The sequence below is a fragment of the Hyperolius riggenbachi genome, chromosome 1 (assembly GCF_040937935.1).
Source record: "Hyperolius riggenbachi isolate aHypRig1 chromosome 1, aHypRig1.pri, whole genome shotgun sequence".
Classification (NCBI taxonomy): domain Eukaryota; kingdom Metazoa; phylum Chordata; class Amphibia; order Anura; family Hyperoliidae; genus Hyperolius; species Hyperolius riggenbachi.
This window is the reverse complement of record NC_090646.1, coordinates 23,311,668-23,383,756: the sequence shown is the minus strand read 5'-3', so window position 1 is coordinate 23,383,756 and position 72,089 is coordinate 23,311,668. Positions and strand designations below refer to the sequence as shown.

Below are 72,089 nucleotides of genomic sequence, written 5' to 3'. Positions count from 1 at the left end.
GCTGGCAGTGATGGATGGGCAGGCAGCTGTGGCTCTGGCTAGAATGTGCAGCGGAGTGTGAGCTGGAGCAGGCTGCCTGCACGGGGCCAGAGGAGAAAGGCAGAGAGGACGAGCTGGCAGTGATGGATGGGCAGGCAGCTGTGGCTCTGGCTGGAATGTGCAGCGGAGTGTGAGCTGGAGCAGGCTGCATCCACGGGGCCAGAGGAGAAAGGCAGAGAGGATGAGCTGGCAGTGATGGATGGGCAGGCAGCTGTGGCTCTGGCTAGAATGTGCAGCGGAGTGTGAGCTGGAACAGGCTGCCTGCACGGGGCCAGAGGAGAAAGGCAGAGAGGACGAGCTGGCAGTGATGGATGGGCAGGCAGCTGTGGCTCTGGCTAGAATGTGCAGCGGAGTGTGAGCTGGAACAGGCTGCCTGCATGGGGCCAGAGGAGAAAGGCAGAGAGGATGAGCTGGCAGTGATGGATGGGCAGGCAGCTGTGGCCCTGGCTAGAATGTGCAGCTGAGTGTGAGCTGGAGCAGGCTGCCTGCACGGGGCCAGAGGAGAAAGGCAGAGAGGACGAGCTGGCAGTGATGGATGGGCAGGCAGCTGTGGCTCTGGCTAGAATGTGCAGCGGAGTGTGAGCTGGAGCAGGCTGCCTGCATGGGGCCAGAGGAGAAAGGCAGAGAGGACGAGCTGGCAGTGATGGATGGGCAGGCAGCTGTAGCGCTGGCTGGAATGTGCAGCGGAGTGTGAGCTGGAGCAGGCTGCCTGCACGGGGCCAGAGGAGAAAGGCAGAGAGGACGAGCTGGCAGTGATGGATGGGCAGGCAGCTGTGGCTCTGGCTAGAATGTGCAGCGGAGTGTGAGCTGGAGCAGGCTGCCTGCATGGGGCCAGAGGAGAAAGGCAGAGAGGACGAGCTGGCAGTGATGGATGGGCAGGCAGCTGTGTCTCTGGCTGGAATGTGCAGCGGAGTGTGAGCTGGAGCAGGCTGCCTGCACGGGGCCAGAGGAGAAAGGCAGAGAGGACGAGCTGGCAGTGATGGATGGGCAGGCAGCTGTGGCTCTGGCTGGAATGTGCAGCGGAGTGTGAGCTGGAGCAGGCTGCCTGCACGGGGCCAGAGGAGAAAGGCAGAGAGGATGAGCTGGCAGTGATGGATGGGCAGGCAGCTGTGGCTCTTTCTAGAATGTGCAGCGGAGTGTGAGCTGGAGCAGGCTGCCTGCACGGGGCCAGAGGAGAAAGGCAGAGAGGACGAGCTGGCAGTGATGGATGGGCAGGCAGCTGTGGCTCTGGCTAGAATATGCACAGCTGCTCCAGTCAGGCGTCATGTGGAATGTGGGCAAAGACATTGTGCTCGAACTCTGATTGCGTGACTGAACTTGGACTAATCAAATTGCAGGATTGAACCAATCCCATTGCACAATTGGGTCAATGAGATTGGCTTTATTAGATTGAACCAATCACATTGGATTATTGGGTGAATCATATTAAACCAATCACATTGGACTAATCACATTGCATGATTGAACCAATCAGATAAGACCAACCACATTGCAATACAGGATCATTACATTGCACAAATGGACCTATCACATTGCATGATAGGACCAGTTTGCACATTTCAACTGATCACATTCAATTACTGGACCGCACAATTGTGCCATTTGATTTGTCTAATCTGATTTTGTCAAATCATGACCCCAGTCAGAATTTATTAGCAGTTGTAACTTCCCATTTTTCCTTAATTTTAACTGCAATCAATCATTGACTAACTGTGCCAATTTTGGGTACTTTGGCTTTAATACTGTGAGATTGACAGCTTTTAAAATTTTCCCATGAAAGGCAATAAGTGAAATCGTATTGGCAGTTTGTAGTTACACCCACTTTTGCAGCAATAAGAAAATATATACATTTTGATTGTTAGCTCCACCCACTTTCGGCATTCCCCAGAAACTCTCCATTTTAATTTGGGGTAACATCAAGAATATTTTCTCTAAGTTTAGTGACTGTTTAGCTTCATCCACTTGTAGGCATCCCCCAAAAATGTACATTGTCATTTAGGTTGACATCAAGATTTTCATTGGCTGTTTTTTACTTACACCCACTTTTTGGCATCCCCAAGTTTCATATTTTAGTTTGGGTTGACAGCAAGAATATTTGGTCCAAGTTTAATTACTGTAGCTTCAAATTAGCCAATCAATATGTAGCTTCAAAGCTACATTTTGATTGGCTGCTCTTAGCTCCACCCTTTTTTGGGTAACCCCAAAGATTCAGATTCTAATTCAGGCTGACATAAAGAATATTTGGCCCAAGTTTACTTACTGTTGTTTCAAAAACTGTTCAAGTGCAGCAATTTGAGCATAGCTACACTTTGATTGGCTGTATATAGCTCGACTCACTTTTGGACATCTCCAAAAATTCACATTTTAATAACCTAGTTCAAGCATCTTAGGCCTCAATTCACTAAGGTTAACTCCTGTCTTTATTAACTCTTCTGAGCTGTTTTACAGTTATCACAATGATATCACCATGGTGATAACTGTAAAACAGCTCGGAAGAGTTATTAAAGACAGGAGTTAAGCTTAGTGAATTGAGGCCTTAGTCTGCTATGAGGTGGAAAAGTGTGGAAAGCTTGGTGCTTGTACCCTTAAAACTGCAGGAGTAGAGTATAAAAAATGAGAGGGTGGAATAAGAGCAGTCAGCTTGGGAATTAATATTATAGATCCACTCAGGGTTGCTCTCGAGGACCTCGTGATCACGAGCATTTTTTGGCTTCGAATTTGGGAAAATTCCGAATCCTTGATCAATACAGATCATGGATTCCGAATTTGGATCAATTCGTGATTAACACGAATTCGGTCGTGATCACGCCGTAAATCCGCGATCACAAATTTGCAACACACACATGCGGTAACCATTGGCTGATGTCGTTGGGCCAATCAGAGGGCCCCCAGCTGAGGCACTAGCAACCAATCAGAGGAGCACAGCCTGGCCCTCTCCTCACGGGCGTAGGGGCCACGGTCGCAGCAGTCGCCTGTGCGACGGGGCCCGGGGCCCTCAGGGGCCCGCTCCTCCTCCCTGCGTGCCTCCCTCAAGCTCTGCTTCCTGCTTCTAAATATGTGGTCACGCATGACAGCGCGGCCACCGGCTCTGCTGACTGCTGCTATATGTCGGGCTTCTGCATCACTCACTCATCCCGACTCTCACTTTGATGCTGCCCCGCTCTGCACCGTCCGTGTCTCAGTGTATTTACAGCCCCTGCGAGTGGGGGAGTGGCGCTTTGCACACACTTTACTCAGTCTCTGTGCCCCTCCAGGCAGAGCAGCTTATGCTGCTTTCTATATGGGCTATTGGGCTGGACGGGCATGACAGCGGATCAGTCAGGCTTCATGCAGCTGCAGCTCCAGCGGAGAAGAAAGTGTGGGATGCTCTTCCCCCTCCTCTCAAGGAAAGTTCAAAGGCTGCCTGTGGTAAAGTATTTGCTTCTCGGATGCTTGATTGTCCGGAGGTGGGGGGAGGAAAAATGGTGACAGATTGTGTGTATGTGAGAGAGAGAGAGAGAGAGAGAGAGAGTGTGTGTATGTGTGTACAGTGTGTGTGTGTGTGTGTGTACACAGTGTGTGTGTGTGTGTGTGTGTACACAGTGTGTGTGTGTGTGTGTGTGTGTGTGTGTGTGTGTGTGTGTGTGTGTGTGTGTGTGTGTGTGTGTGTGTGTGTGTGTGTGTGTGTGTACAGTGTGTGTGTACAGTGTGTGTGTGTGTGTGTGTGTGTGTGTGTACAGTGTGTGTACAGTGTGTGTGTGTGTGTGTGTGGTGTGTGTGTGTGTGTGTGTGTGTGTACAGTGTGTGTGTGTGTGTGTGTGTGTGTGTGTGTGTGTGTACAGTGTGTGTACAGTGTGTGTGTGTGTGTGTGTGTGTCAGAGAGAGAGAGAGTGTGTGTGAGTGTGTGTGTGTGTCTGAGTGCCAGAGTGTGTATCCATAGTGTGTGTGTGTGTATTTGTGTGTCAGTGTGTGTGTGTCAGAGTGTGTATTTACAGTGTGTATGTGTGTGCCAGAGTGTGTATCCCCAGTGTGTGTGTGCCAGAGTGTGTATCCATAGTGTGTGTGTATATTTGTGTGCCAGAGTCTGTGTGTGTCCACAGTGTGTATGTGTGTACCAGAGTGTGTATCCACAGTGTGTGTTTGTATTTGTGTGCGTGTGTGTGTTTCCACAGTGTTTGTGTGTATATGTGTGTCAGAGTGTGCATGCACAGTGTCAGTATGTGTGTGCCAGAGTGTATGTGTGTGTGTGTCTGTGTGTATCTCCATGGCAGTGTGTATTTATAGTGTGTGTATGTGTGTGCCAGAGTGTGTATCCAAAGTGTGTGTGTGCCAGTGTGTGTGTGTGTGTTTTTTTTAAAGGCATGCTTTCTGGGGAAGGGGGGGATGTTGTTGGCGGAGACGGTATTACCTAGGCCAGGGGCTCCTTGGGAGAAGCGCTCTTAGGGGGAAGGGTGGTAGGCCATAAAAGGTACACTTTATGGGGGTAGGGGTTGACCTGGGGGTGTGGCCTGTGCTGGGGGCAGGGTTTAGGGTGCCAGAAATTCTGTGCCTACAGGCTCCTAAACTGTAAATCCGGTCCTGCTCTTGCTTATTAAATGTAGGGGGGGGGGGGGGGCGGGTCAAAAGTCTGCATCGGGGCCCCGAGGTTTGTAGCTACGCCACTGCCTCTCCTCCTCTATATAAGGCAAGGGCCATTTTAGGGTTTCGTCCTTGCTGTGTGACTTGTGGTACTGAGAGCATCTCCAGTGCTGCTTTGTGTCCGAGCAAGTGTTTTTCACTGTGAAATTTTTTTTGCATCCTAACCACATTCTGAACACATTGATTATATTGCTATTAGAGATGGCCCGAACAGTTCACCGGCGAACGGTTCCCGGCGAACTTCGGTGGTTCGCGTTCGCGGAGAACCGTGAACTTTTCCGGAAGTTCGATTCGCCCCATAGTGCATCATTAGGGTCAACTTTGACCCTCTACATCACAGTCAGCAGGCACATTGTAGCCAATCAGGCTACACTCCCTCCTGGAGCCCCACCCCCCTTATAAAAGGCAGGCAGCGTCAGGCATTGGACTCACTCGTGTGCCTGCAGTAATTAGAGAAGGGAGAGCTGCTGTGCAGAGACCTATAGGGAAAGCTTACTTAGGCTCTTGTAGGCTCCTTAGCTTGCTCCTTGCTGATTCTTATTGCTAAAAAAGCACCCCCTCAACAGCTCTTGTGAGAGCTAATCTTGTTGTTGTGATCTATTTTTTTTTATTTTTTGTGTGTGGCCCACTTGCATTATATACACCCCTGTCAGTCAGTTGCAGCTGGCCTTTGGCCCCTTGGTGGTATAATTACTACTGTACCAGGTGCACATTATAATACCCATCACTGCATATACCTACCTGTTGTTCACAGTGCACCCACCTACCTACGTGAGCGCATGCAGTGTCACTGTGCCTGTCCGGTACCTGTCTGTGTGTGACAGGTGCACATTGCAATACCCATCACTGCATATACCTACCTGTTGTTCTCTTCAGTGCACCCACCCACCTACGTGAGCGAGCGCAGTGTCACTGTGCCTGTCCGGTACCAGTCTGTGTGTGACAGGTGCACATTATAATACCCATCACTGCATATACTTACCTGTTGTTCACTTCAGTGCATCCACCTACCTACGCGAGTGCACGCAGTGTGATATTTAATACCACCAGTCACTGTACCTGTTTATGGTATGTGTGTGTGATAGGTGCACATTTGTAATACCCATCACTGCATATACCTACCTGTTGTGTTCAGTGCACCCACCTACCTACGAGAGTGCACGCAGTGTGATATACCACTCCGTGCTTACCTGTAAACGTCACCTGTAGTGTTGCTCGGATACCTCATTATCCTATTCGAGTTTGGTCGAATTCGGATAGTAAACTATCCAAATTTACTCGAAGTTCAATATTCGAGTTAATCGAATATCCGATTCAACCTCGGATATCCGACGCCACTATCCGAGTCTGTATTCGAGTAAAATATTCGAGCTGGCCTTAAATAGCTTTTAAAACTGGTATTGGAGGACAATTATGCATGAAACCACCTTTTTTATGAAGAAAAACATCAAGTGATTATGCGGTGATGTAGTAGTTATAAAAAAGGTATCAAAAATAGTAAATTAACTTCATGAAAAGTGTTTACATGAGAAGGTGTGTCCAAAATGGTTGTAAGTTGGAAGTCTTAATTTACGTCATCTTCATCTTCTTCTTCTGTCTTCTCTTTCTTCTTCTATATCTTCTTCTTCTATATCTTCTTCTACTCGAATCTTCTTCATCTTCTTCTTCTTCTTCTTCTTCTTCTTCTTCTTCTTCTTCTTCTTCTTCTTCTTCTTCTTCTTCTTCTTCTTCTTCCTTCTTCTTCTTCCTTCTTCCTTCTTCCTTCTTCCTTCTTCCTTCTTCCTTCTTCCTTCTTCCTTCTTCCTTCTTTCTTCCTTCTTCCTTCTTCCTTCTTCCTTCTTCCTTCTTCCTTCTTCTTCCTTCTTCTTCCTTCTTCTTCTTCCTTCTTCCTTCTTCCTTCTTCCTTCTTCCTTCTTCTTCTTCCTTCTTCCTTCTTCCTTCTTCCTTCTTCCTTCTTCCTTCTTCCTTCTTCCTTCTTCCTTCTTTCTTCTTTCTTCTTTCTTCCTTCTTCCTTCTTCCTTCTTCCTTCTTCCTTCTTCTTCCTTCTTCTTCCTTCTTCTTCTTCCTTCTTCCTTCTTCCTTCTTCCTTCTTCCTTCTTCCTTCTTCTTCTTCCTTCTTCCTTCTTCCTTCTTCCTTCTTCTTCTTCTTCTTCTTCTTCTTCTTCTTCTTCTTCCTTCTTCCTTCTTCCTTCTTCCTTCTTCTTCTTCTTCTTCTTCTTCCTTCTTCCTTCTTCCTTCTTCTTCTTCTTCTTCCTTCTTCCTTCTTCCTTCTTCTTCTTCTTCTTCTTCTTCTTCCTTCTTCCTTCTTCCTTCTTCTTCTTCCTTCTTCTTCTTCTTCTCCTTCTTCCTTCTTCCTTCTTCTTCTTCTTCTTCTTCTTCTTCTTCTTCTTCTTCTTCTTCTTCTTCTTCTTCTTCTTCTTCTTCTTCTTCTTCTTCTTCTTCTTCTTCTTCTTCTTCTTCTTCTTCTTCTTCTTCTTCTTCTTCTTCTATATCTTCTTCTTCTTCTCTATCTTTTTCTTCTTCTTCTATATCTTCTTCTTCTTCTTCTTCTTCTTCTTCTTCTTCTTCTTCTTCTTCTTCTTCTTCTTCTTCTTCTTCTTCTTCTTCTTCTTCTTCTCCTTCTTCTTCTCCTTCTCCTTCTTCTTCTTCTTCTTCTTCTTCTTCTTCTTCTTCTTCTTCTTCTTCTTCTTCTTCTTCTTCTTCTTCTTCTTCTTCCTTCTTCCTTCTTCCTTCTTCCTTCTTCCTTCTTCCTTCTTCCTTCTTCTTCTTCCTTCTTCCTTCTTCCTTCTTCTTCTTCTTCTTCTTCTTCTTCTTCTTCTTCTTCTTCTTCTTCTTCTTCTTCTTCTTCTTCTTCTTCTTCTTCTTCTTCTTCTTCTTCTTCTTCTTCTTCTCCTTCTTCTTCTTCTTCTTCTTCTTCTTCTTCTATATCTTCTTCTTCTTCTCTATCTTTTTCTTCTTCTTCTTCTTCTTCTTCTTCTTCTTCTTCTTCTTCTTCTTCTTCTTCTTCTTCTTCTTCTTCTTCTTCTTCTTCTTCTTCTTCTTCTTCTTCTTCTTCTTCTTCTTCTTCTTCTCCTTCTTCTTCTTCTTCTTCTTCTTCTTCTTCTATATCTTCTTCTTCTTCTCTATCTTTTTCTTCTTCTTCTATATCTTCTTCTTCTTCTTCTATATCTTCTTCTTATATATCTTCTTCTTCTATATCTTCTTCTTCTATATCATCTTCTTCTTCTTCCTCTTCTTCTCTATCATTATATTATGTGTCTTGGTTTTCCTTTCTTTTGTAATATTTTTGTTTACTTCATTTGTGGAAATATTTTATTTTAATTACACCATAGTTATATTTGTGTTGATGGCATAATAGGTAGGTAGTGGCACATTGCAAGCCCCAGCATCTTTTTCTGTGTACCCTGGTGGTGGTAAAACACAGACATCAGCAGGAGGAGGAAGTAGTTGCAGGCTTGCAGCTATTGTAGTGTGGTAATAGCTGTCGGTAGGTGAGTGGGTGGGCAGGTGGCAGCAGAAAATAGTTCTTCTTCTGTTCTCCCTGGCAGTGGTAGCAGCACACAGACAGCAGAAGCTCAATGCAGCTACAGGAGGAGGAGTAGTGTGTGTCAGGCAGTGTGATGTGACTGATATAATAGGCCCTGGTTCCTAGCGGTGGTACCAGGGCCATAAATAAACAGCATGAGCTTCCAGACAGCGGTCGTGAAGCCCACATTTTGTCCAATACACAATTGGGACAGCACAGTTTTCAACCCGGACACCTCTAAAATAATTTAATTACTTTTTTTTTTTCAAAATAAATAATGCAGGGCAGGCAGCTATTTTTGAGCATAATAGCTGTTGGCGCATGGGCAGCAACACCTTGAAATGTGTTCCCTGGCAGTGGAGACACAGACAGCAGGAGGAAATACAACAGCAGGCAGCGTGAGGAGGATGAGTGTGTGTGGCAGACTGGCATTTGGCAGCAGGCAGCAGGAGGGCAGACAGCGAGACATAATAGGCCCTGGTTCCTAGCGGTGGTTCCACGGCTGTAAATAAACAGCATGATGTTCCAGACAGCGGTCGTGAAGCCCACATTGTGTCCAATACACAATTGGGACAGCACAGTTTTCAACCCGGACACCTCTAAAATAATTAAAAAAATTTTTTTGCAAATTCATGCAGGCAGCTATTTTTGAGCGTAATAGCTGTTGGCACATGGGCAGCAGCACCTTGTAATGTGTTCCCTTGCAGTGGAGACACAGACAGCAGGAGGAAATACAACAGCAGGCAGCGTGAGGAGGATGAGTGTGTGTGGCAGACTGGCATTTGGCAGCAGGCAGCAGGAGGGCAGGCAGCGAGACATAGTAGGCCCTGGTTCCTAGCGGTGGTTCCACAGCCGTAAATAAACAGCATGATGTTCCAGACAGCGGTCGTGAAGCCCACATTGTGTCCAATACACAATTGGGACAGCACAGTTTTCAACCCGGACACCTCTAAAATAATTACAATTTTTTGTTTTTTTTTTCAAATTACTGCAGGCAGCTATTTTTGAGCGTAATAGCTGTTGGCGCATGGGCAGCAGCACCTTGTAATGTGTTCCCTGGCAGTGGAAACACAGACAGCAGGAGGAAATACAACAGCAGGCAGCGCAAGGAGGATGAGTGTGTGTGGCAGGCTGGCATTTGGCAGCAGGCAGCAGGAGGGCAGGCAGCGAGACATAATAGGCCCTGGTTCCTAGCGGTGGTTCCAGGGCCATAAATAAACAGCATGAGGTTCCAGGCAGCGGTCGTGAAGCCCACATTGTGTCCAATACACAATTGGGACATCACAGTTTTCAACCCGGACACCGCTAAAATAATTACACATTTTTTTTAATTTTTTTTTTTTCAAATTAATGCAGGCAGCTATTTTTGAGCGTAATAGCTGTTGGCGCATGGGCAGCAGCACCTTGTAATGTGTTCCCTGGCAGTGGAGACACAGACAGCAGGAGGAAATACAACAGCAGGCAGCGTGAGGAGGATGAGTGTGTGTGGCAGACTGGCATTTGGCAGCAGGCAGCAGGAGGGCAGGCAGTGATACATAATAGGCCCTGGTTCCTAGCGGTGGTTCCAGGGCCGTAAATAAACAGCATGAGGTTCCAGACAGCGGTCGTGAAGCCCACATTGTGTCCAATACACAATTGGGACAGCACAGTTTTATACTCGGAAACCTCTAAAATAATTACAATTTTTTTTTCAAATTACTGCAGGCAGCTATTTTTGAGCGTAATAGCTGTTGGCGCATGGGCAGCAGCACCTTGTAATGTGTTCCCTGGCAGTGGAAACACAGACAGCAGGAGGAAATACAACAGCAGGCAGCGCAAGGAGGATGAGTGTGTGTGGCAGACTGGCATTTGGCAGCAGGCAGCAGGAGGGCAGGCAGCGAGACATAATAGGCCCTTGCTCCTAGTGGTGGTTCCAGGGCCATAAATAAACAGCATGAGGTTCCAGACAGCGGTCGTGAAGCCCACATTGTGTCCAATACACAATTGGGACAGCACAGTTTTATACCCGGAAACCTCTAAAATAATTACAATTTTTTTTTTTTTTTTTTTTTTTCAAATTAATGCAGGCAGCTATTTTTGAGCGTAATAGCTGTTGGCGCATGGGCAGCAGCACCTTTTAATGTGTTCCCTGGCAGTGGAGACACAGACAGCAGGAGGAAATACAACAGCAGGCAGCGTGAGGAGGATGAGTGTGTGTGGCAGACTGGCATTTGGCAGCAGGCAGCAGGAGGGCAGGCAGTGAGACATAATAGGCCCTGGTTCCTAGCGGTGGTTCCAGGGCCGTAAATACACAGCATGAGGTTCCAGACAGCGGTCGTGAAGCCCACATTGTGTCCAATACACAATTGGGACAGCACAGTTTTATACCCGGAAACCTCTAAAATAATTACAATTTTTTTTTTCAAATTAATGCAGGCAGCTATTTTTGAGCATAATAGCTGTTGGCGCATGGGCAGCAGCACCTTGTAATGTGTTCCCTGGCAGTGGAGACACAGAAAGCAGGAGGAAATACAACAGCAGGCAGCGTGAGGAGGATGAGTGTGTGTGGCAGACTAGCATTTGGCAGCAGGCAGCAGGAGGGCAGGCAGCGATACATAATAGGCCCTGGTTCCTAGCGGTGGTTCCAGGGCCATAAATACACAGCATGAGGTTCCAGACAGCGGTCGTGAAGCCCACATTGTGTCCAATACACAATTGGGACAGCACAGTTTTCAACCCGGACACCTCTAAAATAATTACAATTTTTTTTTTTCAAATTAATGCAGGCAGCTATTTTTGAGCTTAATAGCTGTTGGTGCATGGGCAGCAGCACCTTGTAATGTGTTCCCTGGCAGTGGAGACACAGACAGCAGGAGGAAATACAACAGCAGGCAGCGTGAGGAGGATGAGTGTGTGTGGCAGACTGGCATTTGGCAGCAGGCAGCAGGAGGGCAGGCAGCGAGACATAATAGGCCCTGGTTCCTAGCGGTGGTTCCAGGGCCGTAAATACACAGCATGAGGTTCCAGACAGCGGTCGTGAAGCCCACATTGTGTCCAATACACAATTGGGACAGCACAGTTTTCAACCCGGACACCTCTAATTAATTACAATTTTTTTTTTCCAAATGGATGCAGCTATTTTTGAGCGTAATAGCTGGTGGCGCATGGGCAGCAGCACCTTGTAATGTGTTCCCTGGCAGTGGAGACACAGACAGCAGGAAGAAATACAGCAGCAGCAGCAGGTGTAATGTGTGTGCGCCACTTCATGTCCCCCTCTCGCCGACAACAGGGGCCAGGAATTCGCCTTCCACTCAAGCCTGATTCATTTTGAGAAACGTCAGTCTGTCCACAGACTTGTGAGACAGACGAGATTGCTTCTCAGTGACGACTCCACCGGCTGCACTGAAGCAACGCTCTGACTGTACGCTGGAAGGGGGGCAGGAGACCACTTCCAGGGCGTACTGCGCAAGCTTGCTCCAGATCGGCAGGTGCTTGACCTAATACTCCATGGGATCAACAGGGGCCACGCTGTCAAGCCGGCTGAAGGACCCCATGTAGTCAGCCACCATGCAGGTCAAGCGCTGCCTGTAACTGGAGAAGGATGCTGCTGCAGGCACCTCCTCTCTAGTCCTTGGCAGCTCTACACTCATGGAAAGCACTTGGGTCAGAGACAGCAGGTCTGTGGTGCACCTGCGCTTGCTGCTGGTGGATGCAGGCACCTGCTGCTGCCTCTGTGCTGGCTGGACAGTGGGGGTGGAGGTCTGAGGGAAGGCTTCCTCCAAGCGCTCAACAAGGGACAGCTGCAAATCCCTCATTTGTTGCGCACGGTCTCCTCCTGCAGGCAGGAACTGGCTGAGCTTCCCCTTCAGACGTGGGTCCAGCATCATGCAGATCCAGATGTCCTCCCTCTGCTTCATCTGGATCACCCTTGGGTCCTTGCGCAGGCACCTCAGCATGTGCGCTGCCATTGGGAAGAGTCTGGCCACGTCTGTTGGCACATCATCGGCAGCCCCAGAGCCGACAGTGCTGTCCTCTTCCTCTGCCTCCTCCACCTCATCCTCTCTCCACCCCCGCACCACTCCAGCTGCGCTCTGCTGCTCCCCCTCATCAGCAGCAAGGTCAGGGATCTCCACCAACTCCAAACCCTGCTCCTCAGAGGTGGCATGTGAAGCACCTGCAGCTCCTGCTGGTCCAAGGCTGCCGCTCCCTCTTCCAGCAGTGCATACAGGGCCCTGTCCAGCACACACACCAAGGGGACCCACTCGCACACCATTGCATGGTCCCTGATTACCATGTTGATGGCCTGCAGGAAGGGTGCCAGGACTAAGCACACCTGCTGCATGTGCCCCCAGTCCTCCGTGGAGATGATGGACGGGAGGTTGGTGGTGGCACGCCCAGTTGCAGTGATGGAGGCAACTGTTGCTCGTGCAAGGTACTGGCTGACAGCCTGCCTCTGTTCAACCAGACGCTCCAACATCGCCAGGGTGGAGTTCCAGCGAGTTGGAACATCGATCATGAGCCGGTGCTGTGGCAGGTGCAGCTTGTTCTGCACCTCTTCCAGGCTCGCTACGGCTGCAGGCGAGAACCGGAAATGATGCACAACCTTCCTTGCCGCCTCAAGGAGTCGATCCATCCCCTGGTAGGTCCGCAGGAACTTTTGGACTACCAGGTTCAGGATGTGCGCCAGGCAGGGGATGGGGGTCAGGTCTCCACTGCTGATTGCAGCAACCAGGTTTGCCCCATTGTTGGACACCACCTCTCAGACTCTGAGGCCTCTGGGGGTCAGCTAATTCCTCTCCTGCTCTCAGAGTTTGGCCAGGACGGTTCGCCGTCAGTTTGGTCTTCCCCAGGCTGACCAATTCCAGCAGCGCTTGGCAGTGGCGGGTCTTCACGCTGCTGCTGAGGCGGAGGGTTTGGGCTGGTGTGCCGGAGGATGGAAGCGGATCAGAGGAACCTGCTGCAATTCTGCTGACCCTGCATGGTGGCACCACCCACTGCGTTGTTGGTGCTGCTGCTGCTCTGACAGTGCCCGATGCTGCTCCCCCATCCTCACCCCCTTCCACCAAGCTGACCCAATGCGGACAGATAGTGGCCTGTCCCAAATCGGCTGCTCCACGAGTCCATGGTGACATGGACCCGTTGACCCACCGCATGCTCCAGCCCTCTCCCGACATTGGCCATCACAGAGCGGTGAAGTGCAGGGATGGCCGTGCGTGCGAAATAATGTCAGCTGGGGATTGGCCAATCGGGGGCTGCACATATCAGGAGCACCCGCATGTCGCTCCCCTCCTGCACAAGGGAATAAGACAGGAGTTGGGAGCACATGGCCCGTGCCAGCAAACCGTTCAGCTGACGCATGCGACGGCTGCTGGGAGGCAGGACCCTGACCACCCCCTGGAAGGTGTCGCTGAGCAGGGTCTGGCGACGCCTTTTGCTGGCGTGGGAATCTCTGGAGGGAGCAGAGGAGGCCACTGAGGACTGGCTGCCAGAACAGGCCTCAGTGTCGGCGGCAGGAGTTGCAGAGGGAGGAGGAGCAGTGCGTTGCTGACGCACTCCTGCTGGTGCTGCTGGAGGAGGTGGAGGAGGGCGGGTGGCTGCTGCCGAAGGCTTTGCAGTGGTGGCGGGTCTGCCACTGCCAGCTTCCTTCAACTTCACGAACTCCTCATGCTCATGAAAGTGTTTCCCTGCAAGATGGTTGACCAGAGAGGTGGTGCCAAACGCAGAGGGCTCCTTCCCTCTGCTGAGCTGCTTGCGGCACTGGTTGCAGGTGGCATACTTGCACTCCACATATGGCAGGGTGCAAAAATTCCATATTGGGGAGGTGAAGTTGCCCCTTCGGCTGGAAGGTGCTGCTGCCGCTGGTCTCCCTGTGGTGGTTGGGGGGGGGGGGGTTCCTGGTGCGGCTGGTGGTGGCACTGGCAGAACTCGTCTCCGGATCAGCACGCTGTGTGGCCTGCATACCACGCCCACTTGTGATCCTGCCCATGCCTGCGATGCTGATCCTTCTAGCAAGGCCCACAGACGCATCCTTGTCCTCCTCCTCAGAGCTGATGACATCCCCACTCCCAGGACCTGGCACCCAGTCTCTGTCCTTCACCCTGTCATCATCATCCTCCCCCTCCGCAAACATGTCCTGCTGGGATCCCACAAACTCCCCTTCTGCATGCATGGGTGGATGGACAGTCACCACTGTCTGACTGTCCAAAGCATCATCCCCAAAGTGCCCATGAGCATTCCTTCCTCCTCCAATTCTGCCGCAACAGCATTCCATAACCCCACTGCGTTTGGGGATAAGAAGGTGCTGAGTGACAGGGTGCTGGTGTCGCCCACTGGGGCTGGAGAACTGCACTCCTCCTCCTCCTCCCCAGGCAGTGCTGGTCGGCTGCTGCTGCTCTTGCGAACAGGAGTGGTTGCGGGGGTGGAGGACTCGGTTCCAGAGCTAATGGTGGCCTGCTCATCCACCATCAGTTCCACCACAGAGTCTGCGTCCTTCTCCTCAATAGGACGGCTACGACCTGGCGGTGGGAGGAACATCTACGCCACATGCTGCTGCTCCTGCTGTGTCTCTGCAGCGTGACTCCCAGCTGTTGGGCGGCCAAGGCGTCCACGGCCAGTGGCTAATGGCGGAATAGCCACTGGTGCAGACACAGAACTGCGCATGGTGGTGGTGGTGCGGCTGCCACGCCCATGACCTCCTCTCTTGGCGATGCCCTTGCTGCCCTTGCTGTCCCTGCCCAAACCGCGGCTGCCAGTGCCAGCCATCGTATATTTTTAATATTATACAAATGAAAAAAAAAACATATGTATGTAAAGGCGGGTGGGACAAGTGGGGTACTTTAATGGGGTGGGACTGGTGGTGGTGGGTGTGTGAGGTGACGGACAGGTGTACTCTACAGCAGAGATTGGTGTAGCACTAACGAGAGAGTGCGCAGTGCGCACACATAGACCCTAGCTGGCGCTGACTGACGGTGTCCCTATACACAGACTACAGTACAAGTCAGCAAATACACAATAGAAGTAATAGAAACAATAGTACGGGTGTAGCACTAACGAGAGGGTGCGGACAGCGCAGACGTGCACTGCGCACACAAAGACCCTAGCTGACGCTGACTGACGGTGTCCCTATAGACAGACTACAGTACAATTCAGAGAATACACAATAGAAGTAATATAAACAATAGGACAGGTGTAGCACTAACGAGAGGGTGCGGACAGCGCAGACGTGCACTGCGCACACAAAGACCCTAGCTGACACCGGCTGATGGTGTCCCTATACACAGACTACAGTACAATTCAGCGAATACACAATAGAAGTAATATAAACAATAGGACGGGTGTAGCACTAACGAGAGTGTGCGGACAGCGCAGACGTGCACTGCGCACACAAAGACCCTAGGTAACGCGGTGACGGACGGTCCCTATACACAGACTAGAGTACACTACAGTACTACTAACTAAACAATAGAAGAACCTAGCTAAATAATAGAACAGGTGTGACTAGATTACAGAGACCAGATACGGGACAGGTATAGCAGTAAAGCTGGGCCTTGCTAACTACAAAATAGTACAAATCTATCTAACACAGAAGTAGTAGTACAGTAGAGTAGGACAGGTGAGAGCACAGGTAACTAGAAACTAGAGCACAGAGCAGGGCAGGCTGCCTTGCCTAGGCACAGGGCCTAGCTGCTGGCTGCAGCTGCAGCAGGCAGCTGCAGCAGTGACAGTCTCCCTCCCTAGTCCCTAATCACACAAACTAAACTGCCTAAAATACAATCTATCTACAATACAAAGCAATACAGTTGAATATCAAGTGTTGGAGTGTAAAAACGCTTGGTTTAGAACAATATAAATGCACTTGCACACAGACAAAAAGCACTGGAGCAGTCTCTCAGTACAGTTAATCAGTAAGTCGCAAGCAGGGCGAGTGAGGCAAGATGGCGTCCGCTATTTATAGAGGGGGGCTTGGCCAGGCTCCCCCTCTGTGATTGGCTGCAGTCAGAGGGCTGGGAGCCCTCTGATTCGCTTGTGAGGACTCGAGGTGACGTCAGACGTGACGCTATCCGAGCTCGCGAGCTGGTGACGCTATCCGAGCTCGGATAGCTAGGATATCTCCGGATATCTGCTTGCTATCCGAGTGCGCTCGGACAGCACAGCCCGGATAGCTAATACTATTCAAGCTTGGTATTCGAGCTCGAATAGTGAAAAAAGAGCTAGGATATCCGAGTACCTCGGATATCCTAACTCAGGAGAGCACCACTGTGCACCTGTGTGACTGCAAATAGTATTAGTCAAGTCAGTGCATACCTTTCACTTCTTCCCCCCTAATATGGACAAAACAAAAGGCAGAGGCAGAGCCAGAGGCAGGCCACCTGGCAGGTCTGTTCAAGGTCATGCTGTCATGATTTTGTGCAGCCCTCGACCAAAGTACAGTGTTCAGAAGAAGGCACGTGCCATCAATCCCTAATATTGTCAAGACGTAGTTGACTATTTAATACAGAACACCTCATCTTTCTCAGCTTCCGCACGGAAGCGTGACATATCTTCCTCCTTCTGCTCTGATTCTGGCACCCCACTTAACACTCAGTCAGCCGCCACCACAAAAGTGCCCTCACCCCAGGGCTCAGCGGTGTGGACATTTGTACTCTCTGCCACCGAAAATTGAGCCGTGGAAAGACCAAGACCCGCGTAGGGACAACTACCTTACGAAGGCACATGATTACAAAGCACAAACTGCATTGGGATAACCACCTGAGGAAAAGCAGCACACAAAAGCAAAGCCACACACCGCAGTGGAAAATACCAGGCCACAATTTTTTTCTCAAAAAGGCGATACCTATAGCTAGCAGCAGCCGCTATAATAATTTTTCTGGTGCGTGTACATGCCTGCCTAAATTTTCTGGCTGCACTGCAGCTGCAACAACAAAACAAAACACATGTGCCAATTCCCCTTCGTGATCATTACCTAGCCACGGTGAAGGGGCGTGCGTATCAATATGTAGCAATGACCGCCGGCTATATGAGTTTCTCGGGGGAGGGGTGGCACACCCAAGATAATAAGGTCGTTGCTTCATTGTGGACAGACCAAATTCGATCAGCTGGACAGTCACTGTTCTGTCATTCAGCTACCTCAGCCCGGCGACCATATGGGCTGGAAAGCCGCCATCACCTGCACTTTCGTCATGGTGCGCACCAGTCCAGTACTACACAAACAGCTGTTTGCAGTCACTGCATACCTTTGACTGCACATTGCATTATACCTGGTAGTCAGTGCATACCTTTCACTTGAATAAATGGCAGACTTGCCCTCCATAACAGATTCTCGTTGAAGGTATTAAAGTTTATTAGTCTCATATACAGCAGGACCTCGAAAGTCCTCCTGTATTGTTATTTTTTGTCACTACCTCGGGACTTGCATGACATGCCTGTTGCCTTCCTTGGATGTGTGGTGGTAGCCATTTCTCAGGCTCCCACTCTGGACCGGAATCGAACCAGAATTCCCCGGCCATTACCCGTGGTCACCATGGTACTGAGAAAGTACCATCAAAAGTTTCACACAGTTGAATGAATGGCAGACTTGCCCTCCATAACACATTCTTGGCAAGTGCTTTCGATTTGGTTCAACTTGCGCTGGGTCAAGGCAAGGGTCCATCTGACCACAGATGCCTGGTCTGCAAAGCACGGTCAGGGCAGGTACATTACTTATACAACAAATGGGTCCTTACTTGGATGTGTGGTGGTGGTAGCCGGTTCTCAGGCTTCCACTCCGGACCAGAATCAAACCCTGATTCCCCAGCCATTACCCACTGGTCACAATGGCAGACTTGCCCTCGATAACAGATTCTCGTTACAGGTACTGAACAGCCAGCAGAAAATGTAATTTAAAAAAAATACATGTAAGCTTTAAAAATAGTAGAGAAAGAACCATCGAAAGTTGATAAGGCAGTCGGACATTACCTGATATCACTAAGGAAGAACAATCTCGCCATGGTGCGCACCAGTCCAGCACGGCCGGCACAACACAAACAGCTGTTTGCGGTGCGTTACACAGTGAGTTTGGTGTGTCAGTGTGAAGCAGTACTCTAATTATACTCCCTGATTGATGTATACACATGCAAGATGTTTTAAAGCACTTTAGGCCTCCAATTTAGCATTCAATGTGATTTCTGCCCTTAAAACGCTGCTTTGCGTCAAATCCAGATTTTTTTCCCCGGACTTTTGACGTCTATCTCGCTCATCCATGCAAAAACTCAGATGTTAGACCCCTTGACATCTTTTCCATCACTTTTGTGGCCAGCATAAGTGTTTCTAGTTTTCAAAGTTCGTCCCTCCATTGAAGTCTATTGCGGTTCGCGGAAGTTTGCGCAAACAGAACTTTTGCGGAAGTTCACGTTCGCGGTTTGCAAAACCGAAAATTGGAGGTTCGGGCCATCTCTAATTGCTATATAGGTAGATAGTGATTTGAGTGTTATATAGTCAGCTAGTGTATTCTGTATACTGTGCTAGGTTAGTGTTAGTCTGTGTGCAGGTTAGGCTTGCTAGCTTAGGGTAGCCTTAGCCTACTAGGGAAACAGTAAATTCGGGCGCCTGAGGCTAGTGGACAAATCGGGCGCCGCCATTCACTCCTATAATAAATATCGTTTAATGGGCTCCCGATAGGAAAAAAGGGCGCCGGTGAAAAATAACGTTTTAAAAGCGGCGCCCGGAGACTTAATGTTTTATTACTGCTTCTCATGATTACACATTATTTAATGATTTATACATTTTTAAATATTATTTTTAAACGAAAAACAGTACAATATTTTTTCAAACATTATTTTTAAACGAAAAACAGTACTTTTTTTTTTTTTTTTTTTTACATTATTTTTAAACGAAAAAACCAACAGGGGGGTCTTAGGTTTAGGCACCAACAGGGGGGTCTTAGGTTTAGGCACCAACAGGGGGGGTCTTAGGTTTAGGCACCAACAGGGGGTCTTAGGTTTAGGCACCAAAAGGGGGGTCTTAGGTTTAGGCACCAACAGGGGGGTCTTAGGTTTAGGTACCAACAGGGGGGTCTTAGGTTTAGGCACCAACAGGGGGGTCTTAGGTTTAGGCACCAACAGGGGGGTCTTAGGTTTAGGCACCAACAGGGGGGTCTTAGGTTTAGGCACTAACAGGGGGGTCTAGGGGTTAGGGGTAGGTACAGGGAGGGTTACTTAGGCACCAACAGGGGGGGTCTTAGGTTTAGGCATCAACAGGGGGGTCTAGGGGTTAGGGGTAGGTACAGGGAGGGTTACTTAGTAATTTTTTTTTTTTAACGTTATTATACGTTTCAGTATTTAAACGAAAGATTAACGTTTTTACAATTGCCGATTTAATGCACATTATTTAATGATTTATAACTTTAAAAAACATTAATTTTAAACGAAATACAGTACAATACATTTTTAAACGTTATCCATGCTTATCGTTAAAAACCCGGCGCCCTTTTTTCCCAGCGCCCCTTTTTAACGTACGCGCCTACTAGTCCCTGAAGGTTAGGGATTAGTTAGCTGTTTTGTAGTGTAGTTCATCATTTGTACTGTTTATTTAATTATTTTACTTCATTTAGTGTTAGACTAGCAGCCGCAGTACTAGCACCAGGCAGGCCAGCATCTGTTTCATTATTTTCTGACTGCTGCATCTGCCTGACTGACTGTATTGATTGCAGTATGACAGTCAGACAGTCTTTTAGTGTCACTGTCTGTCACTCTTGTTACTTAGTTAGTGCTACATTTACTATAGTATAGTGTAGTGTGACGTCTGTCACTGACCGTTTACGTGCAGTGAAGTGAACTAAAGGTAGCCATACACTGGTCGATTTGCCATCAGATCGACCAGCTGACAGATCCCTATCTGATCGAATCTGATCAGAGAGGGATCGTATGGCTAGCTTTACTGCAAACAGATTGTGAATCGATTTCAGCCTGAAACCGATCACAATCTGTTGAGCTGCTCCTGCCGCCTGTGCCCCCTCCCCTATACATTACCTGACGCTGGCTCCCGGGCGTCTTCTCCACGCTGCACCGCACCGCTCTGTTCTTGCTCCATCTCGGCGCTTCCTGTGTCACTCCGTGACCAGGAAGTTCAAATAGAGCGCCCTCTATTTGAACTTCCTGGTCACTGCAGTGACACAGGAAACGCCGGGATGGAGCCGGAACAGAGCGGTGCAGCGCGGAGAAGACGCCCGGGAGCCAGCTTCAGGTAATGTATACCTGATCGGATCGGCCGCCGCTAGTGACGCGCACCCTACCCGCGGGCGATCGAGGGTAATTTCCCGCACGGCGCGATCGACGGGAGGAAATCGGATCGGCGGGTGCGTTTAGTGCGAACGATTGGCAGCAGATTCGATCCCAGGATCGAATCTGCTGTCGAAACGGCCGCGAATCGGGCCAGTGTATGGCCACCTTAACTGTCAACATTCGGGACTTGTACTGACTGAGTGACTTGTCTTCTAGTCTACAACTAGTTAAAAAAAAAAACTTCAATTTTTTGTCACCAATCCACCCCTCTTTATTAAAGTTTACACCCTTTCCCACCCTTTATATATATATATATATATATATATATATATTTGTTTTTCTTATTATATTTGTACTGTACAATGACTGGCAGGGCAAGGCACCACCTGGAGAGGCAGTGTCATTGCTACCACTACTGCCAGCAGGTCTGTGACTGGTCCGCCGCCAGCCACTGGCCGCACAGTTGTGGAGGAGAAAGCAGAAGTGCAGCCGCAGTGTGTTGCGCCCATCTTTGGGTCAACGTCAATGGCCCATTGACCACAGTCAGGCACAGGCTGTCGTGGAACTGATGGCGGAGCAGCAGGCCACCGATTCCAGCCAGTGTGGGGACCTGAGACTGTCAGTGTGGTGACCTGAGACTGTCAGTGTGGAGACCTGAGACTGTCAGTGTGGGGACCTGAGACTGTCAGTGTGGAGACCTGAGACTGTCAGTGTGGAGACCTGAGACTGTCAGTGTGGGGACCTGAGACTGTCAGTGTGGAGACCTGAGACTGTCAGTGTGGGGACCTGGAACTGTCAGTGTGGTGACCTGAGACTGTCAGTGTGGAGACCTGAGACTGTCAGTGTGGGGACCTGAGACTGTCAGTGTGGAGCCCTGAGACTGTCAGTGTGGGGACCTGAGACTGTCAGTGTGGAGACCTGAGACTGTCAGTGTGGGGACCTGAGACTGTCAGTGTGGGGACCTGAGACTGTCAGTGTGGAGACCTGAGACTGTCAGTGTGAGGACCTGAGACTGTTGGTGTGGAGACCTGAGGCTGTCAGTGTGGAGACCTGAGACTGTCAGTGTGGGGAGCTGAGACTGTCAGTGTGGGGACCTGAGACTGTCAGTGTGGAGACCTGAGACTGTCGTTGTGGGGACCTGAGACTGTCAGTGTGGGGACCTGAGACTGTCAGTGTGGGGACCTGAGACTGTCATTGTGGGATCCTGAGACATGGACGGGCTGCTAGTCCTGGTTATCTATGATCTGTGGATTTGTATGTTACAAGTTACATCTTCTCCAGCAGTGACATCTTCCTGCTCACTTACTGCACTGAAGCCTGCTCTAGAATATGAATATCATCAGGAAGGAGACATCATTATTGGAGGCCTGTTTTCTGCTCACTGTGAGACTGTGGAGGAAGCTTTTTTAAATAAAATAAATACTATAGTTTCATTCTGCACAAAGTATGTACAGTATTAGACAAGAGCACTATCGTGAAACATTGGAAAATATAAAATACATACATACAAAGTATACATTTGTCTAGGGCCGGATCTACCTCACAGGAGCCTATAGGCACAGATGTCCTGGCACCTCCATGAACCTACAAACCCCACCACACTACAGCGCAAGTGTGATGGCTGCCCCAGCTGTCACTTCTCCCCCTTACTTCTCTTGAGCATCACAGGGGGCTACAGGAGTCCCTTAGTATTAAACAGCCAGATGTACCCTTAATATTAACCTCCTCAGTGGTATGGACGACTCTACACGTCCATCACCGCCGGAGGTCGCCGCTCAGGCCCTGCTGGGCCGATTTGAGCGAAATAAAAAGCAGCACACGCAGCCGGCACTTTGCCAGCCGCGTGTGCTGCCTGATCGCCGCCGCTCTGCGGCGATCCGCCGCGAGCAGTGGCAAAAGAGGGTCCCCCCAGCCGCCCGAGCCCTGCGCAGCCGGAACAAAAGTTCCGGCCAGCGCTAAGGGCTGGATCGGAGGCGGCTGACGTCAGGACGTCGGCTGACATCCATGACGTCACTCCGCTCGTCGCTATGGCGACGATGTAAGCAAAACAAGGAAGGCTGCTCATTGCGGCCTTCCTTGTTTATTCTGGGCGCCGGAGGCGATCGGAAGAACGCCTCCGGAGCGCCCTCTAGTGGGCTTTCATGCAGCCAACTTTCAGTTGGCTGCATGAAACAGTTTTTTTTTTATTAAAAAAAAACCCTCCCGCAGCTGCCCTGGTGATCTTAATAGAACGCCGGGGAGGTTAAGTAGCTAGAAGCCCCCAAGTATTAGGTAGCTTGAAGAACCGCAGTATTAAGTAGCTAGAGGTGTCCTTGACTGAAGGGAGATTTTGTCAGTGGAATGGCGAGAGCAGGTTAAGTAACTCTTCATTTATACTCTCATCAGGACTCTGTATAGGAAAGGAGGGAGGGAGGCACTTGGGAAGGGGAGTGAGCCACATTTCCATCATTAGGCACCTGTAGGCACGTACCTACAGTGCCTTCTGGTAAATCCGGCCCTGCAGAGCTGACGGCCGCTTCCTCAATTATCGTCCCCGCTCCGCCTCCTCCGCTCCGTCTTATGCCTCTCACAGCAGCGCGACCTGCCAGACCAACTAGGATCTGTAAGGGTGCAGAACAGTATTTTTGAGACTATAAGACTCACTTTTCTCCCCCAAAAGTGGGGAAAAAGTCACTGCGTCTTATAGTCCAAATGCAGGGAGTTCCTGACTTGTGAATGCCTGCCAATATGAACCTCCAACCTGCCGCAATGTCGGGGAATCCCTGTACTGTGACCATGCAGAGGAGGACACAGAGGGACAAACAGAGGACACAAAGGGGCATAGAGGGGGGCACAAAGGGTACACAGGAGGACACAGGGAGACACAAGAGGTACAAGAGGGGAATGAGGTACAAAGAGGGCATAATCCATAAAATGCCCCTTCACCATGGATGCACCAGGTTTAGTATATATATATTTTTCCCCTGCTTTTTCTCCTTAAAACCTAGGCGTGCCTTATAATCAGGAGCATCTTTTAGTCCGAAAAATATGGTATTTATTTTTTCCTGGTTGAGTTTGTTGGATGAATGTCTTTTACAAACTAACTACGTAAATGATTATGTGGTTGGTCGGTTATAGATCAATGTTTGTTGCTGGCACATTTGCATATATTTCCACACCTGTACTTATAGTGACATGCAGTGTATATGTTTATGGTTCTAAATGCATGTACAAGTTTCCTATTGTAGGATGTATAGTTCATTTACCATACTGAGGGACTCTGTATTTGTCTCGTATGTAGGTGTTTATGACAGATCCCTTGCACTATTGAAAATCATTTACCTTTAGCTCCAGAACGAATCACCATATAAATAATGTTCTTACTACAATTATATTTTGAGTTTAGTAGAACTTTAGGCCAACATGTGAAGAGCACAAAGAGTTGCCTCACTTAAAGGGAACCGAAACTGAGAAGGATATGGATTTTTCCTTATAAAATAATACCAGTTGCCTGACTCTCCTGCTGATCCTGTGTCTCTAATACTTTCAGCCACAGCCCCTCAACAAGCATGCAGATCAGGTGAAGTCAGATTGGATTAGCTGCATGCTTGTTCCAGGTGTGTGATTCAGCCACTGCTGCAGCCAAAGAGATCAGCAGGGCTGACAAGCAACTGGTATTGTTTAAAAGGAAACATCCATATCCCTCTCAGTTTAGGTTCCCTTTAAGTCTTAATGTTTTGGTAAGATATCCAACCTAACATATCTTGATTTATTCTCCACAGACCTTATTTACAGGAATATGGAAACATACTGACCTTCATATTTACCATTAATGAGATTAATAAGGACTTCAACCTTCTACCCAACATCACGTTAGGCTATCACCTCTATGACACATGTGCAGATCCAAAGAAGTCAGTCAGGTACGCCCTGAAGATATTGTCCGGTCACCAGCAAGAGGCCCCTAATTATTCCTGCATGAAAAACGGTGAAATTGCCGGTTTTGTTGGTGACTCGGGATTTACCACAACGCTTGCCCTGTCCCAGCTCCTCAGCCTGTACCGCTATACTCAGGTGAGAGTGATCAGTATTTTGTTTTTGTACTTTGCATTACACCACCATGCCTGCATCAGCAGCACGGTGGCATAGTGGTTAGCGCACTCGCCTTGCAGTGCTGGGTCTCCAGTTTGAATCCCAGCCAGGGCACTATCTGCACAGAGTGTGTATGTTCTCCCCGTGTCTGTGTGGGTTTTTTTCCGGGCACTCCGGTTGCCTCCCACATCCCAAAAACATGCAAATAAGTAAAATGTCTTCCATCCAAATTGGCCATAGACTACAATACATACACTATATGATATGGTCATAGAAATATGACTATGGTAGGGATTAGATAGTGAGTAGGGCTGCTCAAAACCAAAACCGGGAGACATCCGGATAGTTGCTATCCGGATATCTCCCAGTAAACCGGGGCTGGGGCCAGTCTTACCTGTCTGATGTCTTCTTCGCCCATCCCTCGGCACCTCCCATGATGCGCTCCACGCGTGTCATGTGATTGCAAACACTTCCTCCTTCAACCCGGAAGGAGGAAGTGTTTGTAATCACGTGCCCGCCAATTGAAGCGCATCGTGGGAGGCACCGAGGGACAGATGAAGAAGACGCCAGACAGGTAAGATTGACTCCCCCCCTCCTCCCCCGCCCAACCCGCACAGGTTTACTGGGAGATATCCGGATAGCAACTATCCGGATGTCTCCCGGTTTCGGTTTTGAGCAGCCCTAATAGTGAGCTCCTCTGAGGGACAGTTATGTGACAAGACTATATACTCTGTGCAGCTCTGCAGAAGGTGTCAGCACTATATTAATCTTATTAATATTATAAATGGAAAAGTTCGGATGTTTGAATGTTTGTTACTTGTTCACGCAAAAATGGCTGAACGGATTTGAATGAAATTTGGCACACACATAGTACATTACCTGGAATAAAGTACAGGGTACCTTTTCTTCCCATAGCCAAAAAGGGGGCGGAGACAAATACAAATTTCACTGGGAAAATGTAAACTGCAGCCATTCTTACACTGTTAATTGAAGGGTTCTCAAACTTTGCACAGTTGGTCTCTGGGTGACTGGGATTAATATTCAGAAAAGTGAGTGGAGCCTACAAAAGCCATTCAAAAATTACCTATAGATTTTCAAGGGGAATATTTAATTGCTGCCAATCTTGCACTGTTAATGGCACAAGCCGCAAACCTGGTACAGTTGCCCGTAGGGTGACTGGGGTTCAAAATTAGAAAATGGGGTGGAGCCACAAACAGCCAATCAGATTTGTTTCATTTCAATGCAAATTATTGATGCCAAAGACTGCAAAGCTCACAAACTAGGTCATTCAATAATTGAGTAATTGTGTGTTAGGGTTAGAAAAAGTGGAAGCAGCCAACACCAGCCAAATGCATACCCGGGCAACAACGGGCCTTCAGCTAGTACTTAATAATACAAAGGATTTGCATCTAAATGCAACAAAAAATATCAGAACACTTTACAGATGTGGATTACAAACATCCCTTTCTGAAAGGGACAGTCCTTCTTTTGGAATTTAAAAGCACCGGAGTATGAAGCACCACAGATTTTTTTTTTTAAAGGGACTCCGAGCTCACCCAAAAAAAGAAAGTTGTACTCACCAGGGGCTTTCTCCAGCCCAGTGCTGGTCGGGAGGTCCCACGCCGGCATCCTGGCTCCTCTCCTTCTCCCCGCTCCGGAATAGCTGACAGGCCGCAGCCCGGGCGACACTCGGCAGAGTGTCGGGCTGCTCCTTCCGCGTATGACGCGGATTACGTCACACGCCGGCCGCCTCGCGTCATCACGGCGGCCGGCGTGTAAGTCCTGCACATGCGCGATTAAAGCGCGCATGCGCAATACACACTCCAGCAGTGTGTTTGGCAATAATGTGCCTGCTGACTGTGATGTAGAGGGTAAAACTTTTGCTCAATAGAGCTTTATGGGGCAAATCGAACTTCCGCGAAAGTTCGCCTGCTGCAGGCGAACGCGAACCCCCAAAGTTCGCCTGGAACCGTTCGCAGGCGAACCGTTCGTGACATATCTAGTGGCGAATTGAAAAAATGGCCTGGTCACTAGGGTGGTATAAACCTCTGGTCCTCAAGTGGTTAAATTAATCTCCCATCTTGTTTGGGGCAGGGGTTCATTTTCTCCTAAAAATATGTATGTCTATCCAAAATGCATTCCCATCCAGCATCCTAATGCAAAGCTAAAGTGGTTGGACAATAGTGGTAATAGAAAGGACTAGTGTAGTTTAAGTAAATAAAATACTTTTTGTACATGAATGAAAAAGACCACTGGAAAATCAGGTAACAGTAACTTTCTCTGTTTATTCTATACTCTGTATCTGGGGGAATGGTGGTGCTTGCTGGCTATAGAGAGGATATCATGGTGGCACTTGTTTTATGGGGACCAAGTAGTGACACAATGGATGCACTTACTGATGGCCCTTAAGTTGGGTACATAACCAGGGGCGTAGCAATAGGGGTTGCAGAGGTTGCGGCCTGCATCAGGGCCCTTGGGCCAGAGAGGGCCCATGGGGCCCTCCATCAACCACAGTATGTATTCGTTCTCTATTGGTCCTGTGCTCATAATAATCACTTCTATAGATACTTTGAATAGTGGTAATCCTACTAATATAACAAATGGGAAAGTTCGGATGTTTGGATGTTTGTTACTCGATTACGCAAAAATGGCTGAACGGATTTGAATGAAATTTGGCACACACATAGTACATTACCTGGAATAAAGTATAGGATACTTTTTATTCCCATAACCAAAAAGGCGGCGGAGACAAATACAAATTTCACTGGAAAATGTAAACTGCAGCCATTCTTACACTGTTAAACTTTGCACAGTTGGTCATTGGGTGACTAGGAATAATATTCTTAAAAGTGGGTGGAGCCTATAAAAGCCAATCAAAATTCACCTATTGATTTTCAAGGTGAATATTTATATTGCTGCCATTCTTGCACTGTTAATGGCACAAGCCTCAAACCTGGTACAGTTGATCATTGGGTGACTAGGGTTCAATTTCAGAAAGGAGGTGGAGCCACAAACAGCCAATCAGATTTGTTTCATTCCAATGCAAATTATTGATGCCAAACTCCGCAAAGCTCACAAACTTGGTAATTGAGTAATTGATTAATTGTGTGTTAGGGTTAGGAAAGTGTTGCCCACCAACAGCAGCCAAATACATAAGCGGGTAACGCCGGGTCATAAGTGGGCGGAGACAAATATAAATTTTACTGGGAAAATGTAAACAGCAGCCATTCTTACACTGTTCATTGTAGGGTTCTAAAACTTTGCACAGTTAGTTACTGGGTGACTGGGATTCATATTCAGAAAAGTGGGTGGAGCCTACAAAAGCCAATCAAAAACTACTTATTGATTTTTCACTGGAATATTTCATTGCTGCCATTCTTGCACTGTTAATGGCACAAGCCTCAAACCTGCTACAGTTGATCAGTGGGTGACTGGGGTTTAAATTTATAAAAGGGGGTGGAGCCGCAAACAGCCAATCTAATTTGTTTCATTTTCATGCAGGTTATTGATGCCAAAGACCACAAAGCTCACAATCTTGGTCATTGAATAATTGAGTAATTGTGTGTTAGGGTTAGGAAAAGTGAGTGCAGCCACCACCAGCCAAATACATAATCGGGCAATGCCAGGTCATTAGTGGGCAGAGACAAATACACATTACACTAAGAAAATGTAAACTGCAGCAATTCTTACACTGTTAATAGTAGGGCTCTCAAACTTTGCACAATTGGTCATTGGGTGACTGGAATTAATATTCAGAAAAGTGGGTGGAGCATAGAAAAGCTAATCAAAATTTACCTATTGATTATCAATGGGAATATGTAATTGCTACCATTCTTGCAGTGTTAATGGCACAAGCCTTAAACCTGGTACAGTTGGTCATTGGGTGACTAGTTTTCAAATTCAGAAAGAGGGGTGGAGCCACAAACAGCCAATCAGATTTTTTTTTAATCTCAATGCAAATTATTGATGCCAAAGACCAAAAAGCTCACAAACTTGGTCATTGAGTAATTGTGTGTTAGGGTTAGGAAAAGTGGGCGGAGCCAACACCAAATACATACCTAAACAATTTCAGGACATCAGTGGGTGGAGAAAAATACAAATTTCATTGGGAAAATGTAAACAGCAACCATTCTTACACTGTTAATGGTAGGGTTCTCAAACTTTGCACAGGTGGTCACTGGGTGACTGGGATTAATATTCAAAAGCTGTGGAGCCTACAAAAACCAATCAAAATCTACCTATTGATTTTTAAGGGAATATTAAATTGCTGCCATTCTTGCACTGTTAATGGCACAAGCCTCTTGCACTGTTAATCGCCAGTACTTGATACAGATTGCCATTGAGTGATAGGGGTTCAAATTCAGAAAAGGTGTGTAGCCACATCCAATCAGATTAATTTTATTTCAATGCAAATTATTGATGCCAAAGACTGCAAAGCTCACAAACTTGGTCATTAAGTAATTGAGTAATTGTGTGTTAGGGTTAGGAAATGTGGGCGGAGCCAACACCGGCCAAATACATACCCGGGCTACGCCGGGCGTCCAGCTAGTCATTAATAAGCTGTTCCCCATCCCCTTCTTGCACCTCTGACACTGTGGTGGTCCTTGGCAGGTTTTGGTGCACCGTATCAATTGTTATGTATAGAGTGCTTGGGGGGCCCCAATGTAAAACTTGCATTGGGGCCCACAGCTCCTTACTGTAGCTACACCCCTGTACATAACAGCTAGAAAGTTTGTACTTTGACAATATTACATTTGCACTTGCCATGTGGAGGGCACGATGAGGGCCCTTTTTGTTTGAGGACTATCATGCTGATGTGTTATCGCTGGTCATAAAGACAGCACTTGTTGTAAAGGAATATAGTGGTAGAACATGTTACAGCAGGAAATCATGCAAGCACATGCATATTGAGCGGCTCTGGTGTATAGCTAAGCTGGTGGGCTGGCAGGACATGATTATACTAGGTACACTCAAACTGAATAAAGATTTGATCAATAGAATTTATTAGGGACCTTTGCTTCAAAATCATTACAAACAATTAAATTCAGTGGACAGTGAGGGCAGGGCCCATCATCAATTCTTATAAGAACAATACCCCAAAAACTATTATGCGTGGCCATGCATGTGACGCGCCAACACACAGGGGAGGTTCACAAAGCAACCTGAATCATGTGCTTCAGGGCGGCAACAATTAGAGGGCGGCAGGAGGTGGCTCCCCCCTCCCTAAATGTCCCCCTCCTTGCTCTCCCCCTCCCCAGATGCACGGCGCTGCTTCACTCACCTGCTCTCAGCATTCCAGCGATGGGATCTCCATCCACCCGTCCAGCGTCCTGTATCCATGGTTACAGCGGTGCCTCATGTGACTTGTTACATGTTTCCGGGTTACATGAGGTGCCGCTGTAGTTAGAGAGGAAGCAGGGCTTCACATGTGACTGGTGATCAGGCATGCTGAAATCCGAATTCGGGAGATACCCGGATAGTTCTATCCGGATATCTCCCAGTAAAGCTGTGTGGGGGAGGGTCAATCTTACCTGACTGACGTCTTCTTGCTCCGTCCCTTGGCACCTCCCACGATGTGGTCCAGGGTCGTACTGGGCCACAGTAGTACAGTTTTTTCCCTTGGTGGGCCCCACCTCCAGGCCTCTGGTGGGCCCTCCCTCCTTGTCTGACAGAGCTCCAATCGCTGCCTGCAGCACAAAAATTCTCTTCTCAGTGCTGTAATCACTCATGCTGAGAACAGTGGCGTAGCTAAGGAGCTGTAGGCCCCGATGCAAATTTTACAATGGGGCCCCCAAGCACTCTATACATAACAATTGATACGACGCACCAAAACCTGCCAATGGCAACTACAGTTAGATTCAACAATTTTACTTCCTACATAGGTAGTATTAAAATATAACTTTTAATCTTTTCCTCTAAAATAGAGCAATGTACAATAGACTGACTGTCAGTATATATATTTTCTCATTTTACTTAAACTCGGGGTAATTAGTGAGTCATATCAGAGAAAATCTCCTCCCCTTGAGTCTAGTATAAATTGTAGTAATTACAAATACCCCCCACCAAAACAAAAACCCGACATGTTTCACTTCCTTGCGGAAGCTTTTTCAAGGGAATAAAGTGCTGTGCATAAGTGCATAGTGCAGAGTGCTAAGGTGCAATTACATCAGACAATACAACAGAGAGTCATAGAGCATGTCTGCTCATGACAGCAGTCAAAATAAGACTGGCTAGAATGGAGTCTTTTTATACTCGTATGGTGAACTTGCAAGATGTTCAAGATCTCTAGTTACAACATCTAGGAAGCACTGAATAGTCGGATAATTGGAAATACTAGGGCAAAACTTGCTTTTTTTATGCAGATCACTTTTCGGAGTATCCAACTGTACATTTCCCGTAATATTATCATCAAGTAACACATTTAATGCTTCCATTATCTCCCTATCTCTCTCCTCTGTTCTCTTAGTGACCATCGTGGGAGTATTCATGAATTTATGTATTGCTAATTTTCTGGCAAATAGGTTAAGATCTTTAACTGTCTCAAACAAATCAAAGTGGGGGGTGGGGACATATGATAAACCTTTTGATAGGACTGCAATCTCATCATTATCCAAAACATAGTCTGAAAGGTTGATCACTTTCATGCGATCACCTTTATCATCCCTGGTGGCCTGTGCTACCACTCCTCCTCTTTCTGTTTCTATACTGTATGTAAGCGGACACGGATTCTGTAAGTCTGGGGATACAGTGATGTTTAGAAAGTGAATATTGAGAAACTATGGAAGTATATGGAGATCTTCTGGGATTGGCCACATGGGGAAACTGATACTATGGCCAACGAATCACAGGCCAGTTCAGTGATACGGGGGTGGATCTGTGACACACCCCCAGACATGTGACACCATACGAGTATAAAAAGACTCCATTCTAGCCAGTCTTATTTTGACTGCTGTCATGAGCAGACATGCTCTATGACTCTCTGTTGTATTGTCTGATGTAATTGCACCTTAGCACTCTGCACTATGCACTTATGCACAGCACTTTATTCCCTTGAAAAAGCTTCCGCAAGGAAGTGAAACATGTCGGGTTTTTGTTTTGGTGGGGGGTATTTGTAATTACTACAATTTATACTAGACTCAAGGGGAGGAGATTTTCTCTGATATGACTCACTAATTACCCCGAGTTTAAGTAAAATGAGAAAATATATATACTGACAGTCAGTCTATTGTACATTGCTCTATTTTAGAGGAAAAGATTAAAAGTTATATTTTAATACTACCTATGTAGGAAGTAAAATTGTTGAATCTAATTGTTGCTCAGGTTTTGTGTCATATAATGGCAACTACAGTGTCAGAGGTGCAAGAAGGGGATGGGAAATAACGTGTTAATGATTACCACTGTTCAAAGTATCTATAGAAGTGATTATTATGAGCACAGGACCAATCGAGAGGTATACTGTAGTTGAGGGAGGGCCCTTTAGGGCCCCGATACGGTCGCAACCTCTGCAAAGTAGGACATTACTTTATATTGAAGGAGGGGACTCTATGCAAATTTTTGCTGGGCAGCAGTGTCTCTGAATTACAATGCTGCTAAGATCATGTACATTTGGCCCTGTTCATAATACATCATGACCACGCCCACCTTCCGGTGCATGGTCACGCCCTTTTTTTCACAGCAATCATGGGATGTGTGGGCCCCAGGTTGAAATTTCTTTGGTGGGCCCCCAGTGTCCCAGTCCGACCCTGATGTGGTCCACGCTGCGGTCACGTGACTCCAAACACTTCCTCCTTCCGAGGGACGGAGCAAGAAGACGTCAGTCAGGTAAGATTGACGCCCCCCCCCACACTCACACAGCTTTACTGGGAGATATCCAGATAGAAATATCCGGGTATCTCCCGAATTCAGATTTGAGCATGCCTGCTGGTGGTCCCATCACTAATCTGCAGAGAGCGGGGGAGTGATGCGGTGCCAGTGCAGCACATACCCGGCATCCTGGGGATCAGATGTTGTGGGCCAGCAGGAAGGAGATGCTGCTGTCTTGGAGGAAGCAGAGGGAGGTAAGCATAGTGCCAGAGCTTGCAATGCACAGCCCGATGGGCTGGCTTTTGCACACACACAGTGGTGGTGGAGAGGGGCGGGGGGGGGATTGTATTGGAGGATTGGGGTCCTCACAATGTATTGCTTCAGGTGGCAAAAGTCTAGAACTAGCCCAGCCAACACATGATCATTTTAGACCCGGGTTTCAGCATTTATAAGTATGCTCCAAACTTAATCAGTGACCTTAGACAAAGCGACCAAGACCGTGATACACGTGAGGTGTGGTGGGGGTGGGAGCTGTCTGAGCAGAACTCTTGAAGCTTGTTGGATCCCCGGATAAACAGACTATTATCTGTATTTGCATTGCACTTTACACTACTGTGGGCTACAGGAAGTCGCTTTATTCTAAGTTTCCTCCTCCCTGTTATTTCCAATGCCTGAACCTAGTCTTATGCGTTAATGTTCACCTCTTCCTCATGTAAAGCACTAATCTTCCCTCTTTTAAACTTTACTAATTTTTCTTAACCACTTGATGACCCTCCCTTTACCCCCCCTTAAGGACCAGCGCTGTTTTTACTGATCTGTGCTGGGTGGGCTCTGCAGCCCCCAGCACAGATCAGGTAGCAGGCAGAGAGATCAGATTGCCCCCCTTTTTCCCCCCCTATGGGGATGATGTGCTGGGGGGGTCTGATCTCTTCTGCCTGCTGGGTGATGCGGGGGGGGGGCACCTCAAAGCCCCCCTCCGCGGCGAAATTCCCCCCTCCCTCTCCTACCTGCTGCCCCTCCCGGCGATCGAGGCTGCACAGGACGCTATCCGTCCTGTGCAGCCAGTGACAGGACGTCCCCTGTCACATGGAGGCGATCCCCGGCCGCTGATTGGCCGGGGATCGCCGATCTGCCTTACGGCGCTGCTGCGCAGCAGCGCCGTACAAATGTAAACAAAGCGGATTATTTCCGCTTGTGTTTACATTTAGCCTGCGAGCCGCCATCGGTGGCCCGCAGGCTATTCACGGAGCCCCCCGCCGTGAATTGACAGGAAGCAGCCGCTCGCGCGAGCGGCTGCTTCCTGATTAATTAGCCTGCAGCTGGCGACGCAGTACTGCATCACTGGTCCTGCAGCTGCCACTTTGCCGACGCACGGTATAAGCGTGCGGTCGGCAAGTGGTTAATAGGAGCAGGAGGGGGCACAGCACAGGAAGGAGGAGCAGCAGGCATAAACAGCAGTGGCCCGACTCCCCCCTCCCTCAGTCTACCATCAGCGCTCCCCCCTCCAGCAACGACAGCTGGGAGGGGCCCCATCCAAAGTTTCACAGGGGGACTCAGTGATTTCTAGTTACGCCCCTGGTACCATCAAAACTATTTTAACTATTTTCTTGCTTGCTGGTTATTTAACCACTTGAGGACTGCAGTGTTATACTCCCCTAAAGACCAGGCCTTTTTTACTGAAATGGCCACTGCAGCTTTAAGGCCAAGCTGCAGGGCCGCAAAACACAGTACATGAGTGATTCCCCCCCCCCCTTACCCCCCCCCACCAACACAGCTCTCTGTTGGTGGAGTTGGATCTCATCCGACCCCCCGTGTTTATTTTTTTTTTAATACATATTTATGTTAAAAAAAAATATTATTTCACACTATTTCTTCTTTTTTTTTGTTTTTGTTTAAACCCCTCCCTTCTTCCAGCCGGCCAATCCTGGCGATTGGCTGTCATAGGCTTCTGCCTATGAGAGCCAATCGCTCTCTAATGTCCCAGGGGGACAGCCGTGTGACATGGCTGTCCCCAGTACAGCACTGCTGCTGCTGATCGCAGCGCTGTACTATATGTAAAGACGCTGGCTTCACTGTGTAACAGTTTCCCGAGATTGAAGGTGGAGGTATGCTCCGCCCACCAAGCAGGAGATGCGCGCAGCCTGTGCGCGATCTCCTGTAAAACAGAGCCCTAGGACTTGACGCCCATCGGCGTGGGGAGATCGGCAGGTAGTTAACAGGCATTTAAAAATATCACTTAGGAGAAAAAGTTAATTCTATATGGGCCCCAATGTGTTCATGGATTAAACTTTTATAATAATCTACTTTTTTCCCCTGCCCAAGATTGGTTTCCAAGTCACTGATCCCCTCCTGAGTGACAGGAAAACATATCCAAACTATTACCGGACGATTCCTGATGACCGCCTCCGCTACGCAGCCACTGTAAAGTGTCTGGAACACTTTGGATGGAACTGGATTGGAATGATCACCCCACATGATGGAAGTGGGGAAACAGAACTACAGGAACTTACAAAGCTGATGAACACACACAGCATTTGTCTTGAATTTGTTGTCCATTTATCAGCAAACATGGAGACAAATAGGAATAAAATGGAGGTTATTGAAAACTCAACGACAGAAGTCGTCATAATATGCGGCCTGTTTTCTTTGGAGTACGCTGAAATGTTAGTTAAATCAAAAGCCCTTCTCTACAATATGACCGTAATCACCAATGAGTCTTGGAAAATGCTCCTTAATTCTGATCATCGCTTAATACACAGCTTTAACTGCAGTCTGCAGTTTCAATACTCTGTGAATTTTATTCCTGGACTCAAGACCTTTATAAATAAGGTTGGCCCATCCCAATACCCAAATGATCCAATTCTGCAAGATTTTTGGATTTTGTTTTTTAAACGTCTTTCTCCAAATCCAGAAAGGTTTGAACGTTTTAATTTCACTTTAATGAATTGTACTGACAAGAGCATGGTTATCTCAAACATGCACTCTTACCCAGATGTTCCTGTACATTACTATGTATACACTGCAGTATATGCCATGGCCCATGCTGTACAAAGAATATCGAAGAATAAAAATCAACTTGGAATATGTGGCTTAAGACAAAAAGTAAGTTAGATCATTCACCAAAGAATCTGGTGGTACCTGTTCTATACATTAAAAATTCATAATGTCACATGTTTGTTACTTTTGTCACTGTAATTACCAAATCTATATTTTATACCAATTCTGTATTTTGTATATTCGTGTAGACCATTTTCTGTATTATTATGTACCCCATGTTCGTTAGAGATGGCCCAAACGGTTTGCATAGTTCTCGTTCGCGATAGAACGCGAACTTTATATGAGTTTGATCTGCCCCTATACTACATCATTGGGCTAAACTTTGACCCTCTACATCACAGACAGCAGACACATGGAAGCCAATCAGGCTACACTCCATCCTGGAGCCCCCCCCCCCCACACACACACACACCTTTATAAAAGGCAGCAGTGTCGGCCATGTTCTTGCTCTGTGTGCTGTGTTGATAGTGAGAGAAGGGAGAGAGGTTGCTGCAGAGATTAGGGAAAGCTTAGTTAGGCTGTTGTTAGGGTTGTTAGCTTGCTCCTTGCTGATACTTATTGCTAAAAAGAACCCTAAAACAGCTCTTTTGAGAGCTAATGTTCTTGTGATGTTTTTTTTTTTTTGGTGTGTGTGGCCCACTGACACTTGCATATACAGCCCTATCAGTCGCAGCTGGCCCTCGCTAATTGCTATACTGTGCCAGTGTGTGACTGCTGCACATTTGTAATACCAGTCCGTGCATACCTGTTCACTGCACTTGTGTGTGTGTGAGACAGCTGCACATTGTATTGATACCAGTCCGTGTATACCTTTTCACTGCACCTGTGTGACTGCACATTGTTATACCAGCAGTCAGCGTATACCTTTCACTGCACCTGTGTGACTGCACATTGTATTAGTCAAGTCAGTGCATACCTTTCACTTCATCCCCCCAATATGGACAAAACAGGCAGAGGCAGAGCCAGAGGCAGGCCACCCGGCAGGTCTGTTCGAGGTCATGCTGTCATGATTTCGTGCAGCCCTGGACCAAAGTACAATGTTCGGAAGGCGTGTGCCATCAAACACCAAGATTGTCAGGACGTAGTTGACTATTTAACACAGAACTCCTCATCTTCCTCTGCTTCTGCACAGAACCGTGACATATCTTCCTCCTCCTGCTCTGATTCTGGCACCCAATTTAACACTCAGTCAGCCACTACCACCAAAGTGCCCTCATCCCAGGGCTCAGTGGTGTGGACATTTTTTGTGTGTGTCTGCCTCAGATGAGAGCAATGCCATCTGTACTCTCTGCCACCGAAAATTGAGCCGTGGAAAGACCAAGACCTGCATAAGGACAATTTCCTTATGAAGGCACATGATGACAAAGCACAAACTACAATGGGATGACCACCTGAGGAAAAGCAGCACACAAAAGCAAAGCCACACACCGCAGTGGTAGATACCAGGCCACAATTATTTCTCAAAAAAGGCGATACTCAAACTGTACACGTGATGTTGAAAAGCAAGTGGTGTCATCTCTGGAACACAGCATTGGGTCAAGGGTCCATCTGACCATGGATGCCTGGTCTGCAAAGCACAGTCAGGCCTTCCCGAAGACTAAGTCATTCCCCACACACAGCATCTCGGCCTGCATGCCGTGTGACTGCCTGCCCCAAGACTAAGTCGATCCCCACACAGCATCTCTGCCTGCAGACCGCTTGACTGCTTTCTCCGCCACCACCAACAGAGTCCAGGACGCAAGATTGATTCCTGAATTTTTAAGGCCGCTGCTAGCAGTGGCTGCTAACAAAAACAATAATAATTTTTTTCTGGTGCGTGTACATGCCCAATTTTTCTGGCTGCACTGCGGCTGCAACAACAAAACAAAAGGCATGTACATGTGCCCATCCCCCTTCGTGATCATTACCTTGCCGCAGTGAAGGGGGTTCCGTATCACAATGAAGCAATGACTGCCGGCTATATGAGTGTCTCGGGAGTTGGCACACCAAAGATAATAAGGTTGTTGCTTCATTGTGGACAGACCAAATCAGATCAGCTGTACAGTCACTGTTCTATCATTGAGCTACCTCAGCCCGGCGACCATATGGGCTTGAAAACCGCCATGGCCTGCACTCTTACCATGGTGCAGTACACTAATTACACTACCTGATTGATGTATACACACGCAAGATGTTTTAAAGCACTTTATGCCTCCAATTTAGCATTCAATGTGATTTCTGCCTTTAAGACCCTGCTGTGCATCAAATCCAAATTTTTCCCCGGGACTTTTTATATCCCACTCCGCCATGCCCCCCTCCAGGGGTTAGACCCCTTGAAACTTCTTTTCCATCACTTTTGTGGCCAGAATTAATGTCTGAATTTTTGAAATGTTGCCTGTCCATTGAAGTCTATTGCGGTTTGCAAAGTTCGCGCGAACCTGAACTTTTGCGGAAGTTCGTGTTCGAGGTTCGCAAACCTAAAATCGGAGGTTCGATCCATCTGTAATGTTCATTTCTTACTTTTTATGAAACATGTTGGTGCTATATAAATCAATAATAATAGCAATGTTTGCCTGGTTAATTATACATAGGGTGCAGGGGCGTAACAATAGACCCTGCAAGAGATGCGACCGCAGCTGGCCCCATGGGGAGAAAAGTTCCTTCTCCCTGTCCTGAGAGACTGACAACTAAGAGCACGGAAATCCCTAAGCAAGCTCATTTTTATCTTGGATATATCACAATGGTACATGCTAGGCTGGCTTCAGCATGTAGCATTGTAGTGTGTTGTGTTGGTGGTGTAATGGTGGAGATAGCTACCTACCAAGCGCTAGGCCTGGGTTCAATTCCTGGCCAATGTACGTAAGTTGGCTTTTGACATCCTACAAATCCCTAAGAAAGCTCATTTTTCTCTTGGATATTTCATAATGGTACATGCTAGGCTGGCTTCAGCATGTAGTGTTGGTTGGGGTATAGTGGTGAAGAGAGTTGCCTACCAAGTACTAGACCTGGGTTTGATTCCTGGCCAATGAATGTGAGCTGGCTTTTGAAATCCTACAATTCCCTGGAAGACAAGATCCTCCTCGATGAGGGACAGGGGCATTGCTACCCCTATTTTGGGGAGCACGTGTCCCCAATCTGTCCTGGGGTGCCCCCGATCGGTTCCCCAGGGGTGCCCGCTGCCCCCTCCTGGCCACCACTGCCCCCCCGGCTGTCCCCGCTGCCAAGTGTCAGACCTCGATCAACGGGCGACCAGATAGAGTGGGCGCTAGGACCTAGCGGACACTGCTGATATGTGGAAGTAACATCACTTCCGCATATACAGCATGGTGCGCCCGGCGCCCGCTCTATCTGGTCGGGTCACCCGCTGATCGTGGTCTGACGCTGCTGGCTGCAAAAAGTGAGGGGGGGAAGCGGCAGCCAGGAGGACTCCTGTCACTATCTAACTAGGGGTCCCTGTCACTTTCTAACCTGGGGCACCTGTCACTCACTACCTAAACGTTGGTCCCTGTCACTTCACTACCTAAATGGGGGTCCCTGTCACTCACTACCTAAACGGGGGTCCCTGTCACTCACTACCTAAATGGTTGTCCCTGTCACTCACTACCTAAATGGGGGTCCCTGTCACTCACTACCTAAATGGGGTCCCTGTCACTCACTACCTAAATGGGGGTCCCTGTCACTCACTACTTAAACAGGGGTCCCTGTCACTCACTACCTAAACGGAGGTCTCTGTCACTTCCTAACCTGGGGGTCCCTGTCACTCACTACCTAAATGGTGGTCCCTGTCACTCACTACCTAAACGGGGGTCCCTGTCACTCACTACCTAAATGGTGGTCCCTGTCACTCACTACCTAAACGGGGGTCCCTGTCATTCACTACCTAAATAGTGGTCTCTGTCACTCACTACCTAAACGGGGGTCCCTGTAACTTCCTAACTTGGGGGCACATGTCACTCACTGCCTAAATGGTGGTCCCTGTCACTCACTACCTAAACGGGGTCCCTGTCACTCACTACCTAAACGGGGGTCCCTGTCACTTCCTAACGTGGGGTCCCTTTCACTCACTACCTAAATGGGGTTCTCTGTCACTCACTACCTAAATGGGAGTCCCTGTCACTCACTATCTAACCTGGTGGTCCCTGTCACTTACTACCTAACTGGTGGTCCCTGTCACTCACTACCTAACTGGGGGTCCCTGTCACTCACTACCTAACCTGGGGGGCGCCTGTCACTACCTAAACTGGGGGGCTTCTGTCGCTACCTAAACTGGGGGACTCCTGGCACTACCTTAACTAGGGGGCACCTGTCACTACCTAAACTATCCAGGCCAGCCAGCCCAGCATCACCACCAGCCAACCAGCCCAACATCACCACCACCCAACCACCAGTCAGGCCAGCATTTACTTCAACAGCCCAGCATTACCGCCAGCCAGGTCACAGCATCACCTCCAGCCAAAGCAGCCACAGCATCGGCCACAGCATCACTGTCAGGCCTTTCAGCCCACACATCATCCCCAATCCAGTCAAAAACAGTCTTGCCAGGCACAGCAGCCAGTAGAGGAGAATTCAGAAGCCAGGAGAGAGGTGTCTACCATATTCTGCCTATTTATGTGAAATGCTGTCTATTTATGTGCCTCATGAGTGCTGAATTTGTCTTGTTGGGAGCCTCATGATTTGTTGGGGGCCTCAAGATTGCTGAAATTGTCTTGTTAAGAGTCTCATGATTTGTTGGGGGCCTCATGATTGCTGAATTTGTCTTGTTGGGGGCCTCACGATTGCTGAATTTGTCATGTCGGGGGCCTCACGATTGCTGAATTTGTCATGTCTGGGGCCTCATGATTGCTGAATTTGTCTTGTTGGGGGCCTCATGATTGCTGAATTTGTCTTGATAGGGGCCTCACGATTGCAGAATTTGTCTTGATGGGGGCCTCATGATTGCTGAATTTGTCTTGTTGTGGGTCACATGATTGCTAACTGCGAGACTATGGGAAAAGCTGAATCCTCATCATATGAGACAATAGCATTAAACCTACTTTTTTAGCTTTTTAAAACAGAAAATAAAACTGTGAGGTTCTAAAAAATTGAATACATTTTTCAGGAGTTGGATGGATGAAATGGTTTATCTTCACAGTTTATTTTCAACTTGGGTATTCCATAATGTTCATGTATGAGTTAAAACGTTTGTACAGTATAGTGTTGGGCGAACAGTGTTTGCCACTGTTCGGGTTCTGCAGAACATCACCCTGTTCGGGTGATGTTCGAGTTCGGCTGAACACCTAATGGTGTTCGGCCAAACTGTTCGGGTTCGCCCGAACTGCTCAATGGCCGGCCGAACAGGGCCCCTGTTCGGCCGAACAGGGCCCCCCTATGGGGTCGCAGGCATAAGGGGGGAGCATGCCCCGATCGCGGGGGGGGGTCGGAAATTCCCCCCACCCCCTCCGCTAGCGCTCCCCCCTCTGCCCGCTCCCCCATAAAAAAAAGTTTGATGCAAGTTAAATAGTACCGGTGGCTGGCAGTGGAGTGAGGAGGAGGAGTCCGAGTAGGAGAGTGATGCGTTGAGGCCGGGCAGCGGGCAGTTCAGCGGTAGTACCCTTGTGGTACTTCCGCCCTTTCTCTGACCTCACGTCCTCTACGTGATGACGCATACGAGGGTACGCGTGACACGTACCCTCGTATGCAGAGGATGTGAGGTCAGAGAAAGGGCGGAAGTACCACAAGGGTACTACCGCTGAACCGCCCGCTGCCCGGCCTCAACGCATCACTCTCCTACTCGGACTCCTCCTCCTCACTCCACTGCCAGCCACCGGTACTATTTAACTTGCATTAAACTTTTTTTATGGGGAAACGGGCAGAGGGGGGAGCGCTAGCGGAGGGGGTGGGGGGAATTTCCGCCCCTCCCCCGCGATCGGGGCATGCTCCCCCCTTAAGCCTGCGACCCCATAGGGCCCCCAAAATGGGCATGTTCGAGGGTCCCATTGACTTCCATTGAGTTCGGGGTTCGGGCTGAACATGCCGAACATCTGGCCCATGTTCGGCCTGTTCGGCCCGAACCCGAACATCCAAGTGTTCGCCCAACACTAGTACAGTATTTAGTTTAAATTGCTGTTGCCACTTTGCGATAGATAAGTGAATTTTGGGTTGCAGTTTGGGCATTCGGCCTCCAAAAGGTTCACCACCACTGTCCTAATCTGATGTCCCACCATTGCTCGGTTCATGTAAATTTGTCTCCACCCGTGACCACACCCACATTCTGGTCCATGGCCCACCCATTTTTCGGTGCGGCACGCCAAGCGCGCCGCACAACATGACCCTCATATTTTTCGGCGTGCTAGCTGCAGTGTGCTGAATTCTGCTGCCTACAGTATGTACAGTATACGCTGTTCTCTAGTGCCGGCACTGTGTGCTGATCTACCTCCAGTGTGTACAGTGTAAGGTGTTACTCTGTGCCTTTACTGATTGTAAACCAGCTGTATTGTATGCTGATCCCTGCTACTTTCAGTATGTACAGTATTAGCTGTAAAGCCTGGTACACACATACAATTTTGATTAGCCAATTTTAGCTCTGTTCATCAAATTCATTGTCTGTTGGCCCACTTACTGCACGGGGGTGGTAAAATTGGTCAGTGATTGACCAATCAAAATTGTATGTGCGTATACATCTTTGATCTATGCCTATACTGATTGTAAATTATCTAAATAAAGGACAGGGGGCTCCATCCAATATTTCGATGGGCAGGCCCCTTATCTGTAGCTTACACCGCTGCTAAGTTCATCTACATTTGGCCCCACCCATGGCCACGCCCACTTCACTAGAAACGCCCCTGATGAGGGAGGAGGGAAGGGAAAAAGGACTAGAGGAACAACCAACAGGTGCTATGGGCTGCCATTTAGCAGAAATAAGGTTTCATTTGTGATTACTTTAATTTTTCTGCCGGAATCCGGAATTTCCACGGAATTTCGCAAAAATCCGGCGGAAATGTTATAGCGACGGAATTTAGCACTGGCGGAATCCGCGAGTTCCGGCAGAACGGAATTTGTTCTTTCCGATCATCCCTACTGTTTACACAGGAAGTAACAATACTGATCAGAGACCTCCTGCGCGATGGAGGTATGTGCTCAGCCTGCCGCCCGCCTGCTGCCACCAATAATTGCAGGAGGGGGAGCGCTGAGAGAAGAGCATGAGATGAGGGAGGGGGGGGAATGCCCCCCTCCCTGCTGATCTGCCACACTCTTCTCTTATGTTGCGACCCCTCCTGCCGCCCAAAAAGGCCCTGAGCGGGTCCTAGCGGGGGCAGGGGTCGCATCCCCTATTGTTACGTCCCTGTTTATAATGTATTTAAAATGTTAAGCTTTTTGTGATAGGGCTTCTAATCTATCTTGACATATATTTATATATTTGAATATGCTGACATTTCTCCCTTTCCAGAGCCTAGCCTTATTTTCCTCCTTCCAGTTATCCCCAATGCCTTACCCTAGTCTCGTAATTTAAAGTTCACCTGTTCCCCGTGCCTAACACTAACCCTCCCTCTTTTAACCTTTAACCCCTTTTACTTATCTCAATTAATCTCCCTCAATGTGAAGTAATTTCTGCTAAAAAAAAAGCAGATCTTCTGTGGAATTATGGAATACTGCCTTGTCAGGGCCACTTCTAGACTTTTTTTTGCCTGAGGCAAACTTGTCAGGCCCATGCCAGTTACTCCAGGCCTCGTGTCCGCCATGGCCACAGACACAGCTTTCCTCCACCACCAGCCAGGCACCCAGTGTGTCATTTGGTCCTACTTCAATTGGCTGTACCCAAACAAATAATGTTTATTACTACTCTGGAGCATGCCAGTTACTCCAGGCCTCTGTCTCTTACAGAGGAGAAATTTAGATATTTATTCAGCAGTAGTGATGAGCGTAATGACCCAATTACGATTACGCAAAATTTCACATAATTCATGAAATTACAATTATGGCCATAATCGAAATTTCGTGAATTACACGAAATTACGCAAAATTTCGTGTTTATGGGTCATTTCGTAATTACAATCTTTTTGTAATTACGATAGTTTAGGTAACACAAACAAATCAGAATTTCATGTTTAACACGCAAATTCGACCTTTCTTAAAATTGTGTTCCAGTCCAGAGGCTCCTGATACATTTAAAGCGACAGCACTTGCAGGTACCTTTGCATTATTAGATATTGCAAGGCCCAAAACCAAGTGTCTCAACATGACAGCTAAGTGCACATGTCAAAGAGCACCCGTCTTAGAAGTGGCTGCAGATAGAGCCCCCTGATACATTTAAAGCGACAGCATGTGCGGAGGCCTTTGCATTATCAGTAATTGCAATCAGTAATTGCAATCAATGAGTGACTTTCCTGAGTTTAGTCATTACCTAAATGTGCATAATTACTATTAGAAACAAAATTACGTTCATTTTCGTAACTAAAATAACTTTGTTTCTATAGAAAACATGGAGTTACTAAATTTCGCGTTAAACACAAATTTGTGACAAAACGCGAAATTACAAAACCGAAATTACACTTACGGAATTCAAAATTACAGTTTGTATGGCAATTACAAAATTACGAAAATTTCGGCACAACACTATTCAGCAGGTAATTGCCCCATTTTTCTGGCCTTTGTCTCATATAGAGGCTGAAATTTAAATATGTATTTTTCAGGCCTCCAGTGTGGCTGCAAGAGCAGTGTTTCATGCAGGTAATTTGCCATTTTTTTCAGGCCTCGCATACTGTGGCTGCAATTTAAAATCTTTAGGCAGATAAATACAAAATGTTTCAGGCATCTCAGACACTGGCTGCACATAAAAAATTTTAAGCAGGTAAACACGGCTTCCATTCTAAAGACTGTAATTTAAAAACATCTAGAAACTATTATTTTTACTTTTGGCATTTACACATGAAAAAAAGCCTCTGCATGACATACATATTTTTGGAGGAACGTTTCGCCCCTGATCCCCCACCACCATGCCACTGTCCGGCTTTCTGTACACTTTGTATACCTTTTTAAAATAAATTTTGACTGCCGAGGTGCCCTGAAGGTTTTTGATGTTTACCTGCTATTAAAGTCAATGGGATTTGCTGCAAATTTCTGGTTCATACATTTTTGTGGTAAAATTTGCAAACATGTTTGCGAAAACGAAATTGCAATGTTTGGCCATGACTACGTCTCTGATTAAATGTGACCAGTGTTAACAGTGTGACTATGGCCCCTTAAGGACCAGAACTTTTTCCTATTTTTACTCAAGGATCACTGTGATTGGCTCAAAGCGATCACAGGGGTAGGAGCCAATTTGAGAGGTGCACAAAGCTCAGCTGTCATCAAACAGCTGAGTGTAGGGATTGCACAAGCGTGAACATGGGGAGACTGCATGGAGTTGGGATCTATAAATCTATGCCTTGGCAGATATTCCAAAACTCTACACACAGGTTGTAGAATCCACAGGGTATAGAGCATATCAAAAACGGATTCAAAACAAATCAGATTGAGCACCAGCAAGGAGGTACAGGCATGGGGTTATATTTACTAAATTACAGTAAATATTTTTTATATACTTGGACATGCAGTCTGATACTTTCTTCACTAGGGCCCCTTCCTCTTTTCTTGTTTCATGAATTGTACTGCCCTATACAGTGATTATATATATTCTTTAGTTGCTCAGCTGTTGATTTTTGTTAGTAATATACTTCCTGTCTGGCAGGCAGAGCCGGAACAAGGTCCTCCAGCCCCCAAGCAGAGACACCAAAGTGCGCCCCTCCATCCCTCCCACCCCAGCCGTCACACGCTGATTGCTATTAGACTAAGAGGCTCCCCAGGGCCTCCAACCCAAACCCCCCCTCCCCTCACCACCAACCCTCCCAACACCTTAATTTCTAGTTTTCTGGCTTGCAGTCACTGCCATGTATCCCCTCCTCTTATTTCTCTCTGCTTCACATACAATAGGGGAATGATAGCTGAGTGAGCTGTGCGCCCCATCCTACACAGCGCCCTGAGGCTGGAGCCTCTCTGCCTCTGCCTTGGCCCAGCCCTGCTGGCAGGTAGTATGCCACTGGGCAAGGGGCAGCGCTATGCATATGTCCCTGTCAGTCACTCTGGCGCCGAGTAGAGTTGGGCTGAACGGTTCGCCTGCGAACGGTTCCATGCGAACTTCAGTGGTTCGCGTTCGCGTCCCGCAGGCGAAGTTTTGCGGAAGTTCGGTTCGCCCCATAATGCACCATGAGGGTCAACTTTGACCCTCTACATCACAGTCAGCAGGCCCAGTGTAGCCAATTAGGCTACACTAGCCCCTGGAGCCACTCCTTCCCTAATAAAAGGCAGGGAGCGGCGGCCATTACGCTCACTCGTGTGCCTGCGTTAGTGAGAGTAGGGCGAGCTGCTGCAGACTGTCTCTCATAGGAAAAGATTAGTTAGGCTTAGCTTGTCCCTGGCTGCATACCTGTTCTGTGAACCCACCACTGCATACCTGTTCAGTGAACCCACCACTGCATACCTGTTCAGTGAACCTGCCACTGCATACCTGTTCTGTGAACCCACCACTGCATACCTGTTCAGTGAACCCACCACTGCATACCTGTTCAGTGAACCCACCACTGCATACCTGTTCAGTGAAACTGCCACTGCATACCTGTTCAGTGAACCTGCCACTGCATACCTGTACTGTTCAGTGAACCCGTCACTGCATACCTGTTCTGTTCAGTGAACCTGCCACTGTATACCTGTTCTGTTCAATGAACCTGCCACTGTATACCTGTTCTGTTCAGTGAACCCGCCACTGTATACCTGTTCAGTGAACCTGCCACTGCATACCTGTTCTGTTCAGTGAACCCGCCACTGTATACCTGTTCAGTGAACCTGCCACTGTATACCTGTTCTGTTCAGTGAACCCGCCACTGCATACCTGTTCTGTTCAGTGAACCTGCCACTGTATACCTGTTCTGTTCAGTGAACCCGCCACTGTATACCTGTTCAGTGAACCTGCCACTGCATACCTGTTCTGTTCAGTGAACCCGCCACTGCATACCTGTTCATTTCAGTGAACCCGCCACTGTATACTTGTTCAGTTAACCCGCCACTGCATACCTGTTGTGTTCAGTGAACCCGCCACTGTATACCTGTTCTGTTCAGTGAACCCGCCACTGCATACCTTAGTGTTAGGTCCCCTCCCATGGAGGAAAGACTTCTACGACAGTGGGAGGGACAAGTACCTAACAATTGCAAATTGTTAGTGAAACTAACATCCTCCAAGTGGTAGACAGGTCATGTGTGTGCTCATTGTGTATTTGAATCCCATGAGTGGGGTGTGCACTTTTTTGCAGGTAAGCACTCATCTGTTTTTAAGTAGCGCTGTTCATTTCTTTGCTGTGTTTGATTTAATTCTGGTCAGCTGCTCCCACTTGTTAGTGTTTCTTTGGTGTATATGCAGAGCCTCTGTTTGGTTCAAGGTGCGTTCGTAGTTCCTGGGGGGGCTCAGCGCATCTCTGAGCTGAGGCCATTCAGGGGCGGCCTGGTGATGCGCTGATCCCACTTTTTCTGCGCAATTCTTAATTTTACTGGTAGCGCGCCCAGGCTATGCATATGCACAGGTAGGTTTTAGTTAGTGTTAGGTCCCCTCCCATGGAGGAAAGACTTCTACGACAGTGGGAGGGACAAGTACCTAACAATTGCAAATTGTTAGTGAAACTAACATCCTCCAAGTGGTAGACAGGTCATGTGTGTGCTCATTGTGTATTTGAATCCCATGAGTGGGGTGTGCACTTTTTTGCAGGTAAGCACTCATCTGTTTTTAAGTAGCGCTGTTCATTTCTTTGCTGAGGCTGAAATTTAAATATGTATTTTTCAGGCCTCCAGTGTGGCTGCAAGAGCAGTGTTTCATGCAGGTAATTTGCCATTTTTTTCAGGCCTCGCATACTGTGGCTGCAATTTAAAATCTTTAGGCAGATAAATACAAAATGTTTCAGGCATCTCAGACACTGGCTGCACATAAAAAATTTTAAGCAGGTAAACACGGCTTCCATTCTAAAGACTGTAATTTAAAAACATCTAGAAACTATTATTTTTACTTTTGGCATTTACACATGAAAAAAAGCCTCTGCATGACATACATATTTTTGGAGGAACGTTTCGCCCCTGATCCCCCACCACCATGCCACTGTCCGGCTTTCTGTACACTTTGTATACCTTTTTAAAATAAATTTTGACTGCAGAGGTGCCCTGAAGGTTTTTGATGTTTACCTGCTATTAAAGTCAATGGGATTTGCTGCAAATTTCTGGTTCATACATTTTTGTGGTAAAATTTGCAAACATGTTTGCGAAAACGAAATTGCAATGTTTGGCCATGACTACGTCTCTGATTAAATGTGACCAGTGTTAACAGTGTGACTATGGCCCCTTAAGGACCAGAACTTTTTCCTATTTTTACTCAAGGATCACTGTGATTGGCTCAAAGCGATCACAGGGGTAGGAGCCAATTTGAGAGGTGCACAAAGCTCAGCTGTCATCAAACAGCTGAGTGTAGGGATTGCACAAGCGTGAACATGGGGAGACTGCATGGAGCTGGGATCTATAAATCTATGCCTTGGCAGATATTCCAAAACTCTACACACAGGTTGTAGAATCCACAGGGTATAGAGCATATCAAAAACGGATTCAAAACAAATCAGATTGAGCACCAGCAAGGAGGTACAGGCATGGGGTTATATTTACTAAATTACAGTAAATATTTTTTATATACTTGGACATGCAGTCTGATACTTTCTTCACTAGGGCCCCTTCCTCTTTTCTTGTTTCATGAATTGTACTGCCCTATACAGTGATTATATATATTCTTTAGTTGCTCAGCTGTTGATTTTTGTTAGTAATATACTTCCTGTCTGGCAGGCAGAGCCGGAACAAGGTCCTCCAGCCCCCAAGCAGAGACACCAAAGTGCGCCCCTCCATCCCTCCCACCCCAGCCGTCACACGCTGATTGCTATTAGACTAAGAGGCTCCCCAGGGCCTCCAACCCAAACCCCCCCTCCCCTCACCACCAACCCTCCCAACACCTTAATTTCTAGTTTTCTGGCTTGCAGTCACTGCCATGTATCCCCTCCTCTTATTTCTCTCTGCTTCACATACAATAGGGGAATGATAGCTGAGTGAGCTGTGCGCCCCATCCTACACAGCGCCCTGAGGCTGGAGCCTCTCTGCCTCTGCCTTGGCCCAGCCCTGCTGGCAGGTAGTATGCCACTGGGCAAGGGGCAGCGCTATGCATATGTCCCTGTCAGTCACTCTGGCGCCGAGTAGAGTTGGGCCGAACGGTTCGCCTGCGAACGGTTCCATGCGAACTTCAGTGGTTCGCGTTCGCGTCCCGCAGGCGAAGTTTTGCGGAAGTTCGGTTCGCCCCATAATGCACCATGAGGGTCAACTTTGACCCTCTACATCACAGTCAGCAGGCCCAGTGTAGCCAATTAGGCTACACTAGCCCCTGGAGCCACTCCTTCCCTAATAAAAGGCAGGGAGCGGCGGCCATTACGCTCACTCGTGTGCCTGCGTTAGTGAGAGTAGGGCGAGCTGCTGCAGACTGTCTCTCATAGGAAAAGATTAGTTAGGCTTAGCTTGTCCCTGGCTGCATACCTGTTCTGTGAACCCACCACTGCATACCTGTTCAGTGAACCCACCACTGCATACCTGTTCAGTGAACCTGCCACTGCATACCTGTTCTGTGAACCCACCACTGCATACCTGTTCAGTGAACCCACCACTGCATACCTGTTCAGTGAACCCACCACTGCATACCTGTTCAGTGAAACTGCCACTGCATACCTGTTCAGTGAACCTGCCACTGCATACCTGTACTGTTCAGTGAACCCGTCACTGCATACCTGTTCTGTTCAGTGAACCCGCCACTGTATACCTGTTCTGTTCAATGAACCTGCCACTGTATACCTGTTCTGTTCAGTGAACCCGCCACTGTATACCTGTTCAGTGAACCTGCCACTGCATACCTGTTCTGTTCAGTGAACCCGCCACTGTATACCTGTTCAGTGAACCTGCCACTGTATACCTGTTCTGTTCAGTGAACCCGCCACTGCATACCTGTTCTGTTCAGTGAACCTGCCACTGTATACCTGTTCTGTTCAGTGAACCCGCCACTGTATACCTGTTCAGTGAACCTGCCACTGCATACCTGTTCTGTTCAGTGAACCCGCCACTGCATACCTGTTCATTTCAGTGAACCCGCCACTGTATACTTGTTCAGTTAACCCGCCACTGCATACCTGTTGTGTTCAGTGAACCCGCCACTGTATACCTGTTCTGTTCAGTGAACCCGCCACTGCATACCTGTACTGTTCAGTGAACCTGCCACTGTATACCTGTTCTGTTCAGTGAACCCGCCACTGTATACCTGTTCAGTTAACCCGCCACTGCATACCTGTTGTGTTCAGTGAACCCGCCACTGTATACCTGTTCTGTTCAGTGAACCTGCCACTGCATACCTGTTCTGTTCAGTGAACCCGCCACTGCATACCTGTTCTGTGAACCCGCCACTGCATACCTGTTGTGTTCAGTGAACCCTCCACTACATACCTGTTCAGTGAACCTGCCACTGCATACCTGTACTGTTCAGTGAACCCGTCACTGCATACCTGTTCTGTTCAGTGAACCCGCCACTGTATACCTGTTCTGTTCAGTGAACCTGCCACTGTATACCTGTTCTGTTCAGTGAACCCGCCACTGTATACCTGTTCAGTGAACCTGCCACTGCATACCTGTTCAGTTCAGTGAACCCGCCACTGTATACCTGTTCAGTGAACCTGCCACTGTATACCTGTTCTGTTCAGTGAACCCGCCACTGCATACCTGTTCTGTTCAGTGAACCTGCCACTGTATACCTGTTCTGTTCAGTGAACCCGCCACTGCATACCTGTTCAGTGAACCTGCCACTGCATACCTGTTCTGTTCAGTGAACCCGCCACTGCATACCTGTTCTTTTCAGTGAACCCGCCACTGTATACCTGTTCAGTTAACCCGCCACTGCATACCTGTTGTGTTCAGTGAACCCGCCACTGTATACCTGTTCTGTTCAGTGAACCCGCCACTGCATACCTGTACTGTTTAGTGAACCTGCCACTGTATACCTGTTCTGTTCAGTGAACCCGCCACTGTATACCTGTTCAGTGAACCTGCCACTGCATACCTGTTCTGTTCAGTGAACCCGCCACTGCATACCTGTTCTTTTCAGTGAACCCGCCACTGTATACCTGTTCAGTTAACCCGCCACTGCATACCTGTTGTGTTCAGTGAACCCGCCACTGTATACCTGTTCTGTTCAGTGAACCCGCCACTGCATACCTGTTCTGTTCAGTGAACCCGCCACTGCATACCTGTTCTGTGAACCCGCCACTGCATACCTGTTGTGTTCAGTGAACCCGCCACTGTATACCTGTTCAGTGAACCTGCCACTGCATACCTGTTCTGTGAACCCGCCACTGCATACCTGTTGTGTTCAGTGAACCCGCCACTGCATACCTGTTCAGTGAACCCGCCACTGCATACCTGTTGTGTTCAGTGAACCCACCACTGCATACCTGTTCAGTGAACCCGCCACTGCATACCTGTTCTGTTCAGTGAACCCGCCACTGCATACCTGTTCTGTTCAGTGAACCCACCGCATCAGTGCGCATACCTGTGCAGTTAAGTGAACCCACCCACCTACGTGAGTGCACGCAGTGTGATATACCACTCCGTGCATACCCGATATGGACAAAAAAGGTAGAGGAAGAGGTAGTGCCAGAGCCAGAGGAAGGCCACCCGGCAGGTCTGTGCGAGGTTGTGTAAATGTAATTTCGTGTGGACCTGGCCCACAGTACAGTGCTCGGAAGAAGGCACGTCCCATCACCTCCCAAGATTGTCAGGACGTGGTTGAGTATTTAGCGACACAGAACACCTCATCTTGCTCAGCCACCAGCGCTACTACTAGCACCACTTCCGCTGCATTTGACACTTCGCAAGAATTATTTAGTGGTGAAATCACTGATGCACAGCCATTGTTGTTACAGCCAGATGAATTTTCACCAGCTCATATGTCTGAGTTGCGCAGCAACACTATGGATGTAACGTGTAAGGAGGATGAAGGACCAACTGATGGTGCATTTTTCTGAGGCAAGCAAAGCTGGGCAGGATGATTACGATGATGACGATGATACGGATCCTCTGTATGTTCCCAATAGAGGAGATGAAGAGGGAGACAGTTCAGAGGGGGAGTCAGAGAGTAGTAGGAGGAGAGAAGTTGGTGAAAGAAGCTGGGGCAGCTCTTCATCAGAAACAGCTGGTGGCAGTGTCCGGCACCATGTATCGCCACCTATGTACAGCCAGCCAACTTGCCCTTCAGCATCAGCTGTTGAGGCCCCCATAGTGCCCACATCCCAGGGTGGCTCAGCGGTGTGGAAATTTTTTAATGTGTGTGCCTCAGATTGGAGCAAAGCCATCTGTTCGCTCTGCCAACAAAAATTGAGCCGTGGAAAGGCCAACACCCACATAGGGACAAGTGCCTTACGAAGGCACCTGGAGAAAAGGCACAAACAGCAATGGGATGGCCACCTGAGCAAAAGCAGCAGCAGCACACAAAAGAAAAATCACCCTCCTTCTCCTCTTCCTCCTTCAGGTGCATCATCTGCTTCTCCCTTGCACCTTCACAGGCACCCTCCTCCACTCCGCCTCTGCCCTTGAGCGGTTCCTGCTCCTCTGCCCACAGCAGCAGTCAGGTGTCCGTGAAGGAAATGTTTGAGCGGAAGAAGCCAATTTCGGCCAGTCACCCCCTTGCCCGGCGTCTGACAGCTGGCGTGGCGGAACTGTTAGCTCGCCAGCTGTTACCATACCGGCTGGTGGACTCTGAGGCCTTCCGTAAATTTGTGGCCATTGGGACACCGCAGTGGAAGATGCCAGGCCGCACTTATTTTTCTAGAAAGGCCATACCCCCACTGCACCGTGAAGTTGAGAGGCAAGTGGTGTCATCTCTTGCGAAGAGCGTTGGGTCAAGGGTACACCTGACCACGGATGCCTGGACTGCCAAGCACGGGCAGGGCCACTACATTACGTACACAGCTCATTGGGTCAACCTGGTGAACGATTGCAAGCAGGGCGCAGCGGACCAAATTGTGACACCTCCACGGCTTGCAGGCAGGCCTCCTGCCACCTCCTCTCCTCCTGCTACATGCTCTTCGCTGTCCTCCTCCTCCTTGGCTGAGTGGCAGTTCTCCTCTCCAGCTGCACAGCCCCAGCTCCGCAGGGCCTATGCTGCATGCCAGGTACGACGGTGTCACGCCATCTTAGACATGTCTTGCCTCAAAGCGGAGAGTCACACTGGAGCAGCTCTCCTGGCTGCTCTTAAGAAACAGGTGGATGAGTGGCTGACCCCACACCACCTGGAGATAGGCAACGTGGTGTGCGACAACGGCAGCAATCTGCTTGCCGCTTTGCATATGGGGAAGCTGACACACATACCCTGCATGGCGCATGTCATGAATCTAGTTGTTCAAAGATTTGTGTCAAAGTACCCTGGCTTAGCGGATGTCCTGAAGCAGGCCAGGAAGTTCTGTGGGCATTTGAGGTGGTCTTACACAGCCATGGCACGCTTTGCGGAAATTCAGCGGAAAAACAACTTGCCGGTGAGACGCCTGATTTGCGATAGCCCGACTCGCTGGAATTCGACCCTGCTCATGTTCTCCCGCCTGCTAGAACAGAAGAAAGCCGTCACCCAGTACCTCTACAACTACAGTAGAATTAAACAGTCTGGGAAGATGGGGATGTTCTGGCCCGACAACTGGACACTGATGAGAAATGCATGCAGGCTCATGCGGCCGTTTGAGGAGGTGACCAACCTGGTGAGCCGCAGTGAAGGCACCATCAGCGACTTGATTCCCTAAGCTTACTTCTTGGAGCGTGCTGTGCGTAGAGTGGCGGATGAAGCTGCGAATGAGCGTGACCAGGAACAGTTACGGCAGGAACAGGCATGGGACCAATTTTCATCAGACCCAGCTGTTTCCTCAACACCTGCGGCAGCACAGAGGGGGGAGGAGGAGGAAGAAGAGAAGTCGTGTGCAGAAGACGCTTGAAAAAATGCAAAGAATGGAAAACCGAGAGCCCAATATAGTGTAGTAAGTTTTGGTAAACGGAGCAAGATAAAATGACAAGAAATATACTCACAAGTCTGGGTTACCACACAGGCAACCACTGTAGATGCAGGTGGGGAGAATTATAACCTGACCCCACTCAGGTTTAAAAAGTCGCTCTCTGTAGACAGGAAAAAACGGGGATACACCCCTCCACCAAGGGTGGACTAGATTAACGGAAAATGAGGAGTAACAGAGGCGCCAAATTAGAGTAAAATAATTAAAAATCGTTTAAAAGGAGGGGGGTTGGTGGTTACCGCCCTCAAGTATGTAGTGACCAGCCAATGAGTCGTATATAAATAGACAATATAATTCATTTAAAATCTCCAGGCAAGCAACGCGTTTCACGGGTCCAAAGCCCGCTTCATCAGGCAATCAATTTTGGAGATACACTGAAGAAACAGAGAGAGAAAAAACAAACGAATATACTAATGAACGAAATACAATATAACAGTGGACGCCAGATTTTTAGACAGTAAAAATTATCCAATTTCAAAACAATTCATAATCAAATATAAGCTCAACGCAGATAAATGTCACAGGCCTGGCCAATTCATTAAGTCATATGAAGGTATGTTATACTGTGCGAGGCAAATCGCCCTGAGTGGAAAATACAGACCATAATTATGACTACCTATAAGATCTATAGATGGATAAATAGAACAAAGCCAAAATTGGGTTCACAACATAAATAGCTTAGTGACAATAAATCATCAGGTTACATAAAAGTAAATATATACACTGAGTACATTTATCATAGGGCTAGTTACAACCTTTATAACTACCCCATAGAAGATTATCTAAAGCACATAGTGCAAAGAGTAAAGTGCTGTAGAATAAAGAAGTGGCTCATTATCTTTACAGTGTTCAGGCTGTGGGAAAGGGACATGAAAGCTTTTTGGATAGGTACTCACCACGACTGTGTCAGTTCCAAGGTAAAGCGCCAACTGTGGGGGGATGCTGCCGCCACCTGGAGTTATAACAGTGCTGGATGCCAGCGTGGACAGGTATCTACTCCGGAAGTAAACAGTGCATAGCTGTTTCCGGTAGTATGGGCTGACGAGGAGGCAGCGCGGACAGACGATGATGTCATGCCGCTATGTACGCATATGAGGGGTGGGCGCGGATTAATGGACGCGTCATACGCAGCTAAGGGCACGCACATGCGCAATCTGTATTAAGGGATGGCGCCGCCATATTGGAAAAGGCGTTTACACGCCAGTGTTAGTTGATCCTAATATATGGTGATTTTAGTAGCAAATGTTAAGGAATGACCAGGAAATTGTCATAGAGTGTGGTGCTCACATTGAATGAACATGAACATGTGAGCTGCGTGGCAGATATATACACGTGGGAAGTGATTGGTGGTGAGATGCTACCACCTTGTGGCTGATTATATTAAGGCAGCCCTTCCCTGGAAGGCTGTATACAATGCAATGTTGCTGTGTCTGGTCTAATTACATAGGCCTGGGAATATGGAGAATTGGGAAGGGGACATGGGGGGGGGGGGAAGGGAAGGTTTGGGGAGGGGGGAGGGAGGGAGGGAAAATCAAAAGAAGAGGGGTCTAAAAAAGACAGACAGAGAATTTAGAAACAACAAAAAAACATTACATATGACATGAGTAGGATACCATAATAATTAATAAAATTAGGAGCGATTGCCAGGAATTCCTAAATGGACATAGTTGTTAAATATAGTAAAGTGAAGTCGTCGTTAATACGCTATAGACAATTTTGAGAATAAAAAAAAAAAAACAAAATCTAGGGGGAACGATAAAAGAGAGGACTGATGATCAGCGAAAAGTTGATCGATTTAAAAGTGGTCAATTAAAAGAGTTTTTCTAACACCTCATTAAGGCCCTCGGGGGCCAGGGTTCTGAGGGTCTGTATTCAATACATTTCTTTGTTCTTCAGGACCTCAAAAGTATTGTTGGGTGAATAAATGGAATCTATTAGGGTGATGGTGAGTGACCGGGGATCACCATTGTGATGTGTGCTGAAGTGTTTGGAAACGCTATGTAAGGGGTAATGATTTAGTATATTCCTCTTGTGCTGTCCTATCCGGTTACGGGCTAATTGGGTGGTGCGGCCGACGTATTGTAGATTACAAGCAATTCAAGGTCGGCTGGCACACCAGTTCAAAGTTCCAAGCAGTTTTATTGTATGCACAACATGACAATTGTTTCGGGGCCACGGAGGGTCCCCTTCATCAGATAAAGTGCAGACTGGTGTGCCAGCCGACCTTGAATTGCTTGTATTGGACTGATGCCGCTTCTGCATCAAGGCTGAGCACCCGACTACAGAAACACGGCAAGGTGTGCCTATCCAAAACCTGACATTGTATTGTAGATTACAGGGACATGAAATGACATAAATAACGTTCCTAGAAGCGCAGTCAATGTGTTGTTTGATATTGAATTCCTTATCAGTAGTATTAGATTTGAACTTCTGAGTGGTTGTGACAAAGTGACAGGCTGTACAACGAGAGTGAAGGCATGGATAAGAGCCCGGATAAGCTGAGGTGGTTGTGTGTGCTGTATTGGTTTGTATATGTTTAAATTTACTGGGAGCTATTAGTCCACGCAGGTTTGGGGCCCTTTTGAAGGTGAGAGATGGTAATTTTGGTAGTGATGTTTTAAGGTAGGGGTCTTGGGCCAGTAGTTCCCATCTGTTTTGTAGGATAGTGCGAATTTCTCTATGTTGGCTGCTGTAACCGGTGATGAATCTTGGGAAAGACGATGTTGGAGTGGGATGGTCCGTGACGGGGGCGGTGGTGGGGGTCTTAGTGGCTTTGTATTTGGCATCTTTTATAAGTTTTTTTGGGTAACCTCGTTCTATGAATTTTTTGGTTAGAGTCTGTGATTGTGTGTGAAAATCGGATAATTCTGTACAATTACGGTATATTCTTTTGTATTGGCAGTAGGGGGTATTGGTGGTCCAGGGTCTATGATGGAAGCTGTCGAAGTGTATGAAATTATTTGCATCTACCTTCTTGAAGTGGGTTTTGGTCTTTATAGTGTTGTTCGTGGAGTATAGAACCAGATCTAGGAATTCAATTGAATTAGAATGATGTTGACAAGTGAATGAGAGACCTGCCGGGTTATCGTTCAAATATGCAAGGAATATGGGAATGTTTGTATGATTACCTTTCCAAATAAAAATGAGATCATCGATATATCTTCTGTAAAAGATTATGTTCATGGAAAAAGGGTGTGAACTATGAAGTTTTAGTAGTTCCAGGTAGCCCATTGCGAGGTTGGCGTATGAGGGGGCGAAGAAGCTACCCATAGCTGTGCCTGTGGTTTGGTGGTAGAAACTGTCCATGAAAGAAAAGACATTATGCTGTAGAATAAATACTGCACATGAGTTGATGAATTGCTGTTGTGTGGTGGGCATGTCTGGATTGGTGGAAAGAAAAAACTGGAGTGAATGAAGGCCGAAGGGGTGAGGGATGTTGGTGTACAACGAGGATACATCACAGGTGAGCCAGCAGTAGTCCGCCTGCCAGTGTATGGGTTTCAGTAACTCTATAGGGTGTTGAGAATCTTTCAAGTAAGACGGCAATGTTTGCACCAGTGGTTGTAAATGTTTGTCGACGAATTTAGACAGATTGCTGGTAATGGACTCCATGCCTGAAATAATAGGTCTGCCAGGGGGGTTTTGTAGTGATTTGTGTATTTTGGGGAGATAATAAAAAAATGGTGTTTTTGGATGATGGTTGATGATAAAGTTGCGTTCATTCTTGGTGATAATGCTGTTTGAGAATGCTTCATTGATAAACCGTTTTAGAGTGTTATTAAAATCGAGGGTAGGATCTGTGGTTAGTTTGGCGTAATGTAGAGGGTTGTCTAGTAATCGGTTAGCTTCAGCTATATAGTCCAATTTATTTAGAATGACTATGCCACCTCCCTTATCAGCGGGTTTTAAAATAATGTCATGATTACGTCTCAGGGTCTGAAGGGCATATTGTTCTGATTTAGTGAGATTGGAGATGGTAGTATCAGTAGTCAAGTTGAGTTTTTGTAGATCGTTTAGTACTAATGTATAGAAAGTTTCAATGAAATTGCCTTTAGAAGCAGTCGGGTAAAATCTAGATCTACCCTTAAGTTCAGTGGTGATATATTTTTCTGTGTTAATTTCGTCTGTATTGGCTATCACAGCCAATACAGACGAAATTAACACAGAAAATGCGTCATTGTTAGTCAAAATGAGGGTGTTGGTTGGGTTTGAGAGTGATGATTGGTGTTTCTTTATGGCAAAATGTCGTTTTAGGGTGAGTTTGCGGATAAATGCATTCAATTCTCTAAATAGTTTGGACATGTCAGATGAACTGGTAGGGCAGAAAGAAAGGCCTTTCTCTAAGAGGTGAGTCTCTGACCGGGATAACTTATAATTGGACAAATTGAAGATGCAACGGGTTTGTGTCGTTAAGTCAGTTTTTATTGAATCTGGGGTGATTGGCGATTTCTTTTTTCTTTTCCCTCTGTGTCCCCTTTTTCTGAGTCTGGTAGTGGTCTCTTGTGGGTTGGTTTGGGTTGAAGGATAGTTCTGGATGCCGTGGGGCTCGGTAATGGCATGATTAATGTGTTCTGTGTGAACGAGAGGGGTAGTTCTAAAAAAGAAGAAGTTAGATTGATGGGAGAAGTGTTTTGACTGGCATTTGTATCTGGTTGTTGTTTGATGATGGGTCTAAAGAAGCTAGTGAGCGCATTGGTTTTAGTGTGAAGCGTGGGGCCTTGTGTACTAGGGCAGATGGGAGAGGCCGGTTGGGTCTCATGTGTACTAATTTGTGAAAGGCCTAGGATGTCGTCTGTGTGTGAATGGTCCTCTGGATTGGTCTGAGATGGATCGATGGATGATGTATTCAAGGTGCCGGGATTTTTGTTGTCATTTTGGATGACTATTGAGTCGGGGGGAGCACCACTCAGGAAGTTACAGACTGGGATATGGTTGGGCCTAAATTGGATTGTTTTCACGCCAGATGGGGTTGACTGTAATTTTTTCACCTGATTAAGAACACCCGGTGAGTTTTTGGTGTTCTTGGTATTTTTAATGGTGGTCTTATTTCTGTGCTGGGGCTTTGGTTCGCCAATTTTGGTGGTTTGTTTCTGGTTCGGTGGTATTTGGTTATGGTTGGATGGTTTATTATTCGTTTTTTCGAGAAGGGTTTTGGTTAAGGCTGCTAAATGTGCAAAGCTGAATTTAGGTGTAGTCAGTGGAGGTTTGGATACTAGTGGTTTTGGTGTGATTGGTGTGCAGAAGACGAGTCAGACTCAGAGGATGATGAGCAAGGTGTTTCTTTGGGGGAGGAGGAGGAGGAGGAGGAGGGGACGGCGGCAGGAGAACAACCGCAGCAGGTGTCGCAGGGGGCTTGTGCTGCTCAACCTTCCCGTGGTATTGTTCGCGGCTGGGGGGAGGAGGTTGACTTACGTGACGTCACTGAGGAAGAGCAAGAGGAGATGCATGGTACATCTGGATCCGACTTTGTGCAGATGTCGTCTTTTATGCTGTTCTGCCTGTTGAGGGACCCCCGTATGAAAAACCTCAAGGGGAATGAGCTGTACTGGGTGGCCACACTACTAGACCCTCGGTACAGGCACAAAGTGGCGGACCTGTTACCAACTCACCTGAAGGTGGAAAGGATGCAGCACATGCAGAACAAGCTGTCAACTATGCTTTACAATGCCTTTAAGGGTGATGTGACAGCACAGCGCCAGCAAGGTACCACTGCCACTAATCCTCCTCCCGTGTCCACGCAGTCAAAGACAGGACGCTCCAGTGATCTCATGGTGATGTCGGACATGCGGACGTTCTTTAGTCCAACGCCTCGCCGTAGACCTTCCGGATCCACCCTCCACCAACGCCTGGAACGGCAGGTCGCCGACTACCTGGCCTTAAGTGTGGATGTAGACACTGCTGTGAACAGCGATGGGGAACCCTTGAACTACTGGGTGTGCAGGCTTGACCTGTGGTCAGAGCTGTCCCAATTTGCCATCCAACTTCTCTCCTGCCCTGCCGCAAGCGTCCTGTCAGAAAGGACCTTCAGCGCAGCTGGAGGCATTGTCACTGAGAAGAGAAGTCGCCTAAGTCACAAAACTGTTAAGTACCTCACCTTTATCAAAATGAATGAGGCATGGATCCCGGAGGGCTGCTGCCCGCCCCAAGACTAAGTCAGTCCCCGCACACACAGCATCTCTGCCTGCACGCCGTGGGACTGGCTGCCTGGCCTGCCCCAAGAATACTAAGTCGCTCCCAGTCCCTCCACACAGCATGTCTGCCTGCAGGCCGCTTGACTACCTTCTCCGCCACCACCACCAACAGGGTCCGGGACTCCAGGCGGATTGCTGAATTTTTTAGGCCGCTGCTAGCAGCGGCCGCTGTAATAATTTTTCTGGTGCGTGTACATGACTGCCTAATTTTTCTGGCTGCACTGCGGGCAGCTGCAACAACAAAAGAAAAGGCATGTACATGCGCCCATTCCCCTTCGTGATCATTACCTTGCCGTGGTGAAGGGGCTTGCGTATCACAATGAACCAATGACCGGCGCCTAGATGAGTGTCTCGGGGGGCACACCCACGATAATAAGGTCATTGCCTCATTGTGGTCAGACCAAATTTGATCAGCTGGACAGTCACTGTTCTGTCATTCACCTACATCAGCCAGGCGACCATATGGGCTGTAAAGCCACCAAAACCTGCACTCTCGCCATGGTGTGCACCAGTCCAGCACGGCCGTCACTACACAAACAGCTGTTTGCGGTGCGTTACACGGTGAGTTTGGTGTGTAAGTGTGAAGCAGTACCTTAATTACACTACCTGATTGATGTATACACATGCAAGATGTTTTAAAGCACTTTAGGCCTGTCATTTAGCATTCAATGTGATTTCTGCCCTTAAAACGCTGCTTTGCGTCAAATCCAGATTTTTCCCGGGGACTTTTGGCATGTATCCCACTCCTCCACCTGGGGGTCCAGGTGTTAGACCCCTTGAAACATCTTTTCCATCACTTTTGTGGCCAGCATAATTTTTTTTTTTCAAAGTTCGCATCCCCATTGAAGTCTATAGCGGTTCGCGAACTTTTACGCGAACCGAACCTTCCGCGGAAGTTCGCGAACCCGGTTCGCGAACCGAAAATCGGAGGTTCGGCCCCACTCTAGCGCCGAGTCTTATGTGTGTTGCGGTGCGATGAGGCGCTAGGGGGGGGTTATTGCACCGCAAATACACCTTTCAATTGTAAAACTGGCCTAAAGGGCAACTGAAGAGAAGAATATGTAGGCTGCCTTATGTATTTTCTGTTAAACAATACCAGTTTGTCTGGCAGCCCCGCTGGTCTATTTGGCTGCAGTAGTGTCTGAATCACGCCAGAAGCAAGCAAGCAGTTAATCTTGTCAGATCTGACAATAATGTCCGGAACCCCCGACCTGCTGCATGCTTGTTCGTATTAGAGGCAGAGGATCAGCAGGACAGCCAGGCAACTGGTATTGCTTAAAAGTAAATAAATATGGCAGCCTCATTATACTGTACCTCTCACTTCAGTTGTCCTTTAAGTTAACATTAAAATAAAAAATCTTAATTATACACCCACTAATCCTCCAGTTTTGTTTCTTCATTCCTTGCTGAAAGATGAACAGATATATAAAAAAGATTGTTTACAAAAATAAACTTGGAAAAACGATTTTTTTTACTCCAAAAGGAGAGGTACCTGATAAACTGATGTTGCAAAGTTGGATTTTTGTTGGACCAGAACATTTCCTTTTCTATTCTAATGTGTTGGGGTTTTTTGCTGAATCTTCAGAAGGACATATGCACTATCGACTTCAGCCTAGAAATATTGCATGGAAGACTGAAAAGGTAAGACAACCATACAGTGTGATGCATAGTTGTTACTATTATGCATTAACCACTTCCCCTCCCTGGGACGAGTAACTACGTCCCTGCAAATCCCATATCTCCCTGCAGGGGGCGTAGCTACCATGTCCCCTCCCGTCCGAACACCCCCTGAAACATTTGAAATTAACCCCTTACCTCCCACACTCCCCAATAGTTAACCAAACATTTTTTTGTAAAAATAATAATAATAATAATATTAAAAAAAAAATTAAATAAAAAAAATAAATAAAACCTTAGGGAGTGAACTTTCTTTTTTAATGTGCATGTCAAGAGGGTATATTACTGTTACTTTATAAATTATGGACTTGTAATTAGGTTTGGACACAAAACTGAAAAAATGCACTTTTATTTCCAAATAAAATACTGCCGCCACACATTGTACTAGGGAAACATTTTAAATACTGCAATAACTGGGACAAATGGGCAAATACAATGTGTGGGTTTTAATTACGGTAGCATGTATTATTTTAAAACTGTAGTGGCCGAAAGCTGAGAAATAATGATCTTTTTCAAAATTTTTTCTTCTTTTTCCTGTTAAAATGCAGTTAGGATAAAATTATTCTCAGCAAAAAGTACTCCCACAAAAGAGTAACTGGTGGCAAAAACACAAGATATAGACCGTTTTGTTGTGATAGGTAGTAATAAAGTTATAGGTGAATGAAAGGAAGGAGTGTTGACAGGTGAAATTAGCTCAGTTTTTGGGGAAAAAACCCTTCGAGGTGAAGTCTTTCATATCATATCACTAACGACAAAAAAGATAAGGACACAGAGAGCCCAATACAGTGTAGTATGTATTGGTAATAAAAGAAGGTTTATTATTATTATTTTATTATTATTATTTTTTATTTATATAGCGCCTACATATTCTGCAGCGCTTTAAAAAGCACAATAAGATGACAAGGGGAACATAGATACAACAAAAAAATATACAGCAAAGTCCCAAGCAGCACAAATATTGTGACAAAAACAGTAAACGTTAGGAGGATGACCCTGCCCTTGCGAGCTTACAATCTAAAGAGTATTGGGGGACACTAGGTAAAGGGGGGGGGGGGGGGAGGATGAGGCAGTGAGCCTTTTCCTCTGATTACACTGTGAACAGATAAGTAAACAGGGGCTAAAAAATTATAACGTTATAAGCTTGTCTGAAAAGGTGTGTTTTAAGTGTGCGTTTGAAGATTTGGAGGTTTGGAGCATGACGTAAAGGCTGTGGAAGAGAGTTCCACATGAGTGGTGATGCTCGTGTAAAGTCCTGGATGTGAGCATGAGAGGAGGTGATCAGCTTAGAGGCCAGGAGAATTTCTTGGGAGGAGCGAAGGTTGCGGGAGGGACAATATCTAGAGATTAGTGAGGAGATGTAATGTAAGTATACAGGGGCGCCTCTGGCCATTTTGTCGCTCCAGGCAAGGAAACCTGTGGCGCCCCCCCCCCCCCCCCCCCACCCTTTTCATGAAAATATTCGCAATATGGCAGCTTTTCACCAGAAAATAATTGTATTACAGTAGTGGTTCAGTGCAATACTGCGAGCCGCCGATCTACTGCCTCTATAGCGCTGTCTCCAATTGTAAAAATGTACTGCTTGATTGTACTTTTGGTACATTTTTGCCATGGATTGATTGAAATTCTGATCGATGTGGTGGTTGATAATCGGCAAATTCGATCATTTTGAAAGAATCTGTCTGTAAAAATGAATGCATGTATTGACAGCTGTAGGCTAGGGTTACTAATAATAAGATTGGGTGATTCAATTGTAAGGGTAAGATTGGGAGGGCAAAGTAGAGAGTAACAAGGAACATTGATAATTACTTTTCTCCTGGCAGACTCAGTGCTGCCTTGCTCAGTAGGCAGTAGCAGTGTTAGGGAGTCTTGCCCAAGGTCTCCTACAGAATAGGTGCTGGCTTACTGAGTAGAAAGAAGCAGAGATTTGAACCCAGGTTGCCTGTGCCAGAGGCAGAGCCCTTAACAATTACACTATCCAGATAGAGGTAGATGAAACACACCACAGCCAAGAGCAAAGAGGACTATGTGGAAAAATGGAGGCGTGTAATAAAACAGTCACAAAAGCTAACCATATACCAGAGAATATAAAATGGCCCCATACCTGGAAAAGCTCCAAAACTGTCAAGAGAGGAAAATCCTGAGTGTCTACAGACTGAGTGCTCACAACCTCGAAATAGAGTCTGGGAGACACAGACAGACATGCAAACCCAGGGAGGAGAGTCTGTGCCAACACTGTGAGCTGAAGATCCTTGAGGATGAAAGCCACTTCCTGCTGCACTGCCCCAAATATACTGCAACCAGGGACACTTACTTTAAGAAATTGTTGGAACTATTCCCAGACTTTCTCACATTAGAAGATGAGAGAAAAACATATATCCTACTGGGAGAAGAGGAATCCACAGTGACAATCGCTGCACACTATGTCACAGCATGCCACAGACCGAGAGGAGCATAACGGAACTGTAAACCTAAAAAATGTCCACATACTGCTTAGCCATTGCCCCCTACCCCACCCCCTTCCATGTCCCCCTTTTCCCCTTGCTTTGGCAATACCTGTAATTAATCTTGGTCATGTCATTAAAGCTATCTTTGATTTGATTTGATTTGAGAGGAGGAAAAGAAAGCTAGCACTAGGGGAAAGGGGGGGGGGGGGGACAAAGGTGAATGAGGGAGAGAGGAGGAGTGGAGAGAGACTGAGAATAGTCTGACATGGAGCAGAGAACTTATCTGTATTGCAGCCACATAACACAGAGGCAACTTGCCTGTAATGTGACTCCTGTCCTGCCTGTCTCTCACACAAGGCTGCAGCAGCCACATGGAGTCTAGGGACTGTCGAAAACTTTTCAACCTGTGTAATACCTTATCTAGCTGACCACATGCAGTCTTTACTATAATGAGAAAGACACTACAGACAGAGTTTTTTTCTAAGGACTCTGTAGGAGGCAAGCCTCTCTTCTGCATCATGCTGTGTACATTTACCAGCTTGCCATCAAATTGTACATTTATTTCCCTCAACCAGCCTAGTGCTTCACATTGCCTTATACACTGTACCAGCAGCCTGGGGGAAAATCTCTCTCCTTCCTCCTGGCTAGTCCATTCTGGAATGCACACAGACACCATCCAACTCTCTTCTTTTCAAGTCATAAGGAGGGGCGGGCAGGACAGGAGTCACACAGACACACTCTAGATCTCGACATAACACTACCATTAGGGAATACCATACAAAGTGTTGTAGACAAAAGTTTTGTAGATTCCTTATTTGAGGCTGAGCCGCAAAGGCTTTCATTAGAACTTTTTATCTCCATTCCCTAAGTTTTCAGTCTCTAAGGACAGGAAAAATAAACTTGTTTTTCTCTCAAAGCGCCTGCCATAAATCTGGCGCTCTAGGCAATTAGCTGGTCAGCTGGTCTCTAGAAGCATCTCTGTAAGTATAGTAATACTTACAAACCAGGGTGCTTAGGCAACCACTGTAATTGCAGGTGGGAAAAACAAGCCTTTCCCCACTAGGATTAAAAATTCGCTCTATGTAGATAGGAAGAAAATGAGAGTTTTCACCCTTCAACCAAGGGTGGACTAGTACAATATACGAGTGAACAGAGGCACCAAAAGAATAAAATATCATAAAATGTTTTAAAACATGGAAGTGGTGGTGGTGGACTCTTACCAGCTTCAAAGGACACGGCAGTAGAAACATGTTCATCAGGCAGTCAGATAGGATTATACAGCAAATGCTTTCCAGGTCTGTGCCAACTGTTTGACACAGACCTGGACAGCATTTTCTGTGTACTCGTATCTGACTGCCTGATAAAGCTGAAAACATTTGGGCCTGACAGCCGTTTCGCGGTTAATACAGCTTTGTCAGAGGCCAGACATACAATGTTAATTAACTACTCTGTATTCTATATTCAAGAGACCAGAATCTCGATGCAATAAGAGGTGTCTTCCTGGACACAGGAAAGTTCCAACAAGAGGGATCCATTCCTGCTGCTATCATTGTGTCTCATGTTCCACAGGGGAGGTGTCTAATGTAACAGGTAGGACAGCTTAACCTTTTAGCAGCTCCAAAGAAATTATCTTGTTTGAGATAAGTGAACCTCCAGGAGAGATTTAGATGGAAATTACCAGCCAGGTAATTATATATTTATATATAAAATTGTGTGTGTGTGTGCGTGCGTGCGTGCGTGTGTGTGTGTGTGTGTCGACATAACTACGACTTGCCCAATTTTCTACAAAACTTGGTATACAAATCCCTTACTACCTGGGAGGATATGTTCTGGGGGTCTTAGCCCCCCCCCCTCCCCTGCCCACCTGGGCTGCCATTCTCACAGGAATAAAGCCAGAGTCCACATTCTTGGCACAGTTGGTCACTTGGTAACCGAGGTTACAAATCCAGGAAGAAATGGGCAGAGCATTATAAACAGCCAATCAAATTTCAGCAAATTATGTTTAATGGGAAAAAATGCAGCAATTCTTCACTGTTAATAGCAGGTTTCTTAAACTTACCACAGTTGGTTGCTAGGTGACTGTCATGAATACTCAGGAAAGTGGGTGGAGCCTATCCCAGGCTATCAAAATTCACATATTAATTTTTAAGGGGAATTTTTAAATTGCTGCCTTTTTTACACTGTTATTGGTAGAGGCCTCAAACCTGCTATTAGTGGGTGACTGGGGTTAAAATTCTGAAAAGGGGTCAAGGCCACAGACAGACAATCAGATTTGTTTGATATTTTTTTTAATGGGAAAATCTCTATTATTGATGCCAAGGACCCCAAAGCTCACAAACTTGGTCATTGAGTGACTGTGTGTCAAGGTTAGAAAAAGTGGCCAGACTGAACAACAACCAAATACATTCCCGAGACATGCCCGGTGTTCAGCTTGTAATCTTATAAAACAAGAGGATGAGTAGAATGTGAAATATTCACTGGATTTCCATTTTAATTTTATTACAGCTATTGTTGGTTAGGTCCATTTCAACAGCCATAGATGAGCTAAACAGTTCTCGTATATATATAGATTTAAGTATAACTGTACATTGTAATAAATGTATATATTATTATTATTATTATATAAATGTAAATTAAAGTATAAATGTTCTCCTGTATTTTAACTTAGGCCCAATTCACATTTGCGTTTCGAGCCAAACGGATCCGGTGAGAGGATCCAGTCTCCGCTTCACCAAATCCGGATGGCTCTGTGCACACTGCAAAATGGAAAGTGAAAACGAATCTGATCAATGATTGATCGGATCAGTTTTTACTCAGTTTCGCCAGCAAATACATACCTAATCTTCTGCAGCAGCCGGCGGTAGAGGCTTCCTCTTCTTCCGCTGTGACTACACAGCGCGTCATGTGACTAGTCACATGACGCATCATGAAGTCAGATGACGCGGAAGAAGACGGAAGTCTCTACCACTGGCTGCTACAGAACATTAGGTATGTATTTTACCCTCCCTTACCCACCCGCCCGGCTGCTGCACCCTCCCTAATCCTCCCGCCACTCAGATTCGCATTGGCACATCCCCCCATCCCCCGTGGAACGGTCCATTTCTTCACCAGTGTGAACAAACGTTCCGTTTTCCATTGCCCTGCTTGGCAGAACGGTCCGAAAAATTAGGGCCTGCAGCAATTTTTCGATCCGGGGATGGAGCGTACGGAATGTATCGGTATAAACGGAGGCATGTGAATGTATCCATATCCTTATGTCTGACTGTAATACGGGAGTAATCCCTCTCTCCTATGGGCGATGTGTACGTAGGCTGTTGCCATGGCTATCCTGTGGGTGGAGTGAATTGGGACATGTCTGATAGACTACATCGCTAGTATCCTCCGTGTATGCGGCGTATGATGGGCGGCTTTAGGTCCCGCCCCCGTTAGGATAGGTGCAGCGGGCGCTATGCACAGTGTACACAAAACGCCCGATTGGAGGAAGGGAGAGCTGTCACGTATGGTGGGAGGAGCGGCCGGTGACGTCAGACGCGCGGCTTGGATACAAAATGCGGCCATGATCTAACGCAGTCACCGGCCTCTCTGCACCCCCGCAAACACCTCTGATGAGACAACGTGTGTTGTGAAACAGCTGTCAGGTAGGGGGAGCGCTCTCCATCGGGGGCCTCCTCTGGGTTTTTTATCATCTGCTGCCAATAAATCCTGTATGGCAACACGAGCACTGGTGCCCGCCTCCTCTATATATCTTCCATAGGTTAACACTGGATCCTTTTACATCCGTTCCGTTTACGTTCCGGTTACGTTCTGCAAAAGAACACTAATGTGAACTGAGCCTAAATGTATAGGGTAAATATGTTAGAGTTTTTAATCCAGAAGCAAAATAGTTACAGATAGCATTTCAGTGTTTTTTCTGCCTATATTTTGGCTGAAAATAGAAATAAAATGACTCATGCTGCCAGCTCACCTTTTTTCTTTCACTGTAGGCACAGAGGTGAGTGTAAAAATGCAAATAAAGCAGCAATGTACCCTATGGGCTTATATCAACTCTTTATATTGCAGACAGCCCAATATAGTTTGTTACCATGGTTTCCAGCAAGCTCAGTATGGCTTTTATTTTTTATTTATTTATTAGTAGAAAGATAATATTTAACAATATTTCTGTATAAAATCCTTTGGGTGGTGACTTGTACTATATTCACTTTTTGAGTCTTTGTTGAAAGAAAAATAGAAATTTGCCGTGTTAAAACAGAAGGTATTTGCAATTATTCAGGTTGGAGTGAGCTCTGAGGTGTCCCACAATGCATCACTGCTGAATATGCAAATTATCCCTTTGTGTCCCTGATAGCTAGCCACACCTCCAGAGCCGCTGGAATGCAATGATGTGTCAGCTTGTTGATTGTACAGAATAATCGCAAATAACCTCTGTTTTAACCTTCCTGGCGGTAAGCCCGAACTGCATGTACTGCCAGATCGCCGCCGCTCCGTGCCGATTCGCCGCTACCCGCCGCGCCGCCCCCCCAGACCCCATGCGCTGCCTGGCCAATCAGTGCCAGGCAGCGCTGAGGGGTGGATCGGGACTCCCTTTGACGTCACAACGTCGGTGACGTCATCCCGCCCGTCGCCATGGCAATGAGGAAGCCCTAATGGAAATCGCATTAAGAACGGGATTTCTGGACGGGCTTGATCGCCGGAGGCGATCGACGAGGGTGGGGGGATGCCACTGCACAGCAGCTGTCTTGTAGCTAGTGCTAAGCTAGCTACATGATTAACAAAAAAAAAATTTTTAAATAGTGCTGTGCTGCCCCCTGGCAGTTTTAATTGACCGCCAGGAGGGTTAAGAAGGCACATTTCTGTATTACATAGCTTTTTAGTAACAAGGCTTTTTGGTCCTTTTTAGCCCCTTACACACTCCTAGGAGTTCTGCTTCACCATGAGCTTGCTGGGCAATCTGTAACTCTGAGTGTTTCAAGTCCTACCCCATTGAGGCACTTTAATCCATGTCATGTACTGATGAGGCCCAACCAGTTTGAAACAGTCTACAGTATATGTACTGTATGTTGGATTATTGTGGCTCTGCACTATTAACAAGCTGACACATGATTGCATTCCAGTATATCTGGAGGTGTGTTTAGATTACAGGGGCAACAAAGAGATAATTTGCATATTCAGCAGTGATGCATTATGGGACACCTCAGAGCTCACTCCAACCTAAATAATTGCAAATACCTTCTGTTTTAAGAAGGCAAGCTTTTGTTTTCCATAGCATGGCATTTTAGTAAGAGGGCTTTTTGGTCCTTTGTAGCCCCTTACACACTCCTGGGAGTTCTGGTTCACCATGAGCTGGCTGGGCAATCTGTTACTATTGGAAGACAAAGGAAATCACTGTAACCCAACCCCACCCCACCAATACCTAACCCCCAACTGACACCCACCACCACCACCACCACCAATCCACGGATACTTAAACCTAACCGACTCCCCCACCGATCCACCAATGCCTAGCTGTCTAATCCTAATCAACCCACTGGCACAAATCCAACAGTAACTGCACCCCCTTTGCCGCTGTACATGATCAATATCAGGCCCTGCTGAAGTGCGGTGACCCATAGACACTCATGTTAATGTCTGCAATTAATTGTTGACATTATCATCAATATCTATGGGGTGCCAAAAAAATTTCGGCGCCTCCAGCATCCTGTTACCGTACTGGACGTACTTTTACATTAACCAATCTTTTGTGATCGCTTTTGGTGACAGATGACCCGCAGTCATGCAGCATACAGATGTGCTGCATGTGTTACTGTAGAGCAGCTTATTCTGTCTATCAATATAGTACAGGGTGGGCCATTTATATGGATGCACGTTAATAAAATGGGAATGGTTGGTGATATAAACTTCCTGTTTGTGCCACATTAGTATATGTGAGGGGCAAAACTTTTCAAAATGGGTAGCGGCCATGGCGGCCATTTTATAGTTGGCCATTTTGAATCCAAGTTTTGTTTTTTCAATAGGAAAAGAGTCATGTGACACATCAAACTTATTGGGAATTTCACAAGAAACACAATGTTGTGCTTGGTTTTAACGTAACTTTATTCTTTCATGAGCATTTACACGTTTCTGACCACTTATAAGATGTGTTCAATGTGCTGCCCATTGTGTTGGATTGTCAATGCAACCCTCTTCTCCCACTCTTCACACACTGATAGCAACACCGCAGGAGAAATGCTAGCAGAGGCTTCCAGTATCCGTAGTTTCACGTACTGCACATCTCGTATCTTCACAGCATAGACAATTGCCTTCAGATGACCTCAAAGATAAAAGTCTAAGGGGGTCAGATCGGGAGACCTTGGGGGCCATTTAACTAGCCCACGACGACCAATCCACTTTCCTGGAAACTGGTCATCTAGGAATGTCTGGACCTGACACCCATAATGTGGTGGTGCACCATCTTGCTGGAAAAACTCAAGGAACGCGCCAGCTTCAGTGCATAAAGAGGGAAACACATCATCATGTAGCAATTTCACATATCCAGTGGCATTGAGGTTTCCATTGATGAAGAATGGCCCCACTATCTTTGTACCCCATATGCCACACCGCCATCTGAAGGCAATTGTCTATGTTGTGAAGATATGAGATGTGCAGCACCTGAAACTATGGATACTGGAAGCCTGTGCTAGCATTTCTCCTGCGTCCTCCAGGCCCCCCAGCAAAAAATTTCCAGCCAGACCTCCCATTCCCAGCACAATATTATATCATTAGATAATTCCAAAAAAATTCTGAAATTGTGATCTTGGTGATCGCGATTTTGGTTTAAATTTGATTTATCTTTCAGGCCTATAATGCACTGCCATTGCTCTGCATCTAAGCACTGGAATGATGGACTCCTTAGCCCTTGGAGCCTCCACAATGGTGGGGGTCATGGTGGTTATAGTTATACACCTGCACATAAGCTAGATTGTGATCAGAAATAGTCAAGAAGGATTTTTGCAGGTAACGGTTATGCACTGTTAGAGTAACTGTTGTTGTTTCACAGACAGTGAAAACTGCCACAAGTGTTCTGATGAAGAGTGGCCAGACGAGAGGAAAGAAAATTGTATTCCCAAAACATACGACTTTCTGTCCTATGAAAATGATATTCTAGTTTTGGTTTTTGCAATAATCACTTTGATATTTTCTTTAATTCTATTACTTGTATTGGGAGTATTTACTTTTGCCTGGAACACACCAATAGTGAAAGCCAATAACCGGACTGTTAGCTTCATTCTCCTGACCTCTATCCTGCTGAGCTTCCTCTGTGTCTTCTTGTTCCTCGGACATCCTGTGGATATAACCTGCAAGATGAGAAAGGTTCTGTATGGAATATGTTTCTCCATTTCACTTTCCTCTGTTCTGGCCAAGACCATACAGGTGTGCATTGTCTTCAAAGCCAGCAAACCTGGAAGCTCCTGGAAGAAATGGATCTCAGCCAAAGTGTCCTATTATGTGGTCTTGTCATGTTCCTCTGTCCAACTTCTGAACTGCATTATTTGGTTGTCCACCTCTCCTCCATATCAAGAGTATGACATGTACTATTCTCCTGGGAAGATCATCATTCAGTGTAACGAGGGGTCAGTGATCGGCTTCTACTCTGTGTTGGGTTATATGGGGTTTCTGGCAGCTGTGAGCTTTCTTCTTGCTTTCATGGTGAGGACATTACCGGACAGCTTTAATGAGGCCAAGTACATCACGTTCAGCATGCTGGTGTTCTGCAGTGTCTGGATTGCCATGATTCCGGCCTATCTGAGCACCAGAGGGAAATACATGGTGGCTGTGGAGGTATTCGCCATCCTGGTCTCCAGCGCTGGAATATTAGGCTGTATATTTTTCCCCAAAATTTACATCATTCTGGTTAAACCTTATCTAAACTGCCGACAACATATGCTGATGAAAAACAAACATTTTCAGTAAATGCTATATTTTTTTTGGAATGCAATGTACATTTTGTAATTCAATTATCAAAGTCAACGTTATTTAAGGTCTACCAGTTGGATTTGAAAAGTGAACAATCATAGAATCTGATATAATTAAAGATCATGAACGTTAATCTCTCTGTGTGTTGGCTAATGAATCAGTATAAAGTGCATTGTGGACAGGGGTGTTAGTTTTGATATAAGAAATGGAAGACAATAAGGCTCTTACTATCTTAATTTGAGCTTATGGATGAGTATAGACAGCAAATTATTTCCAACACTGTAATGGCCTGCTAATTATAGATAAAGATGACCACAACTGTTTGC

The 72,089-nt window shown here is 47.0% G+C and overlaps 1 protein-coding gene across 1 annotated transcript; it reads left to right on the top strand.

Moving 5' to 3' along the window:
- Positions 1–20,986: 20,986 nt before the first annotated feature.
- On the top strand, positions 20,987–71,760 carry LOC137523745 (vomeronasal type-2 receptor 26-like). The gene is made up of 5 exons (XM_068243642.1): positions 20,987–21,036; positions 24,180–24,471; positions 34,615–35,121; positions 35,204–35,207; positions 70,847–71,760. Exons 1-5 carry the CDS (start codon positions 20,987–20,989, stop codon positions 71,758–71,760), a joined length of 1,767 nt encoding a protein of 588 aa, XP_068099743.1.
- The last annotated feature ends 329 nt before the right edge of the window (positions 71,761–72,089 follow it).

Coding starts and splice junctions, on each gene's coding strand:
- LOC137523745 (XM_068243642.1), top strand. CDS start 20,987: ATGGCGGAGCAGCAGGCCACCGATTCCAGCCAGTGTGGGGACCTGAGA. Junction 21,037..24,179: donor CAGTGTGGGGACCTGAGACT/GTCAGTGTGGTG, acceptor TATTCTCCACAG/ACCTTATTTACAGGAATATG. Junction 24,472..34,614: donor GCCTGTACCGCTATACTCAG/GTGAGAGTGATC, acceptor CCCCTGCCCAAG/ATTGGTTTCCAAGTCACTGA.